This window comes from Ornithodoros turicata, chromosome 1 (assembly GCF_037126465.1).
Source record: "Ornithodoros turicata isolate Travis chromosome 1, ASM3712646v1, whole genome shotgun sequence".
NCBI lineage: Eukaryota > Metazoa > Arthropoda > Arachnida > Ixodida > Argasidae > Ornithodoros > Ornithodoros turicata.
Genome location: NC_088201.1, coordinates 204248130 through 204320218, shown reverse-complemented (window position 1 = coordinate 204320218; position 72089 = coordinate 204248130). Strand labels below are relative to the sequence as shown.

General features: G+C 44.0%; 1 protein-coding gene and 3 long non-coding RNA genes across 4 annotated transcripts; 3 read left to right on the top strand and 1 right to left on the bottom strand.

Annotated features, from left to right (window-relative positions):
* The first annotated feature begins 6391 nt into the window (after window positions 1-6391).
* Window positions 6392-7151, top strand: LOC135375623 (uncharacterized). The gene is made up of 3 exons (XR_010417304.1): window positions 6392-6448; window positions 6556-6727; window positions 7014-7151. It is a non-coding gene; the product is annotated as an uncharacterized LOC135375623 (long non-coding RNA).
* A 28403-nt stretch (window positions 7152-35554) lies between these two features.
* Window positions 35555-36129, bottom strand: LOC135375617 (uncharacterized). Its single transcript, XR_010417302.1, has 2 exons — window positions 36093-36129; window positions 35555-35676 (listed from the first exon to the last, which is right to left on the bottom strand). It is a non-coding gene; the product is annotated as an uncharacterized LOC135375617 (long non-coding RNA).
* A 25672-nt stretch (window positions 36130-61801) lies between these two features.
* LOC135375611 (uncharacterized) lies at window positions 61802-63259 on the top strand. Its single transcript, XR_010417300.1, has 3 exons — window positions 61802-61839; window positions 62406-62478; window positions 63211-63259. It is a non-coding gene; the product is annotated as an uncharacterized LOC135375611 (long non-coding RNA).
* A 3238-nt stretch (window positions 63260-66497) lies between these two features.
* LOC135393788 (uncharacterized) lies at window positions 66498-67229 on the top strand. The gene has a single exon (XM_064624062.1). The coding sequence runs from the start codon at window positions 66498-66500 to the stop codon at window positions 67227-67229; it is 732 nt and encodes a 243-aa protein (XP_064480132.1).
* The last annotated feature ends 4860 nt before the right edge of the window (window positions 67230-72089 follow it).

The following is a 72089-nucleotide window of genomic DNA, read 5'->3' as shown; positions in this document are numbered from 1 at the left end:
CTTCCAGGAGTGTTGCATCCGGACGTGACGAGGTTAGTGCTTCTCCGTGATGTATAAAGTGATTACTTTGGTTGTGAGAACTACGTTGTGGCATGCAGATGTTAGAAGGTCATAGAAAAACAAGGATGTATGCTAGTTGCGGTTTACGCACTAAACCAAAATATTGTACAATTCTCTGTGTTGTTCACAATGTAGCTATGCCAGTGCAGTAAGAAACACCCGTAGTACGTACAATGAAGGTGTGTAGTGTGCGTGTAGGAGTAACTTCGTAATAGTTTTTACAGCTATGACTTTTTTGGACGAGATGTGGCACCAACTGTAGGAAACAGAATCAGGGATCGAGTAAGCTTTAATATGTTTGTTCTCCTTCTAATATGCAGCATGTTGCATACAGTAAAGGAGGGTTCAATATTCTAAAACAGTGTAGCCCAATTGAAAACCTTAGTTTACGCCACACTGCACTGGTGTTGTCTAATCTGGGGCAACTACGATATAATTGCTGCGATACAAAAAAGAGCCTTGTGTATGACAAGAGTAGCCAGTGTCTACAGATTCCCATACCCCTGAGCTCCTTCGAGGCATGCAAATACTTACAGTGGAAAAAGTATTCACTGGAAAATGAAGCTTTTACAAACAAATCGCCTTGTAAAATCAGGATCTTTGAGCACCATCACAAACAATGTCATTACGGTATGAAATACAGAACTGTCCCCCTTACAAAGTTGCACTGCTCTACACCACCTATGGAAGTGAGGAGACACCCTTCCTCATTCCGACTATTCCAAACAAATTTGGTCAGCTGATTGGAAACTCCCCTCCTGTGTCCAGTTTCAAAACTTTTGTTGGGGCCTTATTGGAGAGAGGCCACTCTGTTATCTCAATTTTTTTTGTGTATGTATGTGTGAATATAGGTACACCTTGGTGCAATTGTGTATTTTCTTTATGTGATATTGACTTGCTATAGGCTCATAGTAGCAATATCTCAGTCACCGCACACTGTATTGGTGCAAGGCACCTCATCAGGCTTGTGCCTTTTGTGGCTGGTAGCCCCATTTCGTTTTTATGGAATAAAAATAACGAACTGAACTGTAGATAGAAACTTAACTGCTCATAAATTTGTATGTTTTTTTTTACACTGTCAGGGTGATGACTTCATGGATGTGGAAGAAACTGTAGAGGGGGACATATCTGAAATGCTCACAACTGTTGTCTGCCAGGTAGGGCACCAATTTCTTTCATAAATGTCATAGATAGCGTGAGTGTTGTACTAACAAATATTTATTTTCTGCCCTTTGAAGGGATCCGCAGGTGCCGAGCACGCATACGGACCTGACATATCTCCGTACAACTTAGACGTGTCAGTTGCACAGGAGGTGTGTAACATTGTTTTACGCACAAGCTTCTGCTGGTTTGATGCATGTATGTGTCAAAATGTAAAAAACAGAGTGCTCAAAAATATATCTAAGGTGAAAAATTGAGCAGTTCATTGCAGTAATTACATCAATTTATTTATTTCCAGCATTCTTAGAAATACATAGTAATGGCTTTTATTGCTGTCAGTGGCTAATTGGCCATCAAGTAATAAAAATGAGTGGGGCCCTCTGAATGCATTTTCTTATTTCTTTATTACAGGAGGTTGTCGATGCTACCCAGGACTTCCCAGAGTTCCCATTACAGCAGGACATGAAGGGTGCCTCTACATATGAGGTAGTTTCATAAGCTTCCTGTGCCCACTAAATAAAAATTGTGCACTGTATACTAGTCAGAGCTTTTTCATATTTTTAAGGAGACCATGGATGACTGGCGTGAGTTTTCACTGACACATCATGAGGTGAGAACATCAACAATATACTTTTCCAAAATGTGGCATATACTTTTCCAAAGGCATCAGTCAATTGAGACTCAAACCATGTAACTGCCATGTTATCCCAAATGATGTTGTTCATAAAAAATATGGTAAGCGATTAGGAATACCACCCACGTGACTTTCAACGAGAAACACTTAATTGCTGTTGGTGGAACACCCATTTCATAACAGTAAAAACAATCCCTAAAACAGAAGTGCCCAGACATATGCATTGGGTGCAGACATGAGGTCGAACCCCGTGAAATTATACCTTGTGTTAGTACATTTGGGAGAGGGAAGACCTCCTCTCCCATAAGCCCTGCAGAACCCTTTTCTCAACTAAATATATTTCTGGCTACCAATCTGTGTGCAAGCCTTTATCATCATGTAGACCACCACAAGCACACAATGAACATACGATACATTATGAAACAACAAAACTTAGATTTACATATGCTAGACATGAGCAGCACGGTCCCACAAGAGGCCATTTATGTAATTCTACTTGTAAAATGTGTTCCCACTTTGCAGTCAGACAGCACTCAGACATGTAAGTGGTAATAGAGGAAGCAAAGGCAATGCAGTCATTTGCAGTGAGCAAGTGGTACAAACAGTTTGCCTGCTGAATTTTTAGGATCGGCCTATCACAGACATGTGCCTTGGGACATGCCCCTGTTGCTGCACTGCTCGCAAATCCACAAGAAATATGGCTACGCAAGCTGTACTGCCCATGACATCTGTTGGATTGGTCAACATCTGTAAGTGCATACCCGCCATCTTCTTGTACAGAAGTAACAGACAAAATCCAACTACAAATGAAAGCGTAATTCTAGTGTTGCTCAACATGTAATGTTTATGCAGCAACACAGTGCAACACCACTCTGCTTGGACTGGTGGCGATGAAATCGACTGGCACGCAAACTGAAGAGGCATCACAGGATGTAGCTTCTGATGAGGCAGCTCCCATAGTGCAACGTCGAGTGTCATCTCCCTTACAAAGTGTTCCTCAGGAGCTTCCACCCTGCCCAGCATCTCCAATATTGGACTGCTCAGGATTTGAGGAAGTGGACCCTGAGAATGAGGCTGATGAGGGAGACGTGACTTATTACCCTTCACTGAGCGAGAGCTTCCTAGAGTATGTTGCATCAAGCATGCTAACGTGACAACTACCTCCTCTGTTTTATGTGGTACATGTTGGGACAAAAGTTCACGGAATACATGAGCAGTGTATGTCTGTCGTTGGCACGACACCCTAGCAGCAGGGGGAAGTGGACAAGTTCACTTGTGCAAGGGGTAGGTGAGTGATCTGGTTGCAACACACCACAGTAATTTTGGTATCGGTGGTTTGATAGGTGTTGCTGCTGGCACACTCCACTCGCACCCCTCACAAAGAGTGAACGAGCCCGCAGCTAGGGTGTTGCACTGAGGAGAAAATACACCGCTCACACGTTCAGTACACTTTTGTCCAAACACGTACATGAGTTCACCTCCTGATATTTAATTACCCCTTATTCTATGAATATCTTTGGCGTTACCTCACAGAAGACCCCTATGTACTATGACAGGAAATCATTTTCTCTACTGTAAAGTTATACGCGTACCAGTAATAGTGCTTACGAAACAAGGGTCATTGTTGTGTCTGCATCACTGCCATCGTTTCATTAAGGTATGCCAGGCTCCAGTTCTTACTTCTGAAGGAATTGGAGGGAGAGGGGGTCAGTTACTGTGCGTATTAGGTAAAGAAATGGATCTAAACGGAGTGGCTAACATATCACATGAATCATCCATCCGGTATCATATCAGCGGTCTCGTACTTGCAAACTTGAATGCAGCAAAAAAAGAATGAATGAAATGAACGAAAAGCAGATGAAATAGCATCCAATGACAACTGTATTATTGCATTGGTTGCAACACTTCATTGAAATACCCTGCAGGGACAAACCTCTAGAAGAAAAGGCTCTGCATGAGGAACCGAAGTTCATCGTGTTTGAAAGTTGCCTCACAGAACTATTCCAAAGTTGCAAGGAGTGCTCAAAGCCCTGCAGATGCTCTTTCACAACAAGTGGAACACTACTGACTGTTGCCACAGAATGTCCTCTGGGTCACATATCGCATTGGAGCAGCCAACCCCGTGTAGGGAAAAAAGCAGCAGGGAATGCACTACTTTCCGCAGCACTGTTGTACACCGGTTTGAGCCCCACAACAACACTGCGAATGCTTCGGCACATGCGTGTTCATGTGATAACAGACCGACAGTACTACAGGTACCAGAGTGCATACCTGTTTCCAACAGTCAAAGAGGTATGAACAAGAGCCACTACTGAAGTGTTCTCATGCGTATCTATCGTTAGCCTCAGAAAGTGTATATGACTTTAGAAATTTCCAGTGTGGGGCAAGTGTTCAGGGTCTGCTTGCACAAGACTCTTTCAGAGCAGCACTCATTAGGTGTTCCGCTCAGACTCTTTGAGGAACATGAGACCTGCAACATTAGGCGAACAGTTCCGTGCAGCCAGGCCCTGCATTACAGAGTGGTGTTCTGTAGTAACTAGGGTAATGAAAATGAATAGCGAGATACACAGACACAACATCAGGTAGGATAAGCTTGTCCTGTGTTGTTTCTGTGCTTCGTCATTGCAGTTTCGGACATGTCGAACAAACTATCCCAGCTCTCCACTTTGATCACAGTAACTAGGGTGTCTGTGAAGAAGTGTATCATATGTACTAACAGGTACACCTTGCATTACAGGTGTACAAGGCACAGCAACAACAACTGCTAACGAACCTTGGTACAGATCCGACTAACCTGGCGTCAGATGGGAGATGCGATTCACCTGGGCACAGTGCTAAATACCTAACGTACAGTTTTTACTGTGACTCATTAAACAAGATTGTGCATTTCGAACAAGTTCAGGTGAAGGAGGTATGCATGCATATGTTCCTTGATGTGTACCTAACTAAAGCAGTGGAATGGTGCAGACCCTGACAACGACAATTTCATTTGAATGATGACGAGTGGAAACCCTGACATATACATTTGATCACTAGTTTTACTGCTATGCCACTGCAGTAATAATTTTCACAATATTATGTTTCAGCGCAACCATTTCCCACGTGCTATGTTACGTATATGTACGTATGTTACATGCTATGTCTACGTATAAATTTCACCATGCCAGAAAACTAGCACTTCTGTGCCACGCTGGTGGACACTGCCTTATTTCTACATGTTGGGAAATGCGAATAATGTGGTATAGCGCAAGCCTACTGACATAGATTGTCTTTGGTACATGAAGACACAACAGCAGAACAAACATTTACACTAGAGAACACAGGATGAATGGCACGCTGCAAGTAACGAGCAACTGTCCTCTTTAAAAAAACAAAACTCCATTAGAGCCTTCCTTTTGCATGGTTGTGAATACAGCTGTCGTCCCATGTCATTGGATAGTTTTCTTGGAATATGTTTAGAGAACAAACTTTCAGATAAATTTTAGCAGGTTTCCAGGAAGCTGGGGTATAGCGAAAGCTATTTTCCTTAAAGCTATCTGTGCTTTACTGCTGATGGGCGCTAAAAATGAATACTGAAGCCACTCAACCTTGCATATTTGAGGTTATGTTGAACTTTGCTTTGGCAGTGGCCATGACTCGGTTTACTTTATTTGCAGCCTCGGACTATTATATAGTAATTTATTGTCTGGCATGTGGTTCAGCATTTTGCACGCTGTCCTAAGAAACTTGTTGGTTGCAAGCAGTCATCCTGTTTGACATGTTCTCTGTTCATTCTCCAGCTTTTTCTTCCAGGATGGTTAATACGTACTGTTTAACATTGATGACACATGAACAATTCCTTATTTAACTATTCATGCATTTGGCCGTTTATCCTATTCACGCGATGAATACTACATAATATTTGTCTACGAGTAAATGCAAATAATCTGAAAATAATAAAACATCACATGACTGAACTGCATAGCAGTGTTATGGAATTGTAAATAGGCTCTCATCATTGTTAAAACGTGTTCTCATATCATGTATATTATTGCAGTCCCCAGATGTGCAAGCGAGCAGCCATATGGAGAAGGAGGACCTTATACGGGGTCTAAAGTTCCTCGAGGAAAATGATGTGAATGTGGCATCACTGACCACCGACCGCCACCCAGCCACGAAAAAATACATGCGAACGATGAAGCCAGACATCAAGCATTACTTTGATGTGTGGCACGTCGCAAAGGGTATGAAACAAAAGGACTTTTCTTGAACTTTTTATGGTACACATGATTAGCAATGCTAGCTACATATAGTGTCAAATTTATGTCATGATTGTACCTTATGCAACATACATTTATTGTGGCATCTCAGGTGTTAAGAAGAAACTTGTAGCAGCAAGTAACAGTGCAGCCACAAGGGACCTGAAATTGTGGATCCCCGCAGCAGTGAATCACATGTACTGGTGTGCAGCTGTAAGTGGAGGCAATGCTGGCTTGCTCTTAGAAATGTGGAGAAGCTCAGTAAACCACGTAGTGGATGTGCACGAGGGCCATGTACCGAACTACCCTCGCTGCCTTCACCAGCCCAACCAAGAATCTGCATGGCTCAAACGTGGTACAGTACCTACACTATTTTTCAAAATTAATACTTTGAAGAAGAAAACTGTATCCTACGTTGTAGTAGTACAGCAAAGAAGACAGACAATTTCTTTGTTGTTTTAGATTCTCCAGCACATGTGAAATTCAAGGCTGTTGTGACTGCTCCGCTGCTCATGAAAGACATTGGGCAACTGTCCCCTACAACACAAACATACGGGCTGGAGTCCTACCACAGCGTGCTGAATACCTTTGCATCAAAGTCTGTGGCTTTTTCTCCTGAAGGAATGTATGAAAGGTATGTTGGAGATTCTCATTCACCTCAAAAAGCGAAACCTCCAAACTGGTTGAGTTTAGATGTTATCGGGCTATTCTAATCTAGCATTACATATAACGTATTATACCCTTTCTCATGTTTTGGTATGAAATTTCACGTAACCGATGCAGCATTTATTTCCCAAGAATATTTTCTACAAATAATATGTACAGAATAGTAATATTAGGGAGGGGGGAATATACATTTATTGAATGGAAAGGTAGTAATATTACTCTGACACAACACCATGCACTTTTCTATCAATCAGAACTTGTCTTGCGGTGCTACATTTCAATGAAAATTCCTGTCGCAAGCAAGCAAGAACTCTAACCGATGAAGAGAGGTGGAAACTGAAAGTGCCAAAAGGGAGAGGAGGGCATGTTGTTGCCTGCTCTGTGAAAGAAGATGCAACATTCCGTGAGTGTGCATACCTGCAATGCGTACTTATCCGCGACATTTTTTTTTTTTTTCTTCACAAGTTTACTTATTGGCAAAGAAATAGAATGTTTTGCCTTTGCAGGCTACGTTGATGTCCTTTTTGAAAAAACGCTGCAGAGATGTTCATCACTGCCATCATTCAAGAAAGCGCTGGAGGACACAACCCCAATTGCAACCCGCCCAATGAGTGACTCCCACCCACGTCAGCCAAGGGAAGCCATCATTGAGGCCCACAAAAGCCGTTTTCTGCACCACTCAGAGCCAGCAGCCAGTCAATGAAGGCAATCCAATCTGTGCACTGAGAAAAGTATGCATGATTATGAAATGAGATACGCCTGGTTAAGGCCCTTCTTTTTCTGCGATTCCGCGATTCTGCAAAAATTTGCAGAATTGTAGGTCTGCCGCGGAATATGAGGTTTTGCGCAGAATTTTGCAGAAACCGCGTGCTTAACTCAGTTTATGCGCGAGATGAACGGACTTTGCTCGCACCGGGTCGGCTCGCATTACAGTGTAGATGTGCCAACCAGATAAGGCCACCAGGCCGTGATATGGCCCCATCTGTGTGCTGGAAAAACCCTCCTCCCTCTAACCTCTAACTTCTCTCTCTAACCCTCAACTCTCTGGGATTCTGGAGTGGAATGCAAACACTGACCCCTGCTTTGGTGTCCATAGCTGTCAAGTACCTCTGTGCAACAGTAAACTCTGTACATGCAGAGATGCCACTTAGCAAGTACAATTTGATAGTCAGTGACAAACGTCACTCCCTCTCAGAAGAAAGCACAATGTATCTTGTTATGCTATGTCACAACAGCTTTTGGAGTTGTAACCATGTTCCTCCACACTAAGTGCTAACAGAGAGTATTTTCTGTCTGAACTAGGGCAATTTGCCTTCTACCGCGGAAAAATGCAGAACTCATAGTTCCCTGCTGCGGAATTCAGGATTTGCCGCAGCAGAAAAAGAAGGGCCTTACGCATGGTTTAGGAGAATTACGGCCGTTGCATATTTCACTGACATCAGGTGTCAAACCAACAGGCAACCTTGAATCTCCTTGCCAATTCCAGGTTTCCACTGCCTATTTAACCTGAATTTCCCGAACAACCACTACAGGAAATTGGCACCGGGTGCTACATTTTGGTACAGTTCCTTCATAAAACAGATCACTTATTGAGTATTAGTGAGGCTTCCCTACTTTTCTTCCTCTCAGCTTGTCGTATTAGAGAGCTTTCTGCAGTGGCAGAGCTGCTTTTGCTACAATTCAGTATTTTACTGCTAGAGTTGGAAATTTAAACCACTATCGTATAATCTGTTGAAGTTGATAACTTAGCACTCTGGTGATAATCAAGTTAAGTTACATGATGTGATAAAGGAAAAAATAGGGATGTGAGCTTTGCCGAAGTCGAACTGGCTACCCCAGTACACATATACACAGAAAGAACAAAGAGATGATGAAGTGATGCAAAGGAATCAATGCTTTAGTATTAGCTTGTATCATCTAAATCAATTACTATGGCGTAGAAACATACAAAAGCCATGTTCTTCAGGACACTAATGCTTCTTTGGGCAGTGGTGTATGCACATGGCCATATGCCCCCTTCCACATTACATTTCCATATTTCTGCTGTTAACTAAAACTGTGCAAATAATGGAAATTTTGAACAGAATATTCATGATGTTCGAATGCTATCTGAAACATATTTTCAGTGTTCGAAATACCATAACTCCATTCTGCAAGTCACCTCCACCCTGAGTGCCCCCAAACTTGAGCCTACCTTGCACTGTTTACAATATTCCGTCACTAAAGTCTTCAACTTCTGTAACCTCGTGGTCAACACTGTGCTCTAGGCATTGCATGTTCCAGTAAATGTACTCCCACCTTTTAGAGTCACGTTCAGTAGCAGATACAAATATGTGCAGTTTATAAAAAGAAAAGTGCAGGAAATTCACGATGTAAATGTAGAAATGAGGAGATGCACAAAACGCAGGCTGTATGGAACATGTTGACTCAGGGTAGTTCATCCCGCTAATGAAGTCTACCATACACAACACAGAGGGACGCTTGTCTCATGATGTGTTATGGTGGGTGTAAAGGCTCACAAGTTTGGAGAAGATCATCATCAGTGAGCACATCACCACAAAATATTTCACCATGAAGTATACGAAACTATTTGAATTTTTAGTACCCAGTTTTTCAAGCAAAGCTTCGCAAAGTCTGCTGAAGTAAGTATGATATATATGGCATGTGCATCTCATGCCTCATGAGTGCTCAAATTGAAACCATATGTGTCAGGAAGTACGAGCACTTAGCCTTCGTACTGTCTCGGGTACTGTGGCAGTGTTCCCTCGTTTAATTGTTCTACAAAATCCACTTTCCGAAGGGCTAAGGAACTGTAACACTATAAAATCATGTGCCATGCCAAACCCACGCCAAAACCACTGTGCCACGCGAGCTGGTGATGCGAAGCCGCATGGCTCAAGCCAAAGTAAGGCAACCCAGTCGTCGGAACCATTCGAAGAAGACCAATCGCACACCTACCTAAGATTTCAGAACTGTATCGCCAGATATTCATTCACGCTCACTGTGTGCTGCTTGCTGCTGCACGGAAAACATAGTTCGCGTGCGATATCTAAATTGAACGGATTTTTTTCCAGCTTGAGGTTGTAACTGTTCAGATTTTGAATACAATAAGACACACATTCATCTAGCACATTTTCACAAGTGAAATAAAATCACACGTGGAACCCTTGACCGTAATTGGTGAGGAAAGCGCCACATCAGAATGGCATAAAGTTAGAGCGCAGGCCGGAGCTAAAAAGCAAAAGAGTGCAGTGAGTATTTCATCCGTATGCAAGCGCCTTTTGATTTTGAGCGTTACAATTGCAAGGAGCTTTCACTTCCTGAGTTGCAATAATATAACGCAGTGAAGTGCACACTTTGTATACCTGTTTACGGCCCCTTTAATTGATTAATTTGTTTACATATTTCTTGCACGAAGCGGGCACCAGTGCACCCTTTAGATCAGCTATCTGGCTGTCACTTCCACGTTCATCCGGTTGGTTCACGCACTGGGGCAACTGAAGATTAGAGACAGCCACAAGAGCTGGTTTAGTACTACTTATCAACCTGTAGTGAATCTTCATTACGGTAAATTTAGTTATAGCAGTCAGATTCTACACAATTATCTGATCAGAAGTGCAGATCTAATACAACACACTCCTGTAAATCAATATTTAATCTTCATCTGCTGAGTAAGGTAGATGCATTTGGAATTTGCTGCCTTATCAGAATCCAAAATCCCGTTGGTCTGCAGTGCTCAATCCCTACCTACATCACAAACACTAAGCCAGGGATCTATGCCACAAAACAACTATGGCCATGAGCAATGCCACAGAGGTCAAGTCAGCGGATTATTTTTGCCAAGTGAGGGTTCCGTAACATGCACTGAAATGACGACATACAGCAACAAATATAAACTCAAGCACAAGGGAGCTGTATCAGGAACGTGCCTAAGCATTCCCCACTTGTTCTCATTCTGTTGCTTCTCCCTGCTACTCCAAGCATTGCATGAAATTATAATTGTGCATATTTCTGAGATATTTAGTTTGCAAGATTGTCTGTGTCCTAGTTATTATATAAAATAGCTGTTTGAGGTATTTACATATTTGTTATGCTGGTTTTATGTCTAATAGCTGTGAGTTCCTGCAAATGTACTCTGCAGTGCCCAGGCTCCACAGAGAGTTCTGCTTGTACAATAACAGCATCCGATGTACTTCTGCACATAAAACGTGCCTCATAGTGAGCAAGCAGGGAGCTGCATACAGGGGGTTGCTGGATAGAGCTCGTGCACATTAGAAATCTCGAACTCAAACAAGAGAACTTCGTCATAGTTTCACATTTGGAACATCTTTTATGCATATTATTTTACAACATTTTAAGAATAGCTGCTAATGTAACATGTGCCAGACACTGTCACCAATACTGCCTTCTGTCTCAGGTGAAACATTATTTTTCCCCAAAGTACAATAATGCATGACGGGGCATCATGTATGCTATTTTGGAACAGTTTCTGTAAACATAGGATGGAGATATCATCTGAGTGCCACAATAAACTATATGAACCACATTTCATGCTACAACATGTTTGACTACAAAATGCTTCTCACCCACAAACTCGGGGAATTGAAAATATTTGCACGGCCAAAGGCACAAAGCTTGCTTTCGCAAGGGATATAGCCTACTCCCACTGACCCCACACTTTGCACACAAAAGAAAAACTGAGGTTTTCAACGGTCAACTGGTGTGTAGTGAGCACCCCTGGTGGACGGAGCAGAATGAAGTAGCATTCAGTCACAGGGTACTCTTAAAACAATCTCATTTACTTGCGTACAACAATCTAATGTACTGGTGTCTAACAATCATACAATACTTGAGGTGATTAAACCTAAAATGACCTACAATGACCTACTATTTGGGAACAATAAGACTGTTTCAGTTTGAACAACGCTTAACAACATGCTAAGTGAATGGGTGGGCAAACGTGTCAGAAGAGGATTGGATTTCAATATCCGAGCTGTGTTGCTGGTGGAGTTCAGAGTCCGAGGTAACTCTACCCTTGCAAAACCAGCTGATGAGTTGATGTTCGGTGTCAGGGACTTGTGGTGACCAGATGCACAACACACAGCACATTCCACTCTTGTAACAGTCTCACACTCCGTCGACCTCATCTCAACACACTACCGTTCACATGCTCTACTTGTTTTTAAATTCCCTGTTGTCTCTGCAGTCTTCCTGCACTTTCCTCTTTCACACACTTTACAATCCTGAGGAACATTGTCATAAACAATACAGGCTGCTCACTAAGAAATGTGCACAGCAGACGATATTCTGCCCAAGCAGCGCAATGTACTGAAAGTCAGAGTGCAGTAGGGGCGGGATGTGTCCTATCAATGTTCTTTAGTTTCACAAGTCTGTTCAAGGCCTTCCACCTACCCGTCCACCCCTATTGCACTCGACTTTCAGTACATTTTGCTGCTTGGGTGTGGTTACAGCTATGCTCCAGTTTGCGCGATAGAGGCCATGAGCATAAATAGCTCTACAAACGAAAGGTATTTATAAGAAAGTGAAAGTTAATTTCTTCTAATTCTAAGATCTCAGGGGGTCTGTGAACATAGACTGCCTGTATCTATGTCTGTAACTGTATCTGCCCCCATTCCATGCAACGTGTTGCTGTTACGAAGATATATACCACACTTTCTGTCTCCACTCACATTAAAGAGCCCCATCTCTCACTATGCAAAGTCACTATGTTCACTATGCAAAATGAATATTGAAACTGGGGTTCACAAAAGTGTTGAAAAATGTGCTCTTGTGTTTTGTCATGCTAAAACATGAATTCCAAACAATGTACTGCTAATGTGCCAATCAGCTTCTGTATTCACATATTGGACAACTCGAGTTACAAATATTTAAAACGGTTATGAAATTTGCATGCAGGATACATAATTTAAATTAGTTTGAAAGTGCTTGAGAGATTCATCAAATGCCTTTATTGTCTGAATATTCACACATAGGTACGAATGAACATTCTGTACTGGACTAACTGACTTATAAACACAAGCTCTCCATACCAAGCCCACTTTTCCGTAAATATGAATCTTGAACGAAATGAGGAAAAATATGATGAGACGTACCTCCACCTAGTATCTTGGGTATTTAAATCCTGTAGTAGTTTCTGTGGGGAAGGCTTCTCGTATCCTATTCACTGCACAGGCTGGCATAACCATTATTTTGTTTTTTCCGAGTTTGTGCCACACCCACCTCGCAAACTGCCGGTATGCGGTGTACCTGTATCTCCTGTATAAGACATTGGAGACCTTGAACAAAGTTAAAGGTACTACGACGCTACTATGTGGCATTGCTTCGGCTACTATCTTTACGAAAATGTAATGACCAATGACGATAACGATAAGCTCAGAATAATAGTTTTTGTATTGAAACCAACCAACATGATTGTGCATGAGATATGCTACTTACTTGTGAATATGAGCGCTCATGGGTTCGTGCTGCCCTCGAAGTTCAAAGTACGCTACTTTGAGGACTGTTGTATTGAGGCACAAGAGTTTGAAATCCTCATGGGTTGTTATACAGTCGTACTGCAACTCCTCAGCTGTGCTCCAGAGCTCCTTGCAGCATAAACACTCTACCTCTGTTGGCATTGTGATGCATGAACCACACTGACACCTTAAAAAAAAAAAAGAACAGCTCACACAAACAAGAAATCTATACAAACAGTTCATGTGCTCCATCATAATGAATGCTAAAACCCCATTTACCAGTTTGTCGAAGCCAAGCGGGTAAGACTGCCTACTTCTTGCGTGCCCGATGCCTGTGAAACTTCGTCTTCATGCTGAACTCGCGGTCCCGGCGACATTTCAAAAGCAAGGCTTCCGAACTCTGCTGCACGCAACAAAACTTCCTTCTCGGTGGTAGAAAGATCGCTGAAAAGCACTAGTGCTGTTGATTCTGCTACGCTTCCTTCGACGTCCATGTTGAAAAGCGCCAAGCAATGCGAGGATCACCGGAAGTTCCGGTGCGAACTTTGCTCCAATAAGCGCCACGGGCGTTTGACGTCATACACATGGGAAAACCACTGCCATCCACTGCATAATAGCTAGAGTTTTGCGCTGATCGCATGAGTTGAGGGCAGAAATCGAAACCGCTTTTCGGCTCCTTGTTTGAAATAGTTCGCGACTCCGCAGAGACGAAACGTTTCAGTTGTAACTTAAAGGCACCATGTAGGTTCGTTATGCATACAAACGAAGACATTGACCAGGTTCTGGTCAGAGACCCTTTAAAAAACCTGAAGCATATGCCAATAAACCAAGAAAAAGACACTCATGTCTGGTATCTGGTAGTGCCACATACACAGACGCATTGCCCTTGCGTAAAGAAAGCACAGGACAGGGATACACAAATATCCTTAGGTGAGCAGGGAAAAGGCTTAAGACCTCAAGTCACCACACATCGCCACGCGGCTAGCACAACATGACACCAACAACATACTAGCGGCGGGAAGAACTGCAACACTGCTAAACAAGTCCAGACATGATACGATGACGTCACAAATCAGGGGAAAAAGCACACGCATGCACGCACAGAGGACAACGCATTAAACACACGGAGCGCTCTGGAATAATCGTAGCGTTACCGCACATCGCTACGAAGCTCAACGTCTAACACAAGACGGCAGCAACAAGATATTAGCGAAGGGTAAAAATTGCAACACTACTGAACAAGTCTAGACACGCGACATCGAATGCCAAAACACTGGTGATCGGGGAAAAGGCCTAAGCCTGCGGCGGATCATCATAGAGCATACACAACTTCATTTTTCTATTTTGCGTAAACTAAATGCGGTCTGCTTGGAAAACGACGTACAAATTTTCTTAGGGAGCAGAGAAATATATAAATTTGTACTCCGTGCTCAGATACCAGCATTTCTGCTCAAAAACCTGCAAAATTAAGCTCTGCTTACTTCGTCAAGATATCGAACACCCAACAAAATCAAACAAACAACCCCACTTCCACTGGTAGAACACTATTCAGCTTTTACGCAGGAGGCTTTCTTCTACATAAAAAGTAGAGAAAATAAGAAAAGAGCAGCGAAATATTACACGCACTTTTGCTCGCATAGCTATAAGAGAAAAAAATAAATAAAAGAACGACGCACACGCTAATAAACTGTGACAAAGACACCCTTTTCTGCTATCAGATAATTATTGCATAATGCTAAATACTCATTTGCATTGGCCCTGCGTGAAGAAAGCACAGGACAGGGATACACAATCTATCTTAAGCGAGCGCAGAAAGTCACTTCTACTCGAACAGCTTAATACCATAAAGTCTGAATTTTTGCAAAGAAAATAAAGCCTGAACAGCGCTACGAAGGTGACAGAAGTAGTAAGTACTGGACTCTCACAGTGCACAACGCTACAAGGCTTCTGGACGCCATTAATTAGCAATTAGAGCTAATTGGGACCCCCCACATTAATCAGCATCATCCAATGAGTCATCAAACTAATTCGAGAACGTCTAACTCGTGTCCAGACCACCCGAGCGTTGTGCACTACGAGAGTCCATAAAAAATAAAAAAATAGATAGAGAGAGAGTGGAGGGAAGGAGTTTAGTTGAAGATCAACGACGCCATCTTGAAGAAAGCGGCCCGGAAAGGCCGCTGACCGTCGCTGGGCGACGGAGCACAGAAGCAGGTTGCAAAGCATCGCAGCTATGACCACCAGTTCCGGACATCCTGTGACGTCAGCTGTGACATCATCACGGCATGTCTGGGCAAGTTAGGACAGCTCTGGACATGCAAGGAGAAAAACACTCATAATACAGAGGCTGGCAAAGCAAGAGTATGCAAACCATCAATAGCTAACAACAAAAAGTATTAGTTACACAACAAATGAGCCCACCAGAACAGGAGCGCAGAGCCATGCGACTGCTCCATCCGAGAGGCAGGCAGAAACTGACTCGTAATGCTTTTTTGTCCTGTATAAAGCCCCGCAGCTGCACCCCCTAGCGATTACTTTCTCAACTAATCTCACAACAAAATTATTAAGAATCACGCCAGCGCTACTCCCGTTCCCAAGGCAGAAGAAGATAGAAAATGGCGGGGATCCCCAGACATCAGCAACCAGCACCCGACGTGCACTGGCACGAAAATCGCAAACAAAGCGGGAACAAAACTGAGCGAGCGCGGGGAGCGCACGTCTGCTTTCCGCGACAGCCGGAGAGAAACTGACTGGGGCGCCGCTCCGCGGCCGATACGCATACGCGCTCCTAGCGCCCTCTGGGGCGACCACCTCCGAGAGGCTAAGAGTGAAGAGCATTCCTGCGCCCCCTGCTGGCCGTTCTCATTGGTCGTGACGTCATCCTATTGTCTCAGGGCTACCCTGTTTTTTTCCCACTAATGCTCCTTTGGTCAATCTACAATGAAGCCACAGTATGACGTCATCATGCACCTGCGTGGCTCAAGGACGCGTACGCTCTAGACAGGGGACCTATTATTTATTGAATCACTATCCCATGATTATTTTTATTTATTTATTTATAATACTTCTGGCGCAAGCGCCATAGAAGGAGGGACATACAAATACAACACTAAACTACATCTCTAAATTACAAAAACAACCGAGGGCTGTGCACTGCCCATATACTAAATAGGTAGCACGAGGAAATAAATGCACTGAAAATAAAATGAATACAAGACGAAAGGATGGACATAATCATGGCTCCCGAAGGAGTTCAGTGATGCATGCTACAAAAGAAGTGAGAGCGCCGCAGTCAATAGCTACCTGTGGCAAGCCATTCCAGTTATCAATGGTTTGGGGAAAAAAGAATGCCGCAAGCAGTTGGTCCTAAAGCGGTATTACACCAAGTGTTTAGTGTGCTTAGTGCGACGACTACCAACGTTAGATAATGTTAGATACTTGCGTTTTGCAATACAAGTCTCGTCATTAAGTATGGACCAAAGGAGTTTAAGACGTTGTATTTTGTTTCTAGCATGGAGGCTCAAGATTCCTGCCTCTTGGAGCATACGGGTTGGAGAATTGAAACGAGAATATTTGTTATTTACAAACCGGATTGCTTTCCTTTGAACTAGCTCAAGTTCTTTTATTTTTGCTCCTATCTCTGGGAACCAGACGAGAGACCCATAGTCAATAATGGAACGTACTAGTGTTTCGTAAGCAATAAGCTTTACCTGCCGACCAGCATTACTAAGATTTCTCCTCAGCATGTAAAGCTTTCTACTACTAATGACTTCAGCTATGTGTTGATCTCATTTCAGATCCTCGCTAATTGTAAGACCTAGGTACTTGTGTTTACCGACCTTCTGTAGAGGCCGCCCACTGACGGAATACTTGAAGGGAAAGACATTTTTCTTTTTCGCTGTTATCTTCAAGTGGACGCTTTTTTGTGTGTTAATAGACATCTGCCAAGAATCGCACCAATTTTTTACAGAGTCAAGAGAAGATTGTAGGCATTCTTGGTCGATTTCCTTTATTCTTCTATAACGATTGAATAGGAAACTATTGCAGGAGAGCACCATGCATGAAAGCTAATCGTAGGAATTCCAAAGTCTTACTAAATGAGACTTGCAAAAGAACAAAATATCCTAACACGTAACTCCATCAACGGCAAATAAGAGGACTAGGTACTCAACAAATCAACACAGAGTACGGGTAAACAGGAGCGCAGAACTCAGGGCAGCACTATCGTCAAGACAACGATATTCCTTGTCAAAAAAGAAAAAAAATACAAAATGTCAACACAGGAAAGCATGCATATCGGGGCATGTCAGAACACGTCAGGGGCTCAATCTTGATGTGCACATAACGATCGTTATAGCTATTTTTCAAAATTTGCGCGTTCATCCGTCACGCGCATTGGCCGTCAACCGGGGAGCACGAGCGTTTAGCGAGCGTTACGGGATAGCGAAAAGTTCAAAATCTAGCCCCAGGACAAATTGTACGACTGCTGGGCAACAGAGGAAAACAAACACTTGAACAGAGTGAAAAAGACACTCACTATCATTTTTCCCGTTCACAGCATTCCCTCATTGTAAATCCGCTCGTCACAAAATCCACCTGCATCGTCGAACACCATTCACCAGTGACGAACTACACATCCGCACCCCATCAGAGGCAGACAGAGAGCCCACCGAAGCTACGTCCTTCCACTGACGGCCAACGCCAGGAGCAAAATTTGCGTGTCCAGACCCGTCAGTGTCCAAGAGAGAAGTGAATCCTTGCGCCCCCTGCAGGCCGTTCTCATTGGTCGTGACGTCATCCTATTGTTTCAGGGCTACCCTGTTTTTTTCCACTAATGCTCCTCTAGACAAGGTCAACCTGAAACAATGGTCTCGTGGTATGACGTCATCATGCAGGTGCGTGGCTCAAGGACGCGTACGCTCTAGACATGGGACCTGTTATTTATTGAATCACTATCCCTAGATTATTTCCTTTATTCTACTATAATGATTGCATAGGGAACTATTGCAGAAGAGCACCATAGACAAGAGGAGACTGTAGCATTTCATTCCCAAAGTCTTACTGTACAGGGAAAAAAATAATGGTTCAGCAAGACATGTCCATCCCAGCCGAGAGCCATGCAGCTAAGTGAATAATGACGCTTTGTTCCTCCTGAATAAAGTCACACACCTGTCCCCCTCGCGGTTACTCTCTTAACTAAATGAATCGCAAAATTATTAAGAATAGCTCTACTCCCATTCAAGGCAGCACTATCGTCAAGAATATTTCTTGTACAAAAAGAAAAAAAGCTACATGTAGAAGGAAAGCATATCAGAACAAGCCCAGGCATGTCAGTGCACATACAACAAGGGGGGAAAAGCGAAAAGAAACAAAGAAGGAAACCAGCATCAAACTATTTCTAAGCACACGTACTCCTCTTATTCAAAAACAGTGCACATCATAAATCCGTCCAGGGCAATACACACCATTTTTCTATTGCTACACTTTTTTTCCAGTGACGGTCAATGCATTGCTACAGACTGCGTGACGTCATCACATCCTGTCTGAAGAAGAAGACAGCGGCAAAGACTCCTATTATTCATTGAATCGCAAGATTATTTCCTTTGTCCTACTCTTAATGACATTCATTCTCTCATTAAAATTCAACAAAAAAGCACCCTGCATATTAACGATTTTCACCCCAAAGGCTCATCATGGTCATTAGAATTACAGTAAACTACCACTGCTCTTTTAAAATAATAAGTGAGACCACTCAACATCACCTCCAGGATTATGTAATACATGACCCTTTCTATGCTCATACATTCGTTGTCTGAGGCTACACCTGCGAGAAAAAAGGCGCGGAAGCCGGGGGGGGGGGGGGGGCAAAGTTCCATTCGCGCATTGCGAGCAAAAAGGCGGGAAAGCCGGGAGCAAAGTTCCATTGGGCGCACGCCAAAGCACAAGACAGAACGCCTATACGGGAACAATGATGACATTCGTATACTATAATAATGATTATTGCATTGCAGTTTAGAAAAACTACTACTACAAGACTATAATTTTAGGAGCCCATTAAAATTCTACTTTCTATGGAAACTATAATTGCTCTACTACTTGGATCGCTAATAATGAAGCGCTCCAATTTTTTCTCTCTTCCCATTTCAGCCTTGTCATTCAGGGAAGCGGACTCGCATCCAAAATAATTAATTTACACTGAGGGTGCCGTGCTTCAGGAATTCCTATCCTGCGCTCAGATGCAAGCATTTCTTCACGGATACCTTTAACAGCTGACTTCCTCAACATACCGAGCTCCTAACAACATCTATCAAACAATCAGAGAAACCCTCTTCTCAGCTGTACCATGCGACTGTCTTCCTCGTAAAATCGGTGATCTGAGGAAGAGAGCAGAGAAAAATTGCGCGCACTTGTGCTTGCCTTCAAAAAACTGAAGCATATGCCAATAAACCAAGAAAAAGTCACTCATGTCTGGTATCTGATAGTGCTACATACACAGACGCATTGCCCTTGCGTAAAGAAAGCACAGGACAGGGATACACAAATTTCCTTAGGTGAGCAGGGAAAAGGCTTAAGACCTCAAGTCACCACACATCGCCACGCGGCTGGCACAACATGTCACCAACAACATACTAGCAGCGGGAAGAATTGCAACACTGCTAATCAAGTCCAGACATGCCACGATGACGTCACAAATCAGGAAAAAAAAAGCACACGCATGCACGCACAGAGGACAACGCATTAAACACACGGAGCGCTCAGAAATAATCGTAGCGTTACCGCACGTCGCTACGAAGCTCAACGTCTAACACAAGACGACAGCAACAATATATTAGCGAAGAGTAAAAATTGCAACACTACTGAACAAGTCCAGACATGCGACATCGCATACAACACACTGCTCATCGGGGAAAAGGCCCAAGCCTGCGGCGGATCATCACAGAGCATACACAACTTCATTTTTCTATTTTGCGTAAACTAAACGCGGTCTGCTTGGAAAACGACGTACAAAGTTTCTTAGGGAGCAGAGAAATATAGAAATTTGTACTCCGTGCTCAGATACCAGCGTTTCTGCTCAAAAACCTTCCAAATTAAGCACTGCTTACTTCATCAAGATATCGAACACCCAACAAAATCAAACAAACAACCCCACTTCCACTGGTAGAACACTATTCAGCTTTTACGCAGGAGGCTTTCTTCTACATAAAGAGTAGATAAAATAAGAAAAGAGCAGCGAAATATTACACGCACTTTTGCTCGCATAGCTATAAGAGAGAAAAAATAAATAAATAAATAAAATATCGACGCACACGCTAATAAACTGTGACAAAGGCACCCATTTCTGCTATCAGATAATTATTGCATAATGCTAAATACTCATTTGCATTGTCCCTGCGTGAAGAAAGCACAGGACAGGGATACACAATTTATCTTAAGCGAGCAGGGAAAATCACTTCTACTCGAACAGCTTAATACCATAAAGTCTGAATTTTTGCAAAGCAACTAAAGCTTGAACAGCGCTACGAACGCGACAGACACATACTAACAAACAAACAAACACTTAAACACACACGTGAACCACACTACAAGAACAAAGCACGCTGCTTCAGGAAAGCGTATCAAATGCATCGCAGCAGGACCGACTCTCATAAAATAGCCTGCCCAAAATGAAGACTTCACCAGGTTCGCGAGGTAATTCTATTAAAAACGCTCTCGGTCTATCCTACAGATAGCAATGCAAGCGCTGCTACCCTTATTTTTTAAACCACTATTCCACGCAATAGTACATAGATGTATCACTCGTGTCACATGAAAAGGCACACACAAAGAACTTACTTGTCAAGTGGAATCCCTGGTTCAGGAAAGCGCGCGCGCCCGCGCGCACACACACAGACACACTAACATTTTCACACTCACAAACACAAAGTCTATTTTCACAACCACATAAATCCATATTATTCCTCAGGTCAATAATTATCCTACCATCGCAAAAAGACGGCACAGACATGTATGCTTACGCAAGACAATCGGTCCTCGTTCCGGATGTAATAGGATATCGCCACTCGGCCGGCGCGAACCTATAAAGAAAGAAAGGAATGCATGTTCGCTACGAAGAAAACGGTGCCGTGCTTCTACGCAGCGATCGTTATACAGACGCGTAAATGTGAACATCATTCGCTACACACTATAGCTCTCATCATTTTTAAACCAAACCACTTAACTTGTGTTCATAGGTCTTCACTAAATAGGTGAGCCGATAATGACTCCAAATAAAATAAAATAAAATAATCATTCCAGAATCGCTGGCTGCAAGCTTGCGTACCCAACAGAGCAGCGCGCTTCCATCAACACGGCTTGGGCTGACTTTACACACCCAAAGCCTTCTCTGAATACATTCTGCTGTCGCCGGAATAAAAGATTTCTCGCCAGGGTACAACAATGTCAGCTCTGCTTCCGTTTCAGAGATAAAACAGTGCGCCCGAACCGCGCCCCACGCGAGCCGCACGCGGGCCCGTTCTAGGGACGCGACGCGCGCGATTCCCCGTGCGAGCGCAACGCGGGCCTCGCGGTTTAGACGCGCGCGGTCCGGTTTCCTCGGGCAGCCGGACTGTTTTATCGCTGAAACGGAAGCAGAGCTGACATTGTTGTACTCTGGCGAGAAACCTTTTATTCCGGCGACAGCAGAATGTATTCAGAGAAGGCTTTGGGTGTGTAAAGTCAGCCCAAGCCGTGTTGATGGAAGCGCGCTGCTCTGTTGGGTACGCAAGCTTGCAGCCAGCGATTCTGGAATGATTATTTTATTTTATAAGCGGTGATTCTCCGATTATTCCTGAGCGGTACGACTTAAGCCTTTTCCCTGCTCACTTAAGGAAATTTGTGTATCCCTGTCCTGTGACACAAATGCGTGTAATTTTTCGGGGTTCTTTTCTTCTGTCACTGCTTTTACTCAGAATGTAGGTGAGGGGGGAAAAAGTCAGCACCCAGGTAGAGCAGGAGAAAGCCGCTCGGCAGAGGAGAGTTCACGAGAATGGAATTTGTTTGTTTTTTGTTATATATCGTTGAGTGTCAGTATTCACTAGAGGTGTGCGAATATTCGAAATTTCGAATATTGTTCGAATATTGTTGATATTCGAACCCTATTCGTATTCGAAAATTTGATAATCGAGAAATTCGAATATTCGAAAATTTCGAATAATGGAGCACAAGCGCCAGCATTCCTGCTAAAATGAACAGAATTCCAGGTATTGGGATTAATCTTGCGAAAATTCCACGTTTGGCACGTCCTTAGCGCGATTTCCAATTGGAATCGGACTTCATGTGCATCCAGCAAAACCGCAAGTTGGCTTCACAGCATGCTTCCGCGCATTGCGTGCAGCCAACTTTAAGGCGCACCGTCTGGTAGGCTACCTAGCCGATTTGATTTTTTTTATGTGTGCTTTCGTTATTTTTTAAAAGATAATACAGACTCGAAGAAGTGTTTGTTTGTTTGTTCGTATGTGTCTGTCACCTTCGTAGCGCTGTTCAGGCTTTATTTTCTTTGCAAAAATTCAGACTTTATGGTATTAAGCTGTTCGAGTAGAAGTGACTTTCTGCGCTCGCTTAAGATAGATTGTGTATCCCTGTCCTGTGCTTTCTTCACGCAGGGCCAATGCAAATGAGTATTTAGCATTATGCAATAATTATCTGATAGCAGAAAAGGGTGTCTTTGTCACAGTTTATTAGCGTGTGCGTCGTTCTTTTATTTATTTTTTTCTCTTATAGCTATGCGAGCAAAAGTGCGTGTAATATTTCGCTGCTCTTTTCTTATTTTCTCTACTTTTTATGTAGAAGAAAGCCTCCTGCGTAAAAGCTGAATAGTGTTCTACCAGTGGAAGTGGGGTTGTTTGTTTGATTTTGTTGGGTGTTCGATATCTTGACGAAGTAAGCAGAGCTTAATTTTGCAGGTTTTTGAGCAGAAATGCTGGTATCTGAGCACGGAGTACAAATTTATATATTTCTCTGCTCCCTAAGAAAATTTGTATGTCGTTTTCCAAGCAGACCGCGTTTAGTTTACGCAAAATAGAAAAATGAAGTTGTGTATGCTCTATGATGATCCGCCGCAGGCTTAGGCCTTTTCCCCGATCACCAGTGTTTTCGCATTCGATGTCGCGTGTCTAGACTTGTTCAGTAGTGTTGCAATTTTTACCCTTCTCTAATATCTTGTTGCTGCCGTCTTGTGTTAGACGTTGAGCTTCGTAGCGATGTGCGGTAACGCTGCGATTATTCCAGAGCGCTCCGTGTGTTTAATGTGTTGTCCTCTGTGCGTGCATGCGTGTGCTTTTTCCCCTGATTTGTGACGTCATCGTGGCATGTCTGGACTTGTTTAGCAGTGTTCCCTATTGAAAAAAGCACTAGAATCATTCTGGTGTTTTTGGTGGCTGTGATTTGGGACATTCCTGGTGCTTTCTTCTCTGATGTTAGCATCAGAATTTCCTGGTGTCTGTCCTCTGGTGTTTCACACCAGGACCTCTGATGTGTGCGCTCTGGTGTTGCACACCAGGATCCCTGGTGTTCTGTGATGCTCCACTGTTGAACATTATGATGTCTCATGCGTTAAATCCCGTGATGTATTTGGTCCGTTAGGAACCTCACAATGGACTAAAAGCTGTGCATAGCTGTAGACGTGTGTGTGTGAGAGAGAGAGTGAAAGCAGGATAGTGCAAGCGCGGCACCACAGCACGAACACGGTGTTAGTGCTGTCCTGTTTGCTTTTCTCTAAGCGTTCAAAATTATGCACAGCTTTCAGAGCCTCGTGAGGGCGCTGAGGAGCCAAGTACCTCACAGTATCGAATGCGTGAAACAGCATAATGTTCAATAGTCGAGCATCATAAAACACCACGAAGGGATCCTGACATGCATACATGAATGTGCAACATTCAACCAACACGGTCTGCTCGTTATTCCGGTACTAAGGCTGCTTGGGATGTACTCATTAATGTTAGCGACTAATCAAACCAGTCAACAATACAACAAGATATCACAGGTTTCTTTCTACTGCAAAGGTGTCTCAGCTGTTAGCAGCCTAAACTAATTATTTGCATATAGTATACTGAGAATCAGAAATAGAAACAGACAAGCACGTGTAGCAAAACTGTCTGTATTACTGCTACCATTGATGATACACAGTTAGGAGAAGTATGCACTCCACAATATAAAAGTACAAAAAGAAGCAATGTTATTTCTTCTACGAGTGTGAATACATCACATGCGCCACAGTTATAATTTAGAAAAGCATACTCGATCAACTCTTCAGTCATTTTCCGTCCTCTCTTCTTGTAGTCCATATCCCATGAATAATCAGTTCACATGATGTCGGACAAAACGCACATTCAAAGACGTCACACCAATGACCAGTCGTCACATCTACCCCGAATGCATCTCTGGTATTTTCTCATACTTCCACTTGTGCACAGGTTGGAAAGCAAACTACGACATATATTGCAGAACTTCAGAAACACATATTCAAAGTTCTTCACATTCGTGCGAAGTTTTCATGTTGAAAACCAGGACGAAACGCTACCTCAACCACCTCGACCAGCCCGCTGAGTTCAAAACAGACACTAATGCCGATGGCGCTGTCGCTGTCTTATGTGACAATGAGAGCGTAAAGTTTCGTTTTCAAACTCGAATGAAAGCTGCCAAGCCTGTCAATTTCGACACTCGGGGAATTATTTGCGATGCGAATTATCATTCCTTTGTAAAAGAAGTTGCGCTAAGGAACTCATGATCATTGTAAATAGCGTGTTTCATCGTAACAACGTGTAGTGCTCGTACCCTGGCGCCTGTATGTCTGGTGTCTGTGAACCACACCAGACCGCTCTAACGGTCACATTAAAACACTACGTCTGTCTAGTGCGCACACCAAGCATTCTAGAAGGCACCAGAATCATTCTGGTGTCGTAGTAGTCCACTCTGGTGTTGACATCAGGAGAACCCGACAGCACCAGAATCACCTTGGTGTCACGCCAGAAATTTTTGATGTGCACATTACAAACACCAAAAGAGTCTAGTGTTAACGCCAGGAACATCAGGGAACACCAGAATAATTCTGGTGATTTTTTCAATCGGGTTGCAGTTCTTCCCGTCGCTAGTATGTTGTTGGTGTCATGTTGTGCTAGCCGCGTGGCGATGTGTGGTGACCTGAGGTCTTAAGCCTTTTCCCTGCTCACCTAAGGATATTTGTGTATCCGTGTCCTGTGCTTTCTTTACGCAAGGGCAATGCGTCTGTGTATGTGGCACTACCAGATACCAGACATGAGTGTCTTTTTCTTGGTTTATTGGCATATGCTTCAGGTTTTTTAAGTCAAGCACAAGTGCGCGCAATTTTTCGCTGCTCTCTTCCTCAGACCACCGATTTTACGAAGAAGACAGTCGCATGGTACAGTTGAGAAGAGGGTTTCTCTGATTGTTTGTTTGATTTTGTTGGGTGTTCGATATGTTGAGGAAGTGAGCTGTTAAAGGTATCCGTGAAGAAATGCTTGCATCTGAGCGCAGGATAGGAATTCCTGAAGCACGGCACCCTCAGTGTAAATTAATTATTTTGGATATGAGTCTGCTTCCCTGCATGACAAGGCTGAAATGGGAAGAGAGAAAAAATTGGAGCGCTTCATTAATAGCGATCCAAGTAATAGGGCAATTATAGTTTCCATAGAAAGTAGAATTTTAATGGGCTCCTAAAATTATAGTTTAGTTGTAGTTTTTCTAAACTGCAATGCAATAATCATTAATATAGTATAGGAATGCCATCGTGTTCTCGTAAAGGCGTTCTGTCTTGTGCTTTCGCGCCTTTTTGCTCGCAATGCGCGAATGGAACTTTGCCCCCGGCTTTCGCGCCTTTTTTGCTCGCAGGTGTAGCCTCAGACAACGAATGTATGAGCATAGAAAGGGTCATGTATTACATAAGCCTGGAGGTGATGTTGAGTGGTCTCACTTATTATTTTAAAAGAGCAGTGGCAGTTTAGTGTAATTCTAATGACCATGATGAGCCTTTGGGGTGAAAATCGTTAATATCCGGGGTGCTTTTTTGTTGAATTTTAATGAGAGAATCAATGTCATTAAGAGTAGGACAAAGGAAATAATCTTGCGATTCAATAAATAATAGGAGTCTTTGCCGGTGTCTTCTTCTTCAGACAGGATGTGATGACGTCACGCAGTCTGTAGCAATGCATTGACCGTTACTGAAAAAAGTGTAGCAAAATAGTGTGTATTGTCCTGGGCAGATTTATGATGAGCACTGTTTTTGAATAAGAGGAATGCGTGTGCTTAGAAATAGTTTGATGCTGGTTTCCTTCTTTGTTTCTTTTCGCTTTTTCCCCCCTTGTCTGACAAACATGTGCTGACATGCCTGGGCTTGTTCTGACATGCTTTCCTTCTACATGTAGTTTTTTTTCTTTTTGTACAAGGAATATTCTTGACGATAGTGCTGCCTTGAATGGGAGTAGAGCTATTCTTAATAATTTTGCGATTCATTTAGTTCAGAGAGTAACCGCGAGGGGGACAGGTGTGTGACTTTATGTCTTGCTGAACCATTTTTTTTTCCTGTACAGTAAGACTTTGGGAATGAAATGCTACAATCTCCTCTTGTCTATGGTGTTTTTCTGCAATAGTTCCCTATGCAATCATTATAGTAGAATAAAGGAAATAATCTAGGGATAGTGATTCAATAAATAACAGGTGCCCTGTCTAGAGCGTACGCGTCCTTGAGCCACGCACCTGCATGATGACGTCATACCGAGAGATTATTGTTTCATGTTGACCTTGTCTAGAGGAGCATTAGTGAAAAAAACTGTGTAGCTCTGAGACAATAGGATGACGTCACGACCAATGAGAACGGCCTGCAGGGGGCGCAAGGATTCACTTCTCTCTTGGACACTGACGGGTCTCGACACGCAAATTCTGCTCCTGGCGTTGACCGTCAGTGGAAGAGCATAGCTTCGGTGGGGTTCTGTCTGCCTCTGATGGGGTGCGGATGTGTGGTTCGTCACTGGTGAATGGTGTACGACGATGCAGGAGGATTTTGTGACGAGCGGATTTACAATGAGGGAATGCTGTGAATGGGAAAAATGATGGTGAGTGTCTTTTTCACTCTGTTCAAGTGTTTGTTTTCCTCTGTTGCCCAGCAGTCGTACAATTTGTCCTGACGTGTTCTGACATGCCCCGATATGCATGCTTTCCTGTGTTGACGTTTTGTATTTCTTTTCTTTTTTGACAAGGAACATTGTTGTCTTGACGATAGTGCTGCCCTGAGTTCTGCGCTCCTGTTTACCCGTACTCTGTGTTGATTTGTTGAGTACCTAGTCCTCTTATTTGCCGTTGATGGAGTTACGTGTTAGGATATTTTGTTCTTTTGCAAGTCTCATTTAGTAAGACTTTGGAATTCCTACGATCAGCTTTCATGCATGGTGCTCTTCTGCAATAGTTTCCTATTCAATCGTTATAGAACAATAGAGGAAATAATCTTGGGATAGTGATTCAATAAATAATATGTCCACTGTCTAGAGCGTACGTGTCCTTGAGCCACGCAGCTGCATGATGACGTCATACTGTGGCTTCATTGTAGATTGACCAAAGGAGCATTAGTGGAAAAAAAACAGGGTAGCCCTGAGACAATAGGATGATGTCACGACCAATGAGAACGGCCAGCAGGGGGCGCAGGAATGCTCTTCTCTCTTAGCCTCACGACCAATGAGAATGGCCAGCAGAGGGCGCAGGAATGCTCTTCACTCTTAGCCTCTCGGAGGTGGTCGCCCCAGAGGGTGCTAGGAGCGCGTATGCGTAGCGGCCGCGGAGCGGCGCCCCAGTCAGTTTCTCTCCGGCTGTCGCGGAAAGCAGACGTGCGCTCCCCGCGCTCGCTCAATTTCTGGCTGGCTGTCACGGAGAGCAGTCGCATCGGTCTGCGCTCCTGCTGTGGTGAGGTGATTTGTTGTGTAACTAATGCTTTCGCCAACTTTGTTCCCGCTTTGTTTGCGATTTTCGTGCTAGTGCTGGTTGCTGTTGTCCGGGCATCCCCGCCATTTTCTATCTTCTTCTGCCTTGGGACCGGGAGTAGCGCTGGCGTGATTCTTAATAATTTTGCTGTGAGATTAGTTGAGAAAGTAACCGCTAGGGGATGCAGCTGCGGGGCTTTATACAGGACAAAAAAAACCATTACGAGTCAGTTCTCTGCCTGCCTCTCGGATGGAGCAGTCGCATCGTTCTGCGCTCCTGTTCTGGTGGGCTCATTTGTTGTGTAACTAATTGTTTTTTCTTGTTAGCTATTGATGGTTTGCATACTCTTGCTTTCCCAGCCTCTGTATTTCGAGTGTTTTTCTCCTTGCATGTCCAGAGCTGTCCTGACTTGCCCAGACATGCCATGATGACGTCACAGCTGACGTCACAGGATGTCCGGAACTGATGGTCATAGCTGCGATGCTTTGCAACCTGCCTCCGTGCTCCGTCGCCCAGCGACAGTCAGCGGCCGTTCCGGACCGCTTTCTTCAAGATGGCGTCGTTGATCTTCAACTAAACTCCTTCTCTCCACTCTATCTCTACCTATTTTTTTCTTTTTATCAGCTCAACTAGCCCACAACTCACACAGTGGTCTGGACACGTCCTAGACGCTCCCCAATTAGTGTAATGACTCCCTGAATTATCCTAATTACTGTGGGGGGTCCCAAATTGCTCTAATTGCTCATTAATGGCGTCCAGGCCACTGTGTGAGTTGTGGGCCAGTTGAGCTGATACACTACTACTGGCATCAGACCCGACACCATGCTAGAGCATTTTGAAGGACGCTACCTCAAGCTGGATATCGAGTCCGCGTCACGGCTTTCGGAAGGACTCAAGAGGTCACCGCAGTTGAAATCTGTGACGTCAGGAAAGAGGGGATGAAGCTCCTTTTGAGAGCACTTCAGCAGTGCGACCACTTGACGTCTCTGCAAGTCCGTGATTACAGCTTCAAGAAAGCTGCTGCTGTGCATCTGGCGGAAATTGTAAAATGCAATAGATACCTTAAGGACCTCTTTCTCTATCACATGCCTTACCATGTATTGGAAATTATCGCGATTGCGCTCAGAGAGAACAGTTGTACCGAGAATTTGAAAATAAATGAATCTAATGATAGTGCTCGTAGTATGCCCCACATTTCTGATGCCTTGAAGACGAACGGGACAATAAGAACGCTCGAACTATGGTGTGGAGGAAAGTGATGTGGTTCAGTTTGCTCAGGCTCTAAAAGTGAACGTTACTCTCCAGAAGCTTCAACTTCGAGGGAGCAGGTTCACAGACGCAGGTGCAAGGCATCTAGAACAAGATCTGGACTCAAACCATACGCTTCGTGAGCTCGATATCTCCTGGAACGACCTGATAGAAATCTTGGAACGATCGCTTTCTCTGGCGAGGTTGACGGAACAGATTGTTCAGGTTATCAGGGGCCACGAGTGTTGCCACAGAATCTGTACAAAGTGGAACACCCTCGCACTGAACGAGTTGGCACGCCTCATTTCACTCAACGATGGCGACGTCAAAAAAGATCTTTGACGCAGTCATAATTACCACGCAAATCGAATGTATACAGCACGCCGCAACAAGTGACGAAACGGCTTAGGGGAAACATTGCTCCTGGCTCGGCCGCTCCTTGTATTCCCAGTTCTCCGGAGGGACTAAAAAAACTGGTTTCGGCGGCAAAAGAAAGACAACGCTGACCTCCACTACTATCGTTACCGCGCGTGCACTGGAATGACAGCAGTCGGTCCGCACACATCTTCACACGCATTAAGTATGAACACAATGCACTCACAGCAAGAGAGTCATAATTTTCAATCATCATCATCAAGGCAGTCATAATTACCACGGAAATCGAATGTATACAGTACGCCGCAAGAAGTGGCGGAACGGCATAGGGGAAACATTGCTCCTGGCTCGGCCGCTCTTTGTATGCCCAATTCACCGGAGGGACTGGCAAAACTGGTTTCGGCGACAAAAGGGAGAGGGCGCTGACCTCCACTATTATTATGGTGGCTAGATGAATATAATATTCATCTAGCCACCATACTATTATCATTACTCTGCGGGCATTGGAATGACAGCAGTCGGTCAGGAATGAGCAAGTACAGTTGTGCCTCGTTAATATGGACACTTTCGTCCCCACCAAAATCATCATCCCCATCAAAATCATCGAAATCATAAAGCGAATCGTCCATATTATCGAATACCGAGGAAATAAAAAAAAACAATAGTGCTTTATTGGAAAAAACACCCAGAATTAGTGCTTGCTTGCAGATATACTTGGTTGCACACCGATTTAAGCTCAGCAAAATGTCGGCAACATGTAGAGGCTGCAGCTCAACACCATTGTCCTCAAAGAATTGAAGAGCCGTTCCTAGTCCCACTTGAGCCATAGCAGATGTGACCGCTGTCTTGGCGTTGCTAAAGTCATCGACACCGGAGCCTGACAACTTACCTTGACAACCGCACCGCCTCTGTTCTCACAAGCCGCTGAGAGCGACTGCACTACTAAAAGCACAACTCCTTGCACAAGGGTCAATCACCCGTGGACGTCATATCGGAACAGCCATGCCGTCATATGGCATTTTCCAGGCCATTCGTGTCCACAAATAACCCATCTTGCTCTTATGGTTCTTGTGGAGAGCTGTGAAGGCGATGGCATATCTCCCGGCCCTTCATGTCATCCAATTTTTGACCATGTGTGGGTTACTTAGTCACATGTAGATGTTAAGCATTGTAAACGGCAGCGGTAAACGGCGGCAGCAGTCAGGAATAATTATTTCAGGCCTTCATATTTTAAGAATTAGCTCGTTCTGGAGTACAAAAGATAATACAGCCGTCTGCATATCGCCGGCAGCCGGAAAAGGAACGGCGCACTCTTTGACGCGTCCTACCCGTTGCTATCAGTTATGCATACGGCGCGAGAGCGGCCGCGTGTCGTAGCATTCCGACGGTAGGGGTCAGAGTGGCGCTCCAGTCGCCCTCCTCAAACATTACCGCAACTGCTCTATAGTCACTTGTTGTCGTCATTCTCCTCTCTCTCTTATCCTGGTCTATCTCATCGCTCATACCTGTAGATAGCTTTTAAGTACCACACACACTATCTGTCACGCCATCTCTCCCATAATCATCTCCCACCACCACACCACCACACGCTCACCATAGCTCTGGCGATCTATGGCCTTCGTTGCCTTAGGGCCATTAAACCCATTATATCTCTCTCTCCCTTTGTACAACAAAACGTCCTACTTTCAACAGCTCTCCAGTAGAATGTGAGGAGACGTTTGCCCTCCATATCGATACCGTACATAATAACGAGACAAAAATACGTGGACTACATATGGTTTCTACCGTGCTGGAACCGTTCATTGTCCGAAAAGCGAGTTTCCATGTAAACCAGACCAAACCAGACTCTGTTGCATAGGGACGTTCGCGTGGAGTTTGACAGCGCGACACTAGCGTCGCCTTTCTCCCCTGGTGGTACAGGAAGGAAAAGTTTTAGAGTAGACTCGTTAGGCGAAGAATGTGATTATATGCGTTGTGCACGATCTTCCACCTGCTTCCGTGCAATATCTGAGAATGCACAGCCCGAGGAACGGGAAAAATAAAAGCCTGGACCACGTTACTGTTATAAAACGCACCGACCGCACGAAGAAAACCGGAGCGTACCTGTATCATATCTGTTTTTCTTTTCTTTTTACATTCAAACTCAAGCTGATAGCTGTGTGATTCTGCAAGCTTATAAACTTGAGCTGTTTGGCCTTTGTATCTTCTTCGTGCCCCACGCTCAGGCATTTTTCATAATGAATTTCGTCCACTAGCTCGCCTCCGTCTACGTCACTCTGTCATAGACGTAGACCTATGTCTGGGGTTGCGTGGTACTATGTGAAAATCATGAGTAATGTGGACTATGCACTTATTTATTTTTTTAATTCTTAGTTACGTATTCTACAGATATAGGTGGAACAAATTCCCAGACAGCGAGTGCATGCCGGGCATAGAAGAAGTATGAGCTGTCGCGAGTGCATGTGAATCCCAAAATCATCATACGTACGCAGGATCCACCGGGAGTCATTGCAATTGGTGCTTGTATTATGAAAGTTCTGTTGTAGTCGAGACATGTCTCTCATTAAGTTAGTTCTCATTCACAGTCAAGTGTCTCAAAGTCAGTAATCTCAGCCGCAAATGCATCTTAATCCCTGTTCTGATGATAGTTCTCATCTTACTTCCATATCCCTCTCTTCCGAAACAGTCAATGATATGTTACAAGTGGTAGCTTGAGTTGAAGTAATCAAAGAGGGAAAAGAAAGAATGTAACGCTCATAAAAAGAGCCGGCTTGTGGCTGATGACAAACATTCGTAGCGCTCGCTCCATTCATTTCATAAATCATTACTCCATCGGCTCTCACATCCTCTTTGTAAACCTGAGTGAAATATTTGAAACCAGAGATATCCAACTGTATGCATTCAGGCTTTATTCTTCAGTCAGGTTTCACTCAGAGCTAGTAGATCTACGGCACCTGGGAGGCACATTTTACTCGTATTTCGAGCCTGTCCGATAATATTCTGCCATGCGCCGAAAACGCGCCGCTGGTGACGGTTTCTCTTCTTCCGACTTGACGGGGGAACAATCCTCGGTCCGTCTTGCCTTATTCAAAAGCGCAACACACCTTGGCCATTCTGACACAGCGCATACCATGTGCGTGATGAGAGAGCACGCTACTTTGGAAAACTTAGCACAATCGCCACAAGTGGCGCTGAATGCCGTAATCAGGAGCGCCCTCTGGCCCAGCCGAACAGCCCTATGAAACTCAGCTTGTAAGACTAATTCGGACAAAGTTGAGAGCGTGCAACGCCCATTCTTGATAACTCTGAACTACCGTTTTCCTAATTTTTCAATGAATGGATGAATGAATGAAATTTTATTTACACCAAACGGTGCGGGGTAACTGGCAAAAAAGCCCGAAAGCCTTTGTGGGAAAAAATTTGTGGTCGTTATTCAATTCCTCTTTCGTCCACAAGGAGAACCTATCGTGACCTGCTGTCTTTGTACAAATGCTTCCATAACGAAATCGATTCAGCTGCGATCGTATCACGGCTCCAATTCTATGTTCCACATTGCAACTCTAGAACCCACAGAACATTTTATGTATGTGGTGATAGTTACGAGAAATCGCCTTCTTTGAGGCTTCAGACTGTATTTAACTCCCATTACGGGATTTTTGATCTGTTCAGTGGTGACCTATCTGGCGTCATACGCCAACTTTGATGCCTCCGCAATGATGGGTCCAGAGCTAGGCCAGTTGTTGCCTCGCCATCTATATAGTTTTGTCTTTGCCGCAGTATTGATGTTTTTGTTTTATGTTATGTAATTATGGTGTTTTAATTCATTTCTTTGTATTGACTGTTTGTATGGTGCACCATTAGGGAGGCCCTCTGGCCGTTCCTGGGCACCAGAAAAACAGAAATAGATAAATAAATAAAATGCACTGAAAAATTTAGTCCTCACAAAACTCGTTCATAATTCGAGTTGTCAATTATAACGGGGTCCATATTAACGGACTACGACTGTATTCGTGTGCTGGGTCATAAAACAGTTGGCCCTTTTCTTTTAGATGTCCAGTTATTACTGTTCACTCATCTCAACAAGAAAGGCTATATGCCAAACCACTGACCGCATTTCAGTTAGGAGGGCAAACGTCTCGATAAATGCCTATTCAATTCTATATATGCACCGTGAGAATTAATTTTCTTCGTCTTTGTGTTCAGCCAGAGTTTTCGCATAATTAAATTTGTACTTTGGCAACCCAGTGCGCCGGAGCAGCACACTAAATATTCCAACGAACAGCGTCATTCGCGACACCCGCGCAACAGGTACATTATTATTCACTTCATTCCCAGCGTCCATTTTCCCTTTAACACCACGTAGCTGCTGTAAACATCCTGCTGTACATCGTACACGTGCTTCAGCAACTTTCTGGGCAACAATTTCTCAATCCTTTCGACTTCGTCGTAACGGTAGAACAGACGACACGTGGTAACGGCACACCAGCTGGGCCACTGATTAATGACTGTTTTGTGGGCGTGTTTTCAGAATGTCGGCGATGACACACAAGCTTTGTAGCGCCACCTGGCCCAGCGCAACAGGCCTTAGCACGTGTGTGTGCGGGTCCTCTCTTGTACGCGGTGCTTTCTGGAAAAGGCCATTCTCATCGGTGATTTTTCAGAAATCTCATTAGAATGCCATGTACGCGGTGCTTTCTGGAAAATGCAATTCTCGTCGGTGATTTTTCAATGGCTGTTTGTTGTGTGCTCATTGTAGGGTGGTTTACGTGGGGAAGCAGACGTCTCAGGAAAGAGCAACTACAGTTGTGCCTCGTTAGTAGTGATAGATATAGCACTTGTTAACAATGGGCCGCTCAGGTTACATGCGACACGCACACGCACGATAAGATATCTCAGAAAACAATGGAAATCATGTATCGATAGTGTGAACAATGGGTTCCCAGGTTTCAATAACATGCGCCGCCAGGATAAGGTAACGGTTAACTCAGGTAAATAATGGGAACTCACGTGTCGATAGTGTTTGATAGGCACCTGGTTGCACATTTAATGACACTTAATAACACGCAATGACGTTTAATAACACGCAATGACATGTAATAACACGCAAATGACATTTAATAACACGCAATAACATCCGATGACATTTAATAGCATTTTCCGATCGGGTTGACGTCACGATCAGTCCGTCACCTACGCTGGTTGCCGCGTCAGAGCGCCAGGTAGGTTTCCGACCATGTGTAGTTTTGGTTTCGGTTTGAAATTCCCACCAAGCGCCCTCTAGTTTTCAAGCTTTGGCCGTCTGTAGTTTCGGTTTCGTTTGAAAAAACAAATGGATGTCGGGGCCCGCCACCTAGGTTGGTTGCCGCGCTAGAGCGCCAGCTAGGTTGGTTTCTGACCATGTGTAGTTTTGGTTTCGGTTTGAAATTCCCACCAAGCGCCCCATAATTTTCAAGCTTTGGCCGTCTGTAGTTTCAGTTTCGGTTTTAACAAAATGGATGTCGGGACCCGACGCCAAGGTTGGTTTCCGTATAGTTTATGACCATGTGTAGTTTTAGTTTCGGTTTGGAATTCCTAGGTTTTGAATGGTTGCAGAAGCCCCCTTGTTTCAAGCTTTAGACCGTCTGTAGTTTCGGTTTCGGTTTGAAAAATGCATGGCGCGTGACAGCATGATTTTTTTCCCCATGCCACTGTGATAAGTACACCCAAATAATGATGTATGTCGGAGACCAGACAACAGTGTATATATTCCTTTTTTATTTTAGCACATTATTTTTCTACTCTTTTATTTAACTACCGAAGGACATGTTACAAATTACCAGATTCTTGTTTGGCATCATCCTTGTACAAAAGCAATCTGCAAAATAAAGGAAAACGAAACATCCTGTGAATGCTTTTCTCAATCAGAACAAAGTGTGGGACGGCTAAGATCTTGATCGGGTGCCACGCAACAACAACAAGCAGCATTATCAAAGAGTCGGCTAACGTTTCCATTTTCCGATATGTCTCTCATACTGTGTCGTGCATTTGCGTTGGAGTACGGCCTTTGGACATGCCACACGCTAAAGCAAATAACCCGCTGACAATACTCTCAACAATCACTATAAAGTAGAGGTGTTCTATAGACATGCATTTCCAAACTTGTGTTGCTCATTGTGACAACAGCAAGCAACGAATCGAGAAACAGCGCATGACCGCGTATTGTGGTTACCAGCTGTGATGGTTTCGAAATAAAAATAACCAAAATGGCATAAGGGCGAGGGGTACACTCACATCTTGCATGACGAACTAGCACTGGGAACGGGACAGAGAGAAGAGGGTCGTTCATGGAGGTTCGTTCACAATCACCGGACTCAGTCTTCGACAGCTAGCTTATAAGACCTTTGATTTTTGTTTTATTTCAAGGGAAGGGGGGATCACGTGAATGCATCGTGGACAGCTTCTCCTTTCGCAGGAGCAGCATGTGAAATGCGATACCTCTTGCCGACACGCTCTTCTTTCTTCTTCTTTTTGTATGATAACACAAGCCGCGAAACACTGTGACGGAGACACCCGTCTGGCTTTTTCCAAGTGCTCTTTGGGAACGCCAACCACACAAAAACATTATCGTCCTCGCAAGATGTGTTTTCGACTGCTGCACAAAGTAAATAGAGTTATATATGTGACAGTTGAATGAAATCGGTGCTTGATAGTGTACGTCAGTAAGACGCTGTCGCTTTGTAGCACGTTGCATGATCTCGAAGCGAGTGGAATACTAAAACGGTTTCACTCATTCTTACGTGACCGTTAGATTAGTAAAACGAAGGATGTACCTTGAAACGAAAGAAAAAAAAAGGAATCGACTGTATGAAGCGCGGAATACATTTCCTTTGGAGATTGCCAGATTACTTGATTTCGACGATTATTCGCTAATCGCTAGAACTTCAAACAGCACAATATTCGTCTCAACTTGAAATGGTTCCATAAAATGTGTCCTCTTGACTGCTGTTAAACTAATTTTAATAGGTCCTTTCGAGCAAGGTATGCTTTCTGATTAGGCGGAGGTATCCAGTTTGGCTCTCACGTTTAACCATAACTTCTTCATTTTAATATCGAACACTTTTTCCTTGAAGTGCATTTAGCTTCTCGTAAGGAGAGCAAAATGGTATCAGCCGAAAATTGTCTAATGGTTCACGGCGCTCGATATGGTCATCGAGTTCAATGAATGTGGATACATGAGATGCTGAAACTCTCACAAATGAATTTCTGCTCTTCAATCATCGTTGATCCAAACGATGCAAATCCTACCAGATATGAACACAAGGTGTCAAATAGAACTCTGTTAGCGTCCCGATATGTATGCGGCTGACATATGGGTGATAGTGAGTATAATAGGGAAAAATGGTTAAACATATAACCAGACCGCGATCTGTAAATATATGATAGTCTACATTTCAGCACGTTAGGTTTAGTAGGTTCTCCCGTCATCTCTATGTTGTCGATCTATAAGAAAGCATTCAATTAGGTCCAAATTACGATCTTTATCAATTGATAGATTCGAAATGATAGCATTCCAACTCAATGTCGAATAATTATCTTGGATGATATAACATAAGATATTGGTTGGCGTGCCTTATCCATCCTGGGGGTGTGCTAGCTGTTCACTTCATCGATTTCTAATAGCATATAATAATTGATTCCTTACACATACCTACTTGCGAATCGTTCACATGTTGCTACATGTTGGTACATATAGCTACATTTGATTATCACGAATATGGAATACTTAATTCTCTTGTGAGTGTCTGTATAGCTTGAAATGGGATAGTATCTATTCTTTACATGTGTTGTCTAGAATGTCTTATAGAAATGGTTTGCCCGCGTGTGGACATTGAGTCTATCCACCATGTCCCCCTGTTAATGTATGATTTCTATCGTTTCTTGCGTTAACTATTTACAATTATTGCTAAGATTGGTTGCAGGTGGATCTATCCCTGTCTCTCGAGAAAAAGATGGAGGTTACATATTTGAGTATCAGATGTCCTATAATAAAAAAATGAATTTGATTTGATTGTCATCGTATGGATTGAAAACATCTTATTGAAGCTAAAAGCCGTGTCCCTGATGTAAAATAATTATCGCTGGCTTTGATTTCATTCTTCAGATAGAAACATAGTGGTCGTGGTTTGTCGTTTTCATAGACTGCTTGAGTCTCACTCCTCTGCCTCTGTCGATTTCTTGGTGACTGCCTAATATGCTGTGAGAGACTTGTTCTGGGCGGTCGGTTTCTATCATAAAGAATAGTTATTTCTAGCATTGATTTTTTATTTTTTTAGATATTAAGTTGTGGTATAGAAAATTCACTGATTGGTCTGCTGAACCTCTGGGGATTGATTCCTCTGTCGTAGAATAATTACAGTTAGCTCTGATTTTATTCCCTAGATGTGACAAAAAAGTGTGGTGTAGATAACAAAATATTTTTACTCATGCTTTACTTGTGCTTACCGTCATGTCATACGATGCCAAATAAAGTTTAACTTGATACATTCGAATTGGTAACTGAGTCTTAGTAGTTAGCCTGGATGACCTGATGCAACATCGAATCGATATTGTAAGGAATGGGAGTATGCAACGTACATAACTCTACAATTTCTATAATATCTAGGGAATATAATCAGAACTAACAACAATTGTTCGATATCAACCCTCCCAGCAATAGGCCATCCATCCAAACGCTCACTTTTCTATGTCACAACTATTTTTAATATCTGAGAAGGAAAATCAATGCTAGCACCAAGTATTCTTTATCATAGTAGCCGACCAGCTACAATCAATCTCTTGTACCATATTATTTCAGTCATCAAGGAATCGACACAGGTGAGACTCAAGCGGTCTATCAAACGAAGAACAACCACCACTATGTTACTATCTGAGGAATAAAATCACAGCAAGGGATAATTGAGTCTCTGTATGCAATACGGGGATAAGTCGAAAATCCCAAACCGAGAAAACTGCGAGTGAATATTTGGTAAAGTAGTTGCAGATAAGTTCCCTCGAATAACGCAAATGTAAAATGTGTAACATATATGCGTGTGTCTACCCTACATGCATGTCCCGTTAGCGTCCTTTCTGAGCGTGTGATTTAGCAGAGATTGAACAAAATCCAGGAGCATGACATATCCCCTTTTTCTATATAACAAAGCACGCACAGGGCTTTCGTGCAGGAAAAAACACTTTTCATGAGTCGGACTTTCATGGTGACGGCAGGATGGCCGAAGTTACCTTTGTGCAGTGGAGCAGCCTAGATGGTGATTATCGTGCTGCTAAACGAGCATAATCTTGAAAATAATGTTCTGTATGACCAGCAAAACATTACGTATTAATATAGTGCGCACGTTTTCCGATTAAAACTCTCAGTAGCACTGCTGACACTGTTACGTGAGGTAGGAAGAACATGTTTTTCGATCGGAAGTCCAAGTTGATTTCTGCACCCAAGCAAAATTTAAACTACACCATTTCTACGCATGTGTAGAAAAGGGGTATGATCTGAATGTCCATCCCATTGACACACATGCATTTGCCGTTTCTTACCCACCTGTTGGGAGTCAATAAATTGCAATACTGTCCTAAATTTTCTTTGGCAGGTAGATAATGGTATGTAGATATCATTGCAACAAAAACACTAAAAGGGGATAATTTGACTTATCCCCTTATTGCACATAGAGGTTCAATCATTTTATATGAAAAGCACAACCTTTAATTCCGAGAAGCGATTCTCAATCAACATGCTGGCAATTAACTATTATAGTATGTTGCTAATATTATCCGAAACGATCGACTGCACAACACAACACAGGATGGATAAAGCAGCATAAACAACATGCTGCATAATGTAAAACCCCGAGACTAGGGAACGCGAAAGGACAAACACAACACGAAGTCGTTTCGTGTTCCCTAGTCTCGGGGTTTTACATTATGCAACATCTTCACCAGCTCGCTTGCTTCCTAGCCTTTTTTTTCACTGTCATAAACAACATGTTATATATTTTCATCGCGGTTAATTACGACTCTATGAAGCGCGGAATACATTTCCTTTGGAGTTTCCCAGATGACTTGATTTCGACCATTATTCGCTAAAACTTCAAAGAGCGCAATATTCGTCTCAACTTAAAATGGTTCCACTCCTGACTGGTGTTAAGCTAATTTTGATAGGTCGTTTCCAGCAAGGTGTGCTTTCTGATTAGATGGAGGTGTCCAGTTTGACTCTCACTTTTAACCATAACTTCTTTATTTTGATATCGAACACTTTTTCCTTGAAGTGATCTTCCAACTTACGAATCCTTCGTTTGCCGTCCTTGTCCTGAGTAGTGATGAATTGAGAGTGTACCAAATAGTGTTTCTTTATGATAAGTCGATTGAATACAGCATTCATCAGTACAGTCAGATGTCTTAGCCGTGTACCATAGCGTTTTAGGAATAAGCATTTGACTGCCACAAACTTGCACAATCTCATGTAGCTTCTCGTAAGGAGAGCAAAATGGTATCAATCGAAAACTGTCTAATGGTTCACCGCACTTGATATGGTCATCGAGTTTCAATTAATGTGGATACATGAGATGCTGAAACTCTCACAAATGAATTTCTGCTCTTGAATCATCGTTGATCCAAACGGTGATGTCAACTGCGAGCCGCAAATAATTGCATGGATTTGATAGAGCGGGCACATCATGTGATATGACTTAAAAAATACTTTACCTATCAATATACAGATGGAATGGCAAGAAAATCTGTAATGATTCATTCGATATACACTGCTTGGATATGGTTATTCGATCTGACCGATTTCTTTATGAAAGGCAATCCATCAGCGAGGATTCCTATCACATCCGAGGCTGAGTATTTCAGTGTTCCCAGCCCCATGTCATGCTTTCGAAATCAATGTTCACTATCCAAATTATAGAAGCGCTATCCTGAAGACGGTTTGCAATTAAAAAATTGTACACATAATTAACGATTGAACAAAGTAACTGAACAAAGCAAACAAAAATGATGAACAAATTACTTTAATCAAAGTGATACATGTAAAACGTTTGTGCCTCTGTCACCTAGTCAACGATATGAAGTAAGAAAAAAATATTAGTCATGAAAGAAATGCTAATGAAAGAAAAGCAAATAAAGATTATGTTTTGCTTGATGGGATAAGTTTTTTGAAGTTTTGATGATCATTTCGCACTTAACAGATGTACACTGCTTACTTATGCTCAAATTTGACCGTGGTTATGTAAACATTATTTAGTGTTCTTTTCAGATGTTCTTGCTTTCACTCGATTGACACTGACACTTCCTGATCCTTCAGATTGTCTTCTTTAATTAAAACTTGCGTCACCCACTCGTGCCATGCCTTCTAAATAAATGTTATCTCTTTTTTCTCATCGTGATGTGTAGCATAGTAATGCTTACAACATATGATGCTCAGACGACAATTACAACATTTGTCTATTTTGAGGCTGTTGTCATTGAAGTTGTTTTCAAATCCTACCAGATACGAACACAAGGTGTCAAATGTTACCCTGTTAGCATCCCGATATGTATGCGGATAACATATGGTGACAGCGAGTATAATTGGGAAAACTGTTTAAACATATAACGAGACCGCGTACTGTAAATATATGATAGTGTACATTTCAGTAGGTTAGTAGGTAAGGTTAGGTAGGTTCTCCCATCATCTTTATGTTGTCGATCTCAAATCCAAATCTTATCCAAAGATCAAGAAAAGGTCTTCCCGGAACAGCACCGCAAGCGGTACTGGCCCAAAGATCAAGAAAAGATCTTCCCGGCCCAAAGATCCAAATTACGGTCTTTCAATTGATAGATTCGAAATGACAGCTTTCCAATAGTATCAATATGTAATAATTTTCTTGAATCATATAATATATGGTGTTGGTTGGTATGCTTTATCCATCCTGGATGTGCTGTTCGCTTCATCGATTTCTAATAGCATAGAATAATTAATTCCTTACACATACCTGCTTGCGAATCGTTCACATGTTGCTACATGTTGGTACATATAGCTACATTTGATTATCACGAATATAGAATACTTAATTCTCTTGTGAGTGTCTGTATGGCTTGAAATGGGATAGTATCTATTCTTTACATGTGTTGTCTAGAATGTCTTATAGAAATGGTTTGCCCGCGTGTGGACATTGAGTCTATCCACCATGTTCGCCTGTTAATGTATGATTTCTATCGTTTCTAGTGTTAACTATTTACAATTATTGATAAGGTTGGTTGCAGGTGGGTCTATCCCTGTCTCTAGAGAAAAGGATGGAGGTTACATATTTGAGTATCAGATGTCCTATAATAAAAAAAAAAGAATTTGATTTGATTGTCATCGTATGGCTTGAAACACTTATTGAAGCTAAAAGCCGTGTCCCTGATGTAAAATAATTATCGCTAGCTTTGATTTCATTCTTCCGATAGAAACATAGTGGTGGTGGTTTGTCGTTTTCATAGACTGCTTGAGTCTCACTCCTCTGTCTCTGTCGATTTCTTGATGACTGCCTAATATGCTGTGATTGACTTGTTGTGGGTGGCCGGTTTTTTATCATAAATAATAATTATTGCTAGCATTGATTTTTGTATTTTTGAGATTTAAAAAATAGTTGTGGTACAGAAAATTGAGTGATTGGTTCGCTGGACACATCTCTGGGAATTGATTCCTCTGTCGTAGAATAATTGCAGTTAGCTCTGATTTTATTCCCTAGATGTGATAAGCTGGAAAGGACCTATCAAAATTAGCTTAACACCAGTCAGGAGTGGAACCATTTTAAGTTGAGACGAATATTGCGCTCTTTGAAGTTTTAGCGAATAATGGTCGAAATCAAGTCATCTGGGAAACTCCAAAGGAAATGTATTCCGCGCTTCATAGAGTCGTAATTAACCGCGATGAAAATATATAACATGTTGTTTATGACAGTGAAAAAAAAGGCTAGGAAGCAAGCGAGCTGGTGAAGATGTTGCATAATGTAAAACCCCGAGACTAGGGAACACGAAACGACTTCGTGTTGTGTTTGTCCTTTCGTGTTCCCTAGTCTCGGGGTTTTACATTATGCAGCATGTTGTTTATGCTGCTTTATCCATCCTGTGTTGTGTTGTGCAGTCGATCGTTTCGGATAATATTAGCAACATACTATAATAGTTAATTGCCAGCATGTTGATTGAGAATCGCTTCTCGGAATTAAAGGTTGTGCTTTTCACATAAAATGATTGAACCTCTATGTGCAATAAGGGGATAAGTCAAATTATCCCCTTTTAGTGTTTTTGTTGCAATGATATCTACATACCATTATCTACCTGCCAAAGAAAATTTAGGACAGTATTGCAATTTATTGACTCCCAACAGGTGGGTAAGAAACGGCAAATGCATGTGTGTCAATGGGATGGACATTCAGATCATACCCCTTTTCTACACATGCGTAGAAATGGTGTAGCTTAAATTTTGCTTGGGTGCAGAAATCAACTTGGACTTCCGATCGAAAAACATGTTCTTCCTACCTCACGTAACAGTGTCAGCAGTGCTACTGAGAGTTTTAATCGGAAAACGTGCGCACTATATTAATACGTAATGTTTTGCTGGTCATACAGAACATTATTTTCAAGATTATGCTCGTTTAGCAGCACGATAATCACGATCTAGGCTGCTCCACTGCACAAAGGTAACTTCGGCCATCCTGCCGTCACCATGAAAGTCCGACTCATGAAAAGTGTTTTTTCCTGCACGAAAGCCCTGTGCGTGCTTTGTTATATAGAAAAAGGGGATATGTCATGCTCCTGGATTTTGTTCAATCTCTGCTAAATCACACGCTCAGAAAGGACGCTAACGGGACATGCATGTAGAGTAGACACACGCATATATGTTACACATTTTACATTTGCGTTATTCGAGGGAACTTATCTGCAACTACTTTACCAAATATTCACTCGCAGTTTTCTCGGTTTGGGATTTTCGACTTATCCCCGTATTGCATACAGAGACTCAATTATCCCTTGCTGTGATTTTATTCCTCAGATAGTAACATAGTGGTGGTTGTTCTTCGTTTGATAGACCGCTTGAGTCTCACCTGTGTCGATTCCTTGATGACTGAAATAATGTGGTACAAGAGATTGATTGTAGCTGGTCGGCTACTATGATAAAGAATACTTGGTGCTAGCATTGATTTTCCTTCTCAGATATTAAAAATAGTTGTGACATAGAAAAGTGAGCGTTTGGATGGATGGCCTATTGCTGGGAGGGTTGATATAGAACAATTGTTGTTAGTTCTGATTATATTCCCTAGATATTATAGAAATTGTAGAGTTATGTACGTTGCATACTCCCATTCCTTACAATATCGATTCGATGTTGCATCAGGTCATCCAGGCTAACTATTAAGACTCAGTTACCAATTCGAATGTATCAAGTTAAACTTTATTTGGCATCGTATGACATGACGGTAAGCACAAGTAAAGCATGAGTAAAAATATTTTGTTATCTACACCACACTTTTTTGTCACATCTAGGGAATAAAATCAGAGCTAACTGTAATTATTCTACGACAGAGGAATCAATCCCCAGAGGTTCAGCAGACCAATCAGTGAATTTTCTATACCACAACTTAATATCTAAAAAAATAAAAAATCAATGCTAGAAATAACTATTCTTTATGATAGAAACCGACCGCCCAGAACAAGTCTCTCACAGCATATTAGGCAGTCACCAAGAAATCGACAGAGGCAGAGGAGTGAGACTCAAGCAGTCTATGAAAACGACAAACCACGACCACTATGTTTCTATCTGAAGAATGAAATCAAAGCCAGCGATAATTATTTTACATCAGGGACACGGCTTTTAGCTTCAATAAGATGTTTTCAATCCATACGATGACAATCAAATCAAATTCATTTTTTTATTATAGGACATCTGATACTCAAATATGTAACCTCCATCTTTTTCTCGAGAGACAGGGATAGATCCACCTGCAACCAATCTTAGCAATAATTGTAAATAGTTAACGCAAGAAACGATAGAAATCATACATTAACAGGGGGACATGGTGGATAGACTCAATGTCCACACGCGGGCAAACCATTTCTATAAGACATTCTAGACAACACATGTAAAGAATAGATACTATCCCATTTCAAGCTATACAGACACTCACAAGAGAATTAAGTATTCCATATTCGTGATAATCAAATGTAGCTATATGTACCAACATGTAGCAACATGTGAACGATTCGCAAGTAGGTATGTGTAAGGAATCAATTATTATATGCTATTAGAAATCGGTGAAGTGAACAGCTAGCACACCCCCAGGATGGATAAGGCACGCCAACCAATATCTTATGTTATATCATCCAAGATAATTATTCGACATTGAGTTGGAAAGCTATCATTTCGAATCTATCAATTGATAAAGATCGTAATTTGGACCTAATTGAATGCTTTCTTATAGATCGACAACATAGAGATGAGGGGAGAACCTACTAAACCTAACCTGCTGAAATGTAGACTATCATATATTTACAGATCGCGGTCTGGTTATATGTTTAACCATTTTTCCCTATTATACTCACTATCACCCATATGTCAGCCGCATACATATCGGGACGCTAACAGAGTTCTATTTGACACCTTGTGTTCATATCTGGTAGGATTTGCATCGTTTGGATCAACGATGATTGAAGAGCAGAAATTCATTTGTGAGAGTTTCAGCATCTCATGTATCCACATTCATTGAACTCGATGACCATATCGAGCGCCGTGAACCATTAGACAATTTTCGGCTGATACCATTTTGCTCTTCTTACGAGAAGCTAAATGCACTTCAAGGAAAAAGTGTTCGATATTAAAATGAAGAAGTTATGGTTAAACGTGAGAGCCAAACTGGATACCTCCGCCTAATCAGAAAGCATACCTTGCTCGAAAGGACCTATTAAAATTAGTTTAACAGCAGTCAAGAGGACACATTTTATGGAACCATTTCAAGTTGAGACGAATATTGTGCTGTTTGAAGTTCTAGCGATTAGCGAATAATCGTCGAAATCAAGTCATCTGGCAATCTCCAAAGGAAATGTATTCCGCGCTTCATACAATCGATTCCTTTTTTTTTTCTTTCGTTTCAAGGTACATCCTTCGTTTTACTAATCTAACGGTCACGTAAGAATGAGTGAAACCGTTTTAGTATTCCACTCGCTTCGAGATCATGCAACGTGCTACAAAGCGACAGCGTCTTATTGACGTACACTATCAAGCACCGATTTCATTCAACTGTCACATATATAACTCTATTTACTTTGTGCAGCAGTCGAAAACACATCTTGCGAGGACGATAATGTTTTTGTGTGGTTGGCGTTCCCAAAGAGCACTTGGAAAAAGCCAGACGGGTGTCTCCGCCACAGTGTTTCGCGGCTTGTGTTATCATACAAAAAGAAGAAGAAAGAAGAGCGTGTCGGCAAGAGGGGTATCGCATTTCACATGCTGCTCCTGCGAAAGGAGAAGCTGTCCACGATGCATTCACGTGATCCCTCCTTCCCTTGAAATAAAACAAAAATCAAGGGTCTTATAAGCTAGCTGTCGAAGACTGAGTCCGGTGATTGTGAACGAACCTCCACGGACGACCCTCTTCTCTCTGTCCCGTTCCCAGTGCTAGTTCGTCATGCAAGATGTGAGTGTACCCCTCGCCCTTATGCCATTTTGGTTGTTTTTATTTCGAAACCATCACAGCTGATAACCACAATACGCGGTCATGCGCTGTTTCTTGATTCGTTGCTTGCTGTTGTCACAATGAGCAACACAAGTTTGGAAATGCATGTCTATAGAACACCTCTACTTTATAGTGATTGTTGAGAGTATTGTCAGCGGGTTATTTGCTTTAGCGTGTGGCATGTCCAAAGGCCGTACTCCAACGCAAATGCACGACACAGTATGAGAGACATATCGGAAAATGGAAACGTTAGCCGACTCTTTGATAATGCTGCTTGTTGTTGTTGCGTGGCACCCGATCAAGATCTTAGCCGTCCCACACTTTGTTCTGATTGAGAAAAGCATTCACAGGATGTTTCGTTTTCCTTTGTTTTGCAGATTGCTTTTGTACAAGGATGATGCCAAACAAGAATCTGGTAATTTGTAACAGTTAAATAAAAGAGTAGAAAAATAATGTGCTAAAATAAAAAAGGAATATATACACTGTTGTCTGGTCTCCGACATACATCATTATTTGGGTGTACTTATCACAGTGGCATGGGGAAAAAAATCATGCTGTCACGCGCCATGCATTTTTCAAACCGAAACCGAAACTACAGACGGTCTAAAGCTTGAAACAAGGGGGCTTCTGCAACCATTCAAAACCTAGGAATTCCAAACCGAAACTAAAACTACACATGGTCATAAACTATACGGGAACCAACCTTGGCGTCGGGTCCCGACATCCATTTTGTTAAAACCGAAACCGAAACTACAGACGGCCAAAGCTTGAAAATTATGGGGCGCTTGGTGGGAATTTCAAACCGAAACCAAAACTACACATGGTCAGAAACCAACCTAGCTGGCGCTCTAGCGCGGCAACCAACCTAGGTGGCGGGCCCCGACATCCATTTGTTTTTTCAAACGAAACCGAAACTACAGACGGCCAAAGCTTGAAAACTAGAGGGCGCTTGGTGGGAATTTCAAACCGAAACCAAAACTACACATGGTCGGAAACCTACCTGGCGCTCTGACGCGGCAACCAGCGTAGGTGACGGACTGATCGTGACGTCAACCCGATCGGAAAATGCTATTAAATGTCATCGGATGTTATTGCGTGTTATTAAATGTCATTTGCGTGTTATTACATGTCATTGCGTGTTATTAAACGTCATTGCGTGTTATTAAGTGTCATTAAATGTGCAACCAGGTGCCTATCAAACACTATCGACACGTGAGTTCCCATTGTTTACCTGAGTTAACCGTTACCTTATCCTGGCGGCGCATGTTATTGAAACCTGGGAACCCATTGTTCACACTATCGATACGTGATTTCCATTGTTTTCTGAGATATCTTATCGTGCGTGTGCGTGTGCGTGTCGCATGTAACCTGAGCGGCCCATTGTTAACAAGTGCTATATCTATCACTACTCTCGTTAATATGGACACTTTCGTCCCCACCAAAATCATCCATGAAGCGAATCGTCCATATTATCGAATACCGAGCAAATAAAAAAAAACAATAGTGCTTTATTGAAAAAAACACCCAGAATTAGTGCCTACTTGCAGATATACTCGATTGCACATCGATTTAAGCTCAGCGAAATGTCGGCAACATGTAGAGGCTGCAGCTCAACACCATTGTCCCCAAAGAATTGAAGAGCCGTTTCTAGTCCCACTTGAGCCATAGCAGATGTGCCGCTGACTTGGCGTTGCTAAAGTCGTCGACACCAGAGCCTGACAACTTACCTTGACAACTGCACCGCCTCTGTTCTCACAAGCCGCTGAGAGCGACTGCACTACTAAAAGCACAACTCCTTACACGAGGGTCAATCTCCCGTGGACGTCATGTCGGAAGAGTCGTGCCGTCATATGGCATTTTCCAGGCCATTCGTGTCCACAAATAACCCATTTTGCTATAATGGTTTTTGTGGACAGCTGTGAAGGCGATGCTACAGCTCCCTTTGTACAACGAAACGTCCTACTTTCAACAGCTCTCCTGTAGAATGTGAGGAGACGTTTGCCCTCCATATCGATACCGTACATAATAACGACACAAAAATACGTGGACTACATATGGTTTCTACCGTGCTGGAACCGTTCATTGTCCGAAAGCGAGTTTCCATGTAAACCAGACCAAACCAGACTCCGTTGCATGGTACTCAGCTCGTAAGGCTAATTCGGACAAACTTGAAGGCGTGCAACGCAAATTTTTGAGAACTCCGAACTATCGTTTTCCTGATTTTTGAATGAATGAAATAATGCAATTTTATTTACACCAAACGGTGCGGGGTAACTATGGCAAAAAAGCCCGAAAGCCTCTGTGGAAAAAAAAAATTGTGGTCGTTATTCAATTCCTCTTTTGTCCACAGGGCGAACCAATCGTGACCTGCTGTTTTTGTACAAATGCTTCCATAACCAAATCTATTCAGCTGCGATCGTATCAAGGCTCAAATTCTATGTTCCACATTGCAGCACTAGAACCCACAGAACATTTTATGTATGTGGTAATAGTTACTCTGTACTAATAGTACTCTGAGGCTTCAAACTGTATATAACTCCCATTACGGGGTTTTTGATCTGTTTAGTGGTGACCTACTTGATGTCGTACGGCAACTTCGATGCCTCCGCCATGTTGGGTCCAAAGCTAGGCCAGTTGTTGCCTCGCCATCTATATAGTTTTTTCTTTGTCGCAGTACTGATGTTCTTGTTTTATTTTATGTAATTATGGTGTTTTAATTCATTTCTTTGTATTGACTATTTGTATTGTGCACCATTAGGGAGGCCCTCTGGCCGTTCCTGGGCACCAGAAAAACAGAAATAGATAAATAAATAAAATGCACTGAAAAATTTAGTCCTCACAAAACTCGTTCATAATTCGAGTTGTCAATTATAACGGGGTCCATATTAACGGACTACGACTGTATTCGTGTGCTGGGTCATAAAACAGTTGGCCCTTTTCTTTTAGATGTCCAGTTATTACTGTTCACTCATCTCAACAAGAAAGGCTATATGCCAAACCACTGACCGCATTTCAGTTAGGAGGGCAAACGTCTCGATAAATGCCTATTCAATTCTATATATGCACCGTGAGAATTAATTTTCTTCGTCTTTGTGTTCAGCCAGAGTTTTCGCATAATTAAATTTGTACTTTGGCAACCCAGTGCGCCGGAGCAGCACACTAAATATTCCAACGAACAGCGTCATTCGCGACACCCGCGCAACAGGTACATTATTATTCACTTCATTCCCAGCGTCCATTTTCCCTTTAACACCACGTAGCTGCTGTAAACATCCTGCTGTACATCGTACACGTGCTTCAGCAACTTTCTGGGAAATAATTTCTCAATCCTTTCGACTTCGTCGTAACGGTAGAACAGACGACACGTGGTAACGGCACACCAACTGGGCCACTGCTTAATGACTGTTTTGTGAGCGTGTTTTCAGAATGTCGGCGCTGACACACAAGCTTTGTAGCGCCACCTGGCCCAGCGCAACAGACCTCAGCACGTGTGTGTGCGGGTTCTCTCTGGAGCTTAAATACCGGGAAATGAATGCCATGTACGCTGTGCTTTCTGGAAAAGGGAATTCTCGTCTGTGATTTTTCAGAAATCTCATTAGAATTCCATGTAGCGGTGCTTTCTGGAAAAGGATATTCTCGCTGGTGATTTTTCAGAAATCTCATTAGAATGCAATGTACGCGGTGCTTTCTGGGAAAAGCATTTCTCGTCGGTGATTTTTCAGACATCTCATTAGACTGCCATGTACGCGGTGCTTTCTGGGAAAGGCAATTCTCGCCGGCGATTTTTCAGAAATCTCATTCTCATCTTTTGTCAGTCTCGACGAGTGCATATTCTACATGAACTGACCCAATCCCCAACGTGTGAAATGCCTAAAAGGGCCTCCTGACCTAACCTTGGTTAGTCTCAACGGGGGCATGTTCTACGTGAACTGAACGAATCCCCAACGTGTCAAACACATAAAAGGCCCTCCTGACCTAACCTTGGTCAGTCTCGACGGGTGCATGTTCTACATGAACTGACCGAATCCCCAACGTGTGAAACACATAAAAGGCCCTCCTGACCTAACCTTAGTAGTCTCGACGGGTGCATGTTCTACATAAACTGACCCAATCGCCAACGTGTGAAACACATAAAAGACCCTCCTGATGGTTAGCCTCGACAGGTGCGTGTTCTACATGAACTGACCGAACCCCCAAGGTGTCAAACACATAAAAGGCCCTCCTGACCTAACCTTGGTAAGTATCGACGGGTGCATGTTCTACATGAAGTGCCTGAATCCCCAGCGTGTGAAATACTTAAAAGGCCCTCCTGACCTAACCTTGGTCAGTCTCAACGGGTGCATGTTCTACATGAAGTGACTGAATCCCCAACGTGTGAAACACATAAAAGGCCCTCCTGACCTAACCTTAGTAGTCTCGACGGGTGCATGTTCTACATAAACTGACCCAATCGCCAACGTGTGAAACACATAAAAGACCCTCCTGATGGTTAGCCTCGACAGGTGCGTGTTCTACATGAACTGACCGAACCCCCAACGTGTCAAACACATAAAAGGCCCTCCTGACCTAACCTTGGTAAGTATCGACGGGTGCATGTTCTACATGAAGTGCCTGAATCCCCAGCGTGTGAAATACTTAAAAGGCCCTCCTGACCTAACCTTGGTCAGTCTCAACGGGTGCATGTTCTACATGAAGTGACTGAATCCCCAGCGTGTGAAATACTTAAAAGGCCCTCCTGACCTAACCTTGGTCAGTCTCAACGGGTGCATGTTCTACATGAAGTGACCGTATCCCCAACGTGTGAAACACATAAAAGGCCCTCCTGACCTAACCTTGATTAGTCTCGACGGGTGCATGTATTACATGAACTGACCCCATCCCCAACGTGTGAAACACATAAAAGGTGCTCCTGACCTAACATTGGTCAGTCTCGACGGATGCATATTCTAGATGAACTGACCGAATTCCCAACGTGTGCAATACTTAAAAGGCCCTCCTGACCTAACCTTGGTTAGTCTCGAAGGGTGCATGTTCTACATGAAGTGACCCAATCCCCAACGTGTGGAATACTTAAAAGGCCCTCCTGACCTAACCTTGGCCAGTCTCGACGGGTGCATATTCTACATGAACTGATCCACACCCCAACGTGTGAAATACATAAAAGGCCCTCCTGACCTAACCTTGATCAGTCTCGACGTGTGCATATTCTACATGAACTGACCCAATCCCCAACCTGTGAAACACATAAAAGGCCCTCCTGACCTAACCTTGGTTAGTCTCGATGGTGCATGTTCTACATAAACTGACCGAATCGCCAACGTGTGAAACACATAAAAGACCCTCCTGACCTAACCTTGGTTAGCCTCGACGGGTGCAAGTTCTACACATACTGACCGAATCCCCAACGTGTCAAACACATAAAAGGCCCTCCTGACCTAACCTTGGTAAGTCTCGACGGGTGCATGTTCTACATGGAGCGACCGAATCCCCAACGTGTGAAACACATAAAAGGCCCTCCTGACCTAACCTTAGTTAGTCTCGACGGGTGCATGTTCTACATAAACTGACCGAAACGCCAACGTGTGAAACACATAAAAGACCCTCCTGATGGTTAACCTCAACGGGTGTATGTTCTACATGAACTGACCGAAACGCCAACGTGTCAAACACATAAAAGGTCCTCCTGACCTAACCTTGGTCAGTCTCGACGGGTGCATGTTCTACATGAACTGACACAATCCCCAGCTTGTGAAATACTTAAAAGGCCCTCCTGACCTAACCTTGGTCAGTCTCGACGGGTGTATGTTCTACATGAATTGACCGTATCCCCAACGTGTGAAACACATAAAAGGCCCTCCTGACCTAACCTTGATTAGTCTCGACGGGGGCATGTTCTACATGAACTGACCCAATCCCCAACGTGTGAAACACATAAAAGGCCCTCCTGACCTAACGTTCGTTAGTCTCGACGGGTGGATGTTCTACATGAACTGACCGAATCCCCAACGTGTCAAAGACATAAAAGGCCCTCCTGACCTAACCTTGGTCAGTCTCGATGGGTGCATGTTCTACATGAAGTGACCCAATCCCCAACGTGTGAAATACTTAAAAGGCCCTCCTGACCTAACCTTGGCCAGTCTCGACGGGTGCATATTCTACATGAACTGATCCACACCCCAACGTGTGAAATACATAAAAGGCCCTCCTGACCTAACCTTAGTTAGTCTCGACGGGTGCATGTTCTACATAAACTGACCGAAACGCCAACGTGTGAAACACATAAAAGACCCTCCTGATGGTTAACCTCAACGGGTGCATGTTCTACATGAACTGAGCGAATCCCCAACGTGTCAAACACATAAAAGGTCCTCCTGACCTAACCTTGGTAAGTCTCGACGGGTGCATGATCTACATGAAGTGACCGAATCCCCAGCGTGTGAAATACTTAAAAGGCCCTCCTGACCTAACCTTGGTCAGTCTCGACGGGTGCATGTTCTACATGAACTGACACAATCCCCAGCTTGTGAAATACTTAAAAGGCCCTCCTGACCTAACTTTGGTCAGTCTCGACGGGTGTATGTTCTACATAAACTGACCGAAACGCCAACGTGTGAAACACATAAAAGACCCTCCTGATGGTTAACCTCAACGGGTGCATGTTCTACATGAACTGAGCGAATCCCCAACGTGTCAAACACATAAAAGGTCCTCCTGACCTAACCTTGGTCAGTCTCGACGGGTGCATGTTCTACATGAATTGACCGTATCCCAAACGTGTGAAACACATAAAAGGCCCTCCTGACCTAACCTTGGTTAGTCTCGACGGGGGCATGTTCTACATGAACTGACCCAATCCCCAACGTGTGAAACACATAAAAGGCCCTCCTGACCTAACCTTCGTTAGTCTCGACGGGTGGATGTTCTACATGAACTGACCGAATCCCCAACGTGTCAAAGACATAAAAGGCCCTCCTGACCGAACCTTGGTCAGTCTCGACGGGTGCATGTTCTACATGAACTGACTCAATCCCCAACGTGTGAAATACATAAAAGGCCCTCCTGACCTAACCTTGGTTAGCCTCGACAGGTGCATGTTCCACATGAACTGACCGAATCCCCAACGTGTGAAACACATAAAAGGCCCTCCTGACCTAACCTTGGTCAGTCTCGACGGGTGCATGTTCTACATGAACTGACCGAATCCCCAACGTGTGAAACACATAAAAGGCCCTCCTGACCTAACCTTGGTTAGTCTCGACGGGTGCATATTCTACAGGAACTGACCCAATCCCCAACGTGTGAAACACATCAAAGGCCCTCCTGACCTAACCTTGGTTAGCCTCGACAGGTGCATGTTCCACATGAACTCACCGAATCGCCAACGTGTCAAACACCGAAAAAGCCCTCCTGACGTATTCTTGGTTATTCTCGACTGGTGCATGTTCTACATGAACTGACCTAATCCCTAAAGCCCGAATCCCATAACAAGCGACACGCGGCAGATACACGCGAGAAGCGACAAAATCGACGTCACTGCCGCCACGCGAGCGTCAAAAAAGCTTTGTCGCGGCTGAATCTTTCTGCATCTACTCCCAGTAGATATTTGTAGCATGTCGCCGAGTTCGTTGCCTGTTGTTTGACAAAACCAGCTAGATTTGGCGGCGTGAAACAAGAACTGAACGCGTGGGCAAGAGAAAGGGTAGAGAGGGCAACCAACAAAAGTAGCAGACGAAGAAGAGGGCGGGGCGTTTGGAACTTCAACCGCAGCGCCACTGCGTTACGGCGAATATTACATAGCACCTTCATTACAAGTTCTCCTCGTTTTGGCGAATGAAATGATATTTTTGGTATATTTATGGCAATTTACAACTTAGCTCGAATAAAATAAGCATTGCTTCTCCAAAAACATCATTTCTCGGCGACGAAATGTCGCTGCTCAAATGGACCGGGAAGCCGTGGCATGACCAGACGCGACAGCGACAAATTCTGCAGCGCGTCGCGTGTCGTTTGTTATGGGGTCCGCGCTTAACACGTGAAATACACAAAAGGCCCTCCTGATCTAACCTCGTCAAGCGAGTACGGGCGCTTACGACTCAGCTTTGTTCCCGAGGCTCTTCAATCTGTCTCTGCTGGATCCCCAGCCACACTGGGATCCCGGGGAATGAACGCGCCAACCGTGAGGCTCAGCGAGCGTTGGCGCAAGAGGAGTCAGGTCTAGGACTACTCTACCAAGACATCCTGCCAGTGTTAAAGAGAGCCGTCTACACACAGTGGCAGCAGGAGTGGGACACGGAAGAAAATAACAAGCTACACGTCACACAGTCACACGTCCCCCCCCCCCCCCCCGCATCGGACGGAACACATCAACAGATCCTCCGAAGTTCTTTACGCGAGATTGAGGATTGGGCACACATGGCATAACCATGCATAGCCACCTACTCAGAGGTCAGGCTCCGCCAGCTTGCGCGCACTGCGGTGACAGCCTGACTCTCTTGCACGTACTGGCATCCTGCTCTCACTTCGAACACCAACGCCAACAGTATTTCACTGCATTCTACAGATACCATGTCCGACTCCACCCAGCCCTTCTACTGGATAGCACTCTCTTGTGCCGTTTGATAATATCATCCAATTTTTGACCATGTGTGGGTTACTTTGTCAGATGTAGAACAACAACAACTTTATTTCGGCTCTGAAGAGTGAAAGCTGGATGATCACGGCGCGTTGAAATAACATCACGAACCTGTGGTGACCGCGATCGCGCACGCGGGAGTAATCTGTATTTCGTGATTCCTGTATTGCGATAACGATGCCGCGCCTCTGCAGGCACTCATGGGAACTACAATGTGATTGCGATGAGGCTGTTTGCCCTGAGCGCGATTATTGCGTGATCGCGCTCATCGCCGCGATCATGTTATTCTGCAAAAGCGAAAAGTATAGGGAAGCGTGTACTTTCTGGGCGCGTTCGCAACGCCGTGTGTTCAGTCCCATTCTGATTAGTTTTATACTATGGTTGATGCTCTGCTTCACTGTTGTCTACCCTCAACGTGCCCCTGCCCATAAAGCTCAAATATAAGAGGCGATATTTGCATAACGCTCGTCTTTGGATGCTTTCTCAACTGCTGCTATCATGCTCCGACGTTTCTAATTTTTCGTATCTCGTCTTCGCCGATCACTGTGTCGTTGTGAACCTGTTGCCGGGTGACCAGACCAAATGCCTGTTGTCACGATGATAGAATTTTGAAATGTCGACATGCGGTGGTGTGTGTCGTTTTCTGCTTGCCGCACTTTGCTTCGGCATGTAGACATACTGGTGACGAGAAGGCCAATGGCCACGACAGTTAGGAAATCTGTCATAATCGGTAGCCTACATTGCGCTTCTAATACCAATTATTTATTCAGCTGCGCCGTGGAATTTCTCCGGCTCTTTTGACGCCTTCACGCTTTCCGCCACGAGGATGACTTTTTCCACTGTAGTCGGGAGAAGTGAGGATTGTCGCGCCCTTTGTATCGCACCGGCCACCGAAAAAAGGCATTCGACGCCACCGGCAGTGGCCGGTATGCCAAAGCAGACCTCCGCTGGACGACCCAGCTTATGATATGTGTCGTGTTTGCAAAAGGTACAGACATCTTGCTCGTCATATTCCTCCGCAAGATACTCATCAAGTTCAGACGTCTGCCGAACTTCGGGCACTAGGAACGTGGTATCAAGGACACCGTGGATGCCGAGGGCTGGTGAAAGATCCACAGCGTGTTCTGACCGCGCTCGAAATTTCCCACTGCTCGTCTCTTTCCAATCTTTCGCGTGTTACAGTGAAGACACATCATAAATATTTTCTCGCCGTCACTAGAGCTGCCGATATATTTGAAGTGGTACCGCAGCCAATCGGAAACAGCGAAGTCACCCATGGTGTGGAGCTCGTCAACGCGATCAGACATTATTGTTCGCTGCAGCAGTGGCGCAACACCTGTTGCCTGCACAACCAGTGCCCAAGGGACCCACACCCTGGCTCGAACAGCTTTTTATTGCCATTGCGATCTTTGATTTGCCTATTTTTGCCCCGAAAGCACAATCACAAGAGGCCGACAACGGCAAGCCCTCTCGCCAACACCACCGCCATCACCCCATCACCACCACCACAAGAGGAAATTCACACCCTCGATGCCTTTGCCTCGATGCCTGTGTGCAAGGTGCCATGTGCCAACAGCGCAACTACATGGTGATCGCGTGAGTGCGATAATGCCTAGATATCACACGAACGGCCATTGTCTGATATCATGATCGCACTCATGCAATCACCCTCAAGATGATCGCTGCATGCGCGATCAACTCATTCGTTCGACGTTCTGATTGCGATAAGCAGTGGCGCGAGGATGAGTGCGATCCAGTATCGCGCTTCATGGTGCACAGCGATCACGCGCCATATCAGCCTGAACGTGAGCGTGGGTCGGCTTCAGCCTCACGCTCGCCTTATCAGATGATCGTGATCGTGAGTTCTTTCGGTCCGAAATGCCGACCCCTGCCTGTAGATAGCTTTGAAGCACCACACACACTATCTCTCACATCATCTCTCCCATAATCATCTCCAACACACTCACCATAGTTTTGGCGCTCTATGACCTTTGTTGCCTTTGTGCCATTAAACACATAATCTCTCTCTCTCTCCTCCTGACCTAACCTTGGTCAGTGTAGGCGGGTGCATGTTCTAGATGAACTGACCCAATCCCCAACGTGTGAACTACATAAAAGGCCCTCCTGACCTAACCTTGGTTAGTCTCGACAGGTGCATGTTCTACATGAACTGACGCACCCCCAGAGTGTGAAATACGTAAAAGGGTGTACTGGAATAACCTTGGTTAGTCTCGACGGGTGCATGTTCTACATGAACAGACGCACACCCAGAGTGTGAAATACGTAAAAGGGTGTACTGGAATAACCTTGGTTAGTCTCGACGGGTGCATGTTCTACATGAACAGACGCACACCCAGAGTGTGAAATACGTAAAAGAGTGTACTGAACTAAACTTGGTCAGTCTCAATTGGAGCATATCCTACGTGGCGTGACAACTCCACAGCGTGTGAAATACATAAAGGGCTCTCCTGACATAATCTTGGTCAGTCTCCACGGGCACACAGTCCACACGAAATGACCCACTACCACACGGGTAAATAACGCGTCTCTCATGACATAACATTGGTCTGTCTCGAGGGGTGCATATTCGACTTGAACTGACCCTGTCCCCAACGTGTCAAATATGTAAGAGGCTTTGATTGGCTTGCCTTAAATATTTTATTAGTGGTCAATGTAATAAATATAGCAGCTGGAAAACAAGAAGGAAGTAAAACTGTGACCTTATATTCGCGTTCAAAGTTACGAGCGTAAGCGTTTGTCCGACGAGCTTTTGTCTGCGCCCAAGGAGATACACCGTAGGAGCGGTGCAGTTCCTCGAGAAAGTTGCCTGCTTTCATGGAAGGAGTGTGACCAAAACGCATTGTGTCGCCAAAATCGTTGTTGTTAGGTCAAACACCACAGCGCGTTGTCCTCTCCTCTAGCATTACATGACTCATTGCAGTTATGCTCCTACGTTTCACCCAAACCTGAAAACCATAAACTCCCAATTTAAAATTATCCCAGCATTTTCCTCCACGTTGATATGTTATCTCTTGTTGCACCACAAGGGAGACCATTAATTTTTCTTCCTACAGTCTTAGTAAAATGGGTGGATCAGTTACACCTTTAGAAGGTAATAGTTGTCACTATATGTTGTGCCTAAAAGGTGGCAAAGTTGCCTCACTCTCAAAACAGAACTTCAACGCATAGCACGTTTTCCGCTTCTGATTCGGTCAGCCACGGGGGCGTACCCCTTGCTGTAGTATTTTGATAAATAATGATTTCATTTACCACCACTTTTTACACCCTTTATTAGACGCCATGTTGACCTCGGTGTCAACTATAGAAGTTACCCCCTTTTCACACCTTTTTTTCTTCTCCCTGATTTGAATGGAGAATGCATCGGGAAGTACAACAACAGGAAACAAAAACCGCAGTTATGGCGTTATCGCATAGTTTTGCACAGCGTCACTTCGTATTTTACACTTTGCCATCCTCTTCTCTTTCTACTTCCTCAAGAACACCACAGTGACAGCAGGTGGGATAGTCAACTCGTCTCAAGCGTTCTTGAGGATCTGGAGCAAATTATTCTTCATTGCTCCCACTACCAACCTTCCCGAACCACACTCTCCGAGTCTCTTCGTCAGCTGGACTCTCGCCTCTTCTCCCTATCGAAATTGCTTGGTCCCTGGCCTAATCCAGCCCAGCAACGCTCTGCGCTCAAAGCTCTTCTGACATTTCTGGACACCATCGGACTTCGATCGTTATTGTGCAGGGGCTCGTTATTTTATTCCCCACATTCCCACCAGCAATGGAGTAGAGTATAGCCTGTGGCGATGAACCTCCCCACTCTCCAAAGCCAAAAATAATGTTGTTGTTGTCTTTCCACTTCTTTTCCTTGGAATACGTACTAAGCAACACGCGTCTTTTTTCTTTTTTCTTGTCTAATGTAACATGCTGTGTTTCATCCTCCCTTTTTTCTTTGTTCTGATAAATATATCTCCCCGTACGTGGTAATTGCATATTCTGCAAATCCATGCATCACACAACAGTTTCCACGAACTGTATAATCCGAATCCCTGTCTCGTTCATGGCCATAACCTTGTCATCGTCGACGTCGAATGTTGTTATAGTTTTTATATTCCACGTGCACACGTCGTCGTGCACGCGTGGTTGCAAAGGAAATAATGCAGCTCCCGTGAGAGACGCTTTCGGAATTCAACCAGTTTGTGGAAATATAATCTCTCGCAACCTTGACACTCTATGGAAGTGTAAGCAACTGTCTCATTCGCAGCCTGCGTCAGCGATTACACAGTCGCTTCAATGAACACGTGCTGGGGTCTTCTCTGGAGCTGATACCGGGAAGTGAATGCCACGTACAACCCATGTAACACATGGTGCGCTAGTATACGTCTAAAAATAGGCTGACTTGAGACTTTAGGGAAACCGATCAATTTAGACGTCTAGAAGGCTGTCCATAACGTTATACATTATTTAGACGGCTAAGAAGGGGTGGTCTTCAAGACATGGCCGAGATGTTTCGCAGTGGACGTCTACCGTTAGACGTCTAAAAGCATGTCACATATTGGCCACATTTAGACTTGCATGACAAACTTATGCAAATGAGCTATTACACAGAGTTACGTCTGTGCTCTGCGAAAAATTGTCAAAGTATTTTGTTTTTGCTGCTGTCATGATACAGCGACTACAAACAATGTGCATTTTGCAACCGTGAGGTTCAACGTGAGTAAATTCAATTTTTATTTGCACTGACCCCATGAACAACCTAGTCCGAATAATTTTAAAGATCGTTGCAAGCAGGCAAAATAAAGTACGACTGCGCACGAGTGCTACAATGAGACGAAAATATAAGTGCGAAGAAGCCCTCCCTCGGCCCTCGGCACGCCATTTTGGAAACAGCGTCGGCAGAGGGTGCGCAAGCGGCGCACCGTAACGGTCGATCAGTGTCATATTCTACATAAACTGATACGCTTCCCAACATGTGAAATACATAACAGGCTCTCCTCACCTGACTGATCCCGAGGGGTGCATATTCTACATAAACTGACCTACTCCGCAACGCAAAGGCTCCCCTAACATAACGCTGGTCAGTCTCGACGTGTGCATATTCTACATAAACTGAGACATTCCCCAATGTGTGAAATACATAACAGGCTCTCCTGACGTGAGTTTGGCCAATCCCGAAGTGCGCATATTCTACATGGACTGACCCACTCCGGAACGCATCAAATACGTAAAAGGCTCCCGTAACATAACGCTGGTCAGTCTCGGCGTGTGCATATTCTACATAAACTGAGACATTCCCCAATGTGTGAAATACATAACAGGTTCTCCTGACCTGACCTTGGTCAATCCCGAGGTGTGCATATTCTCATATTCTACATGGACTGGCCCACTCCGCAACGCATCAAATACGTAAAAGGCTCCCCTAAAATAAAGCTGGTCAGTCTCGACGTGTTTAGACGTGACCCTTTATTAGACGCCATGTTGACCTCGGTGTCAGCTATAAAAGTTACCCCCTTTGCACACCCTTTTTTCTTTCTTCTCCCTGACTTGAATGGGGAATGCATCGGAAAGTACAACAACAGGAAACAAAAACCGCAGTTGTGGCGTTATCGCATTATTTTGCACGGCGTCACTTCGTATTTTGCACTTTGCCATCCTTGTCTTTTTCTACTTCGTGTTTTCCTTGGAATACGTAGTAACCCAAGCAGCACAACGTACTGAAAGTCAAGTGCAATAGGGGTGGCCGGTATGTGTCTTATCAATGTTCTTTACTTTCAGAATTCTGTTCAAGGCCTTCCACCTACCCGTCCACCCCTATTGCACTCTACTTTCAGTACGTTGTGCTGCTTGGGCGGGGATGTATCTATTAGAAGAAGAAAAAAAAAGGAAGGATGAAACACCGCCACGTGCCCAAGCAGCAAAATGTACTGAAAGTCGAGTTCAATAGGGGTGGACGGGTAGGTGCAAGGCCTTGAGCAGACTCTTGAAACTAAAGAACATTAATAAGACACATACCATCCACCCCTATTGCACTCGACTTTCAGTACATTTTGCTGCTTGGGCACGTGGCGGTGTTTCATCCTTCCTTTTTTTTTCTTCTAATAGATACATCCCCGCCCAAGCAGCACAACGTACTGAAAGTCGAGTGCAATAGGGGTGGACGGGTAGGTGGAAGGCCTTGAACAGACTCGTGACACCAAACAACATTGATATGATACATACCGTCCACCCCTATTGCACTCGACTTTCAGTACATTGTGCTTCTTGGGCGTGTACGTGTTCATTGCATATTCTGCGAATCCATGCACCACACAACAGTTTCCACGCTCTGTATAATCTGAATCCCTGTCTCGTTCATGGCCATAACCTTGTCATCTTGATTACGGTTGATGTCGAATTTTGTTTTAGTTTTTATATTCCACGTGCACATGTCGTTGTGAGCGCGTGGCTACAAAGGAAATGCCATGTAGAAGGTACTCACTGGAAAGTCAATTCTCGTCGAAGACTTTTCAAAAATCTCATTAAAAGCTTACTGGAACGGTTCACAAACAGATTTATGGAGGACAAAAGAATCACGTACGCCTGTATGGAGTGTCCTATAAAAGCCAGGCAGTTCCTATAGTCTACACACATCTGAAATATCCTACCTATACAGGTAAGCACTTTGAGAGATAACCGCTCTTGATCATTTCCTGTACTGGACTAGCATGGTTGTCTGTTTGCAGTGCTTTGCGTTGACTATTATGTGGGGTAACGCAACTGAGTACATCTAATCACTTCATAACCACGGCTGCTTTGGCACAGTTCTAACTATACAACGTTTGTGATACGATAAGACGTCTGTTTGTTCCTCCCTCAAAATATCTCGACTCAAAGATTACTCTGGAAAACGACGGCGTTGAAAAAAAAAAGACTCCTGTAAAAGCATCCATTTATCACCAGAAAAGCACAAGAGCCAAAAAGCATGTTTTCAGCGTCAACGTCAACGTCTTAGAAGCCTAACCTTAAATGCGTAACTCGCAACTCATTTTTCACACGAGACAATTGATGTTCTGAGGCTGGAACACATGTCTAGGACAAACACATACGAGTTCATTATTTCTTTCATGGTTTTTCACTTTCTTTCAAACTATACATGGCTGTATCGGATGAAGTGAGGTTTCTACCAAAACTATTTCTGAGGACTTCAAACAAACAAGCTCTTTTATTCATTTTCTCCAGGAAAGTTTCAACGATCTCTTCGTGGACACAATGACGCCTCTACGTTTCGCTGTTGTCTTCGTCCTCCTCTTTGGTAACACTAATATGGGATCTAATATAGGATGTTGTGAAAGTTTGATCAAACCAAAAGCTCCATTTTGATAGCTGCGGTAGTTTCCAAACCACAATTATTCTGCTACAGCCAGAAGAGATGTCCTAGGATAGTACAAGACCCAGTAATTTATCCAAACCCCCCACACCACTAACCCCCCCCCCCCCCCCCACCAAGTGTATCCTCTACAGGGTGTGCCCTTACGATTTCTGGGTTAGATACATGTCAGTGATGATATGTTGTGATAACGTAACTATGACAATGACGCACCCCCACCCTTTTTTTCCAACACCCCTCCACGCTTGGAATTCTGGGTAAACCACTGAAAAGAACACACGGTGTTGGAAACATTGGCGGATTTCGAACTACGGTTTTTGTCCCCGTCTTTTACCCCTAGCGGATCGCTCCAGGATAATTCAGCTTTAGTTCGGTTGGAACTTATGGCGAAGTGACTGAAAAACGCCGGTATACACACCCCCTATCCTTTCCTTTTCCTTGAACATGTCCTTCGCCCTAAGGCAGCAGAAAGTTTTCTACACGAAGGCTTTCCTCGTCTTTCGGTAACACGTTTAGAGAGATGAGGTAGTCACGTGAACAGGTGCTCAGGACGCGTAACAAGCGGTCGGAAGCGCGTGACGCAGCTCATCTGTTGCGATCCAAGTTTGGGGGGAACTTGAGAGTGCGAGAACCTCAAAATTTACCTTTCTTTTTAAGGTGGATTTGTCGCCAGTGAAGCTGCACCTGAAGGACACGAGCTTGAACGCAAGGACTTTTGGAATTGTTAACGATGTTACCGTATAGCCATCATTGTGAGGACGTTTCCCTTTGCAGGTCGTGACGTTGTCGTTGAGCTCTGCGCTTGTCGCCGCGGTGTTACCGATTGCCCTACCAAAAGTTGCACAGTGGCGAGCGGGTGTTTGAAATGCGCCGATATCTCCGTATGCCTTTGTACTGAGAGTAACACTTGCCCTGGAAACAGTTGCATACCGGCAACCGACTGTACGAAATGCACCCATATCATTGGATGAACAACATGGCTGACTGGCACGCCTTAACTACGAAATGATCAATTGCACGTATATGAAATAAGAGACCCTGGTATTCTCTTTTACCAATATGTTCATGGGTGGCGGGAACTTTTGAGGGCAATAAATTGTACTAAGCAGCAGACATTGCGTTCGTTTATTTCTCTTTCGATTTTCTGTACGACTGCATTTACATCGGATCCCGTACGCCTGCACAACTGTACGCCGTGCAGCGATAACAACACATGCAGTCTGAAAACCCAACTTTACTGCGTAACACTCTGGCCATCAACCATTTTGCCGAACGATACATTTATCGGTTCACAGAAGAGTGGAGTCTTTTTCTAGGTGTTATCGTATAGGGTGGCAGTCAAAAGGCCGAAACTCAAAAGGCAGAATTATCAGAAGGCCGAAAATCAAAACACCGAACAATCATATGGCTGAAAACCAGAATGCTGAAAAATCAAAACACCGAACAATCAGATGGCCGATAAGTCAGAAAACCGAATTATCGAAAGGCCGAAAAATAAGGAACCCAAGATACGAAAACTGTTCTTCCAACGGCGATAAAAAATTAGCTCTACAAATTACGTAGGATAACCTTAATTGTTGGTTAACGTGGTTGTGAATTAATACAGCACATAAATTATTTCACCGAACTTCGCGTTAATAACGTACTTTCGATCACTAACGGGAAAACAAAAAGGAAAAGTACACATATGAGTGGTTGTGTTATTGTATGCATTTATTGTACACAATGTCAGTAAGTGAAAATGAAAAATTACAAGCTATGCGATGACATTTCCCATTCTGATCCCATTTTCAACAACAACTTCAACATAGGTCATTCCTAAAACCAGTTCCCTATCATCAGCTCAAAACCGCACCAAATTGTTCGGCCTTTCGATAAGTAGGGTGAGTAGCCGAATGAATGACCTGGGACAACTGATGACCATTCTGGAAGAAATTATATATGTGCTCCTGTGTCAGGGGACAAGCGTGGTCATTATACAGTTCTTGAAATAGAACGGTACAGAAGGTTGCAGGCGAAGCAATAAAGAAAAAAATCCTACAGATCTTGTCATGGAGATGCAAGGGTAAAAGTAACAATGGTCATTACTGGGTTTAAGCTTATTCTGCAGATCAAGCGATTAAGACGGTTGCTTGTTCTCATTTACTGGTATTCACCCACGAGGCACTTTCTTTTTGTAATAAACATGTTGTATAGATTTTTTTCTCTAGCCAGTCTAGCCAGCCGAGCACGAAATCCTACGCATTCCAATTATTCGATTTCTGATGCAAGAGCCAGGAAACTTTTTTATAATCGTATAACAAGAACAGTCCCATTCAGTGTCTTCTATCTCTTTGGCCTTTTCATTTTCGGCCATGAGATTTTCGGCCTTCTTATAGTTCGGCGTCATGATTTTCGGCCTTCTGATAGGCTTCCTATCGTATACATCCAGATTGTCACGGAAAGACGTGCGCAAATCTCGAAAAAGAACAGATCTACTGGAAAGAGGTCAATATCATTTTTCGAACAAGGACGAGCCTGAGCGTACTAAGGGCAAGTTCTCACTTGGCGACGCGGCGCACTCGTCGAGACTGACAATGTTATGTAAGGAGTGCCTTTTATCTATTTCACACGTTGGCGTGTGAGCCGGCTCATGTAGAATATGCACCCGTGAAGGCTGAAAAAGATTAGGTCAACAGAGCCTTCACCTGACCTAACCTTGGTCAGTCTCGACGAGTGCATATTCTGCGTGAACTCACCCAATCCCCAACGTGTGAAATACATAAAAGGCTCTCCTGAGAAAACCTTCGTAACTCTCCACGGGTACACAGTCCACACGAACTGACCCATTCCCACACGTCTAAATAACGTAAGAGCACGACCGTGGTAAGAGTCTCTCATGGCCTCACCATGGTCAATCTGGGGCGTGCATATTTTACATGAACTGACCCACTCCTCAACGTGTCAAATATGTAGGAGGTTTTGATTGATCTGTCTTAATTATTTTTATTTGTGGCCAATGCAATAAATAAGGCAGCTGGAAAACAAGAAGCAAGTAAAACGGTGACCTTATGTTCGCCCTCAATGTTACCAGCGTAAGCGTTTGTCCGGTGAGCTTTTGTCTGCGCCCAGGGAGATACACCGTTCGAGCGGTGCACTCCCTTGAGAAAGTTGCTGATTTCAGGGAAGGAGGGGGACCAAAAACACATTGTGTCACCAAAATAGTTATTCTTAAGTCAAACACTACAGTGCGTTGTCCTCTCCTTCAGCATTATATGATAACTCATTGCAGTTATGCTCCTACATTTTACCCAAACCTACAAACCATAAACTGCCAAATTACAATTATCCCAGCATTTTCTTCCAAGTTGATATGTTATCCGTCGTTGCAACACAAGGGAGACCGTTAATTTTTCTCCCTACACTCTTAGAAAAATGGTTGGAGCAGTTACACCTTTGAGAGGTTAATATAGTTGTCACTATATGTCGTGTCTAAAAGGTTGCAACGTTCTAGCTGCTACCTCGCTCTCAAAACAGAACTTCACCGCATAGCACGTTTTCCCGCTTCTGATTCGGTGAGCTACGGGGGCGTACACTTTTCTGTAGCAATCTCGATAAGTGATAATTTCTTTTACCACCCCTTTTTACGGTTAGGCCCCATATCCTCCAAATGCCCATTTCCACCGATGTCCCAATTCAACCAAAAGCTCATTTCATCCGAAAAAATGTTCGGAGGTTCTGGGCTTTCGGTTGATCTGGGCACGCGGGTGGCAGTGACCCATATCCTCCAAATGCTCTTTTCATCCGAGCGCCCAGTACCACCGAAAGCGGGATACCTGAAATGACACGCTTTCCCCGTTTGTCAGGGAGAGGAGGAAGGGTGAGCGGTTCTTGGGTGCGCGGGAATCCAATATACTTCCTGCAACTGACTCAGAAGTGAAGTTTGACAAGGAAATGCATTATTGATGTCGACACACATCGACGACATCGACGGCTCCCCAGCACAAAAGTGGGTACTCTGCACAGACTCGAAAGCCGCCCTGGCCACTATCATCAAGCAGGATACGGACGATCAAATGGTGTACCACATCTACAAAGCATACACATCTGCAGTGGAAAGAGGGCACACCATCTCCCTCCAGTGGATACCTTCCCACTGCGGAATACCAGGAAATGAAGTAGCTGACCAGACAGCAAAGGATGCACTGGGTAAAACCAAGTTATCGGCAATACATTTCACAAAATCGGACGCCAAGACATTCCTCCACAAATCGACAATCAGACGGTCCAAGGAAAGCTGGAAGCAAGCACTCCGGCACACAGATTTCCTGTCTCACATAGACCCCGATCTCACGGCAATCATTCCTCATGACATCGGCCGAAGCCTCCACACGGCTATTCACCGGACTCGACTCGGCGCGCTATATACTGCCACCACCCAATTCCAACTCGGTATAGTGGCCTCAAGACTGTGCGACATCTGCAAAGTGCCCCAGGACACGTTACACGTACTTATAGAGTGCCCAGAACAAGCAGACGCAAGGGAAAGACTGTCCCATGCACTTCAAACACTGGACAAAAGACCATTCTCTTACTGCAAAGTAATGGGAAGATGGCCTACAAGGGAACAAGACATGAAGGCACTCAAGGCATTGTGTGTCTACCTAAAAGAAAGCGGTATACACTGCCGCTACTAAGAGGAACACATATCATAACCCTCAAAACTACCTAAATGAGATGGAGCTGCAGGCGCCCCTAGGGCAGCCACCCTGCTCCAAGTCTTTCCCGTGATTTTTTTTTTCAGTTAATTACTACTACTACTACTTGACAAGGAAATGTATTATTGATGTCGATTGCGTTCAGGAAGTGATCCGAACCCGACAGAGAGATATTTTCGATGTGAGTGACCGGGGCCCAGGCACTGTGTAGGTCATCATAGTGGAAAGCGAATAGTAACAAAGCGCCCATGGCACAGATGCCGAAAAAGCTTACAAAAGGGACCTCCTCCTTTACTTTACTTTACTTTATGCTTTTTGTTAATACAGTTCATACATTCAGAAAATACGCTATTAACCGGCTGAAACAACCCCTAGAAAAAAGGTTTCAAGCAGCATGAACGCATGAAACCAACATATCGTCTGAGCTGTCAATCTCCTCAGATTTAGGTGCTTGAGGTTTGTGTGTTTTCCGCCGTCCCTCTATATTTTCCAGATACAAAACATACTGTTGGAACTCAAGAAGAGACAAAGAGAACCGGTTGGTTTGACGGCGAGAGCCCAACTGATTTATTTTCCGCGGCTACGCGGGCGCGAGATGCTGATCGAAGATGACGCTGGCACCGCTGGGGCTGCTACAATACCATTCCCACCATGTTCTTTTTCCGTGCCTCATGACGCGGACCTCCTTGAGCTTCCGAAGATAGTGCTTCTCCCATCAGCAACGTGCATACGAATAAAATTCATTTTCGAAATATCTCTCTGTTCAGATCACTTCTTGAACGCGATCTTAATTTTACACACCGAGTGTCGTGTCATTTCTACCCACCCAAGCCGGTTTTTCGTCACCACCACCACCACCTACCCACCCAAGCTCAGGCTTCTTTAATATAGATTTCGTGCATCAGCTCTCATTTTTATATCAGTCATATCTGTTACATCTCTAATGAGAATTATTAAGCACGGGAACAAAAGAAGCTATAGAAGTCAGCGGACCGCATACATCACGCCACAGAACATTTCGAGCACCGAATAAGGAGCGTGTATCAATGAGATAAAGGCATCGCATCCCGGCATATCGCATATCGGCCGGAATACACCTTCACATAATCGCCGCAAACACAAAGAAACACCGCAATGAAAAAACATAGCTGCGGGCAATGCCGAGTCAACAGCTCATGGCAAGGCGGACACCCCCGCAGCACAAGTGGGACAGTCGAAACACTATTTGCCCTTATTTCTCGTAAGAGCCGCTGGGGTCGCTCTCTTCCCGACTTTAGCTCCGCCAGTCCAAGTGGCGTACCAGTTAACTCGGCTTCCAGCTGTACATTGGATTCCCGCACACTTGGGAACCGCTCACCCTTCCTCCTCTCCCTGAAAAACGGGGGAAGCGTGCCCTTTCAAGTATCCCGCTTTCGGTAGTTCTGGACGCTTGGATGAAAAGAGCATTTGGGGGATATGGGTCACTGCCACCCGCCTGCCCAGATCAACCGAAAGCCCAGAACCTCCGAATATTTTTTCGGGGGAAATTGGTTAATTTGGGACGTCGGTGGAAATGGGCGTTCGGAGGTTATGAGCTCCTACCCCTTTTTACACCCTTTATCATATGCTATTTTGACCTAGGTGGCAACTATAGAAGTTACCCCTTTTTCACACCCTTTTTTCTTTCTTCTCCCTAATTTGAATGGGGAGTGTAACGGAAAGTACAACAACAGGAAACGAGAAACCGAAGTTATGAGGTTATCGCATATTTTTGCACGGCGTCGCTTCGTATTTTACAGTTTGCCGTCCTTGTGTCTTTCTACTTCTTCTGCTTTGAACTCGTAGTAAGGAACACGCATTTTCTTTTTCTGTTTTTTTTTTTTTTTTGCTGTCTAATATAACATGCTGTGTTTCATCCTCCCCGTTTTTTTTTTTCATTCTTCTAATAAATATATCTCCCCGTATGTGTTAATCAACTTAAAAGGAAGGATCCAGTAGGACATTCACTGCTTGTACAAGAAAAAACTAAGGCAAGCTGAAGTACGAAGTATTGCAGAAATTGAAGAAGCAATAAGAGAACCGATGAGTAGCATCACCGCTAGCTCCCAAATGCAGCGCTGAGAAGCTTGACGGAAAGACAAAAGGCGCAGCAGACGAGAGCGGGAAGTCCAAGAGTCCACGACCCAGGTTGCAGACGTTGCAAAATAAGGGGGAGTAATGCTGAGCTGGTTAATCCCCACACCTACCCGTACCCCACACCTATGTTCACGACCTGCTAGATATTATAATGACCATGTCATAATCGACCATCCCCATGAGGAGCCCGTCCGCACAGTCCGCTACAGGGGCGCTACTCATCGGCTCGAGAGATCTGCATTACGATTGGATAATGGAAATTTGAATTTTGAACGCGTAGAAGCAGAAGTAGGACTACCGTAGCAGACGACAGCAACGGCTCCTATGAAAACGCGTAGAATGCTGATGATAATCAACCTTAGAATGAAACATCTTCTGTGGAATATCCACCGCTTGTACAGAAATACCAAGGTAAGCTGAAGTACGAAGTATTGCAGAAATTGAGGAAGCAATAAGAGGACCGATGAGCAGCACCACCGCTAGCTTCTAAATGCGGCGCTGGGAACAGGTGCCCTCGACATGGTCGCTATAATCTAGTAGGTCGTGGTCCACATACAGGGTGTCTCGCGTAACGTGTCAAAAAATATATTTAAAAATCTACACGTCGGAAAATTAAGGGTATTCACCTTCAGATAGTTTTTGCCGTTGTGTGAGAACACTTTTATGAATTTTTCACCATAGGAAATTTTGTTGCCGTTTTGTTGCCAACTTGTTGCCGTTCAGTTGTTTGCACTGTGACCGTGTGACGTTGTTCTATGCTGTGGCAGTTGCGAGATGGACTTCTGCATGTGATTGAAAGCTTGAATTGCGAGTAATACCACGAGTGCGACGAATGCCACAACGTACATGCATGACGCCTGTGTGGGGGAAGAAACTGAATGGGCTCTTTGAATCTATAGGTGTCTCGTTAGCAAAACTCTTTCGCAAACATCATGGCTCTGACAACTTTCACACAACTAAACTGCAAACTGTCGTTCTCTGCCCCCGCTCCAACTCTACCTGCTTCTCTTTACAGAACAACATGGCATTTAACAGCGCGGGAGAAGCACGAGACTACGTTTCGAGCCACCCGTTTCGAGAGCACAAGTATAATCTATCTGCACGTCCTGGTAATCTTTTTTTACATGTGAGGGATTGTGGTTGTCTGCCTTTGTTGGGTGACACGCAGATAAAGGCCAGGTTCTCCGATAGCAGGGAACGAGAAATCTGGGAAGCTTTTTTGATAGGGGAGGGGGGTGACAAGTGCGTCAGCAGCGCTTCCATTGGGTTGACGACGAAGGAAAGGGAATTTGTGAGCTCTTTTAAGGAACGGTTGTTGTCGAAAAATAAATGGATGTTAGTGCGCCAACTGTGTGTCCGTCGTCCTTGTGTTTTTAGCGCTTTTATTCCGCCAAGCCAGGAGAGCTGAATGTCTCTCGAATACCGTCAAATGATGGCACCTTCTCTGACGTTGCGTTGCTGGACTCTCTGTTCCTGATGTGCTGGCTCGTGAAACAACAACCCTGCATACAAGGAATAGATCTGTACGAAACAAGCCTATTTGTCCACTTCCCGACGGCCCTTAAACTTGCCCTTGCACACGGCTCTAACTTTAAAAGCGTCAAAGCAGCCACCTGAGAGCTAAGTGCACAACACAACGTGTTTCTTGAGGGCATCCGACCCGACACCATGCTAGAGCATTTTGATGGACGCTACCTCAAGCTCGATATCGAGTCCGCCTCACGGCTCTCGGAAGGACTCAAGAGGTCACCGCAGTTGAAATGTGTGACGTCAGGAAAGAGGGGATGAAGCTCCTTTTGAAAGCACTTCAGCAGTGCGACCACTTGACGTCTCTGCAAGTCCGTGATTACAGCTTCAAGAAAGCTGCTGCTGTGCATCTGGCGGAAATTGTAAAATGCAACAGATACCTGAAAGACCTCTTTCTCTATCACATGACTGACGATGTATTGGAAATTATCGCGATTGCGCTCAGAGAGAACAGTTGTATCGAGAATTTGAAAATAAATGAATCTAATGATAGTGCTCGTAGTATGCCCCACATTTCTGATGCCTCGAAGACGAACGGGACAATAAGAACGCTCGAACTGTGGTGTGGAGGAAAGTGATGTGGTTCAGTTTGCTCAGGCTCTAAAAGTGAACGTTACTCTCCAGAAGCTTCAACTTCGAGGGAACAGGTTGACAGACGCAGGTGCAATGCATCTAGAACAAGCTCTGGAGTCAAACCATACGCTTCGTGAGCTCGATATCTCCTGGAACGACCTGATAGAAATGACCCTGGTACAGTTTGTGAAGGCTCTTACAGTGAACACTTCACTGGAAGTGGTGCGTCTTGGAACGATCGCTTTCTCTGGCGAGGTTGACGGAACAGATTGTTCAGGTTATCAGGGGCCACGAGTGTTGCCACAGAATCTGTACAAAGTGGAACACCCTCGCACTTAACGAGTTGGCACGCCTCATTTCACTCAACGATGGCGACGTCAAAAAGATCTTTGACGCAGTCATAATTACCACGCAAATCGAATGTATACAGCACGCCGCAACAAGTGACGGAACGGCTTAGGGGAAACATTGCTCCTGGCTCAGCCGCTCCTTGTATTCCAAGTTCTCCGGAGGGACTAAAAAAGCTGGTTTCGGCGGCAAAAGAAAGACAACGCTGACCTCCACTACTATCGTTACCGCGCGTGCACTGGAATGGCAGCAGTCGGTCCGCACACATCTTCACAC

Excerpts from the sequence above, each read along its gene's own strand:
- LOC135393788 (XM_064624062.1), top strand. The coding sequence starts at position 66,498 with ATGTCGACACACATCGACGACATCGACGGCTCCCCAGCACAAAAGTGG.